Source organism: Gymnoscopelus microlampas (assembly GCF_963454915.1).
Source record: "Gymnoscopelus microlampas genome assembly, chromosome: 23".
NCBI lineage: Eukaryota > Metazoa > Chordata > Actinopteri > Myctophiformes > Myctophidae > Gymnoscopelus > Gymnoscopelus microlampas.
In genome coordinates, this window is record NC_139960.1 from 28,395,411 (window position 1) to 28,467,499 (window position 72,089).

Sequence of the window (72,089 nt, forward strand, 5' to 3'; positions counted from 1 at the left end):
GGGGTAGATTGGGGTCCCAGAGATCGAAATCGGCGTCAAATGGGGGTCCGTGGCCCATGGCATTTCAAACTGGGGGTCCTTGGAGTTGAAAAGATTGAGAATCACTTACATAATGGATATTTAAGCCACTTTCCTATGCTTCACTCTCTCTCTCTCTCACTTTGTCTCTCCATTCCTGTTGCCCTCAGGCCTGCATCGAGCAGAGGGCGAGGTGGGGGCGGCCGTGGAGGCGGGGGCAGTCGTGGAGGTGGGGGCGGAGGCGGGGGCAGCCGTGGAAGCAGGGGCGGAGGTCGGGGAGGAAGAGGGGGACGGGGGGCCTCGGACAGAGACAAGAGAGGAGGTGGCAGGGGCGGCAGGGGGCTCCCCAGGTCCTTGGCGACGGAGAGGCCCCGGCCCCGGCCGGACAGCGACGCGGGGCCTCGCCTCAGGCCGGAGATGATGAGCTCCATGCCCATGCAGAAGATCTTCATGACCAACGAGAACCAGGAGCTGGTCAAGGAACTGCTGAGGGAGCTGCAGACGCACGAGTTTGACAAGCCCCATGAGTGAGTGCATTGATCCAACACACCCCGTGTGATGGCTATTTTTAAAAATCATTCATTTATTTATTAAAAGGTTTTCTTTTATAATTAATTAAATCGATTTGTTTGATTAGTGGGGGACGCTGTCTCGTGTACAAACGATTTTTGGGTTTGATGCCTAATGTTAATGATAAAGTAATATAATAATATAATAATAATATACTGTATAATAATATAATAATAATATAGTATTTGTGTAGCACTTTAAAGAAGAAAAGGAAGATAAAAACGAATCAAAAATATCAAAAGTTACAACCTTAGAAAAAGAGTAGAAAAAAAGATAAATCTGTTAAAAGCAAGTCTGTAAAATTAGATTTTATTTTTGACCCAAAAGATTATATGGTATTATTTGATGAAGTACTGCTTAGAATTGTTCGTAAGCTTGGAAAATGTTGTTATGAGCTGTATAGCTGTGCTTTGCTCCTGTCTGAGAAGTCTCGGCTTTCAGTGTCACTCCTCTTTTCCAGTGAGTCTGATTCAGATTACTTGGAAGAAGAGGATTATGATGAGTTGGACCATCGGGAGGAAGGCCAGTATTGGAACACTCATGACGAGCCTGTGGACAAAGCAGACAGCCCTGTGTACGAGTCTGACGAGGAGGAGGAGAGGAGCACCCCTGAGCCTATCATCTCTTTATTTGCCATAGGAAAACTGTGCAGGTGAATGTGTGCAGGGAATTTACTTCCTAACCACTTGAACACTAGCGTCCCTATTCTTGAAGATATTTTGTCCAGCGTGAAAACTAGTATGGACTGGAGTATGTATACAGTATTTATAAATGTTTGGCCAGGTTGAAATATCTTACATTTGTTACTACTGAACAATGAAGAACTGAGAGGAGAGTCATTTCCCTGCACTGTTAACTCTCTAAAAGCTATGCCTTGCGGCTTGCGCCGAATTTCCTTCTCTGTGTCATTCTCCTGTGAATACGTTGCTCATCTACCCGTGCCTTCAACCGTGTCTTGATTTGTAGGTACGGGTTTGACCGAGAGCGCAGCAGGCAGGCCCTGGAGTCTGGCGGAGGGGAATTCGGTTCTACGTTGGAACAGCTCCTCCAGCAGGTATTTGCAGAGCGCTACGGCCAAAAAGCCATCTCCCCCGACGGCCTCCAGTCCACGCCCATGGACGAGTGTCTGAACCAGAGGCAGGAGGAGGCCTTGGCCCTCGCCGCCATTTACGGCGAGCGCTTCAACGAGCGCATAGCCAATGCCGTGTGGACAGTGACCCTGGACCTCCCCTTTCTGGCGGCCGCCAAGAACGGCAGTCGAAACGGACCCGCCAGCGGTTCCGGCAGCACCAAGAAAATGTGCAACTTCTACATGAAAGGCCAGGGCTGCAGGTTTGGCGATAAGTGCAAGTTCAGCCACCAGCTCCCCACCAAAGGCAGGTCCGGGTCTCCGGACTTCATGGGACCCAGTCGGCCCGGCTTCAGTAGCGACGACCCGCCCGAGTACGAGCTGGAGATCAGATTCCCCAAGGGGAACCGATACCCGTACCAGGCAAGGTTATTAAAGTTAACTAAAACTGGCGGGCGGACCTTGTTCCCAATGCAGCTACACCCAAATGTGGAGTTTGTTGTCTAAACTCAATATGTCGTCATGGCATCAGGCGTAAACAAATCAGATATAACCATATATGGGCACAAAAGGGGGCATGCCCATATATAGGCATATACATTACTGATGACATCAGGGATCTCCATATATGGGCATAAAGGGGACAATTACTGACAGATACAGAGATTTCAATATGGCATGCCCATATATTGGCATGTACGGATTACATCAGGGATCGATCTCCATAAATGGGCATAGAAGGGACAAGGACTGACTGATACACTTACTAGTAAATCTAAAAGCCTTCAAAAGTTTAAAGTCAAAATAAAATCTAATAAAATGCTAAACTATAATAACTTTGGTTCCAGGCCCCGATCGTGGCCTTCAGTACAAATGACGACCGCGTGGGAGCCGCGGGGAGACTGTGCGTCACAGAGAGGCTGTTCGAGGAGGCGCTGGCCGCAGCCAAAAGCGCAGAGCCCGTGGTTTACACGCTCAGCACCCTCTGCGAGGACGAGGACGCCGTGACGAAGCTGTTGTCCAGCAGTCATCACAAGTACAGCAGCCTGCCTCCTGTGGTGACGCCAGCTCCGCCTCCCGTGGTGACGGCAGCTCCGCCCCCTGTCGTCACGGCCAATTGCAGGAGTGCGAGGTAGGGACACTAAAATTGTATCCTCTTAATTGTAATGATGGTGCCCTTGTAACCTCAAATTTGTCTTATTGAACATTGAATCCACGTTATGTAAGGATTGTTTCCATGAATAAGCCTATTCTTGGCTTCCTGTTCTTGCGTGTCAACTTGAAAGAAAGAAAAAAATGTGTTTTTATTTTTGAGTATTTGTCTCCAAATTCTATTTTATATAAATAATTAATACTTTATATTGGTTGATTTATAATGAACAGATTGTTGAAAAATCTTCGCCAGAGCAGTAGAACATTCAATAGAATTTAAGATTTGTATCGTCTTTTGTCATCCTAGTGGGAGGAGCAACGTGTCGCCTCAGGAGAGCAGGAGCAGCAGCAGCAGTGGGAATCACACCAGCAACCTGAGGGCCAATCCAACAAACAGCAGCGCAAGCAACCACACACGCAGCTATGGTGAGACACCCTCTGTGTTCATTTAACTCTTGAGAGTGTACACATGTAACCAAATGGACCCGTACAAGCCCATTTGGTTACATTTGTACTCTGAGTTAAAGTAACAATTGTCTCTTCTCTTAACCTTAACCATATTATTATTTTATTACATCAATGTACTTAAAGTAGGTTGAACATGGTTTGAAAACTGACAGATTCTGAGAAACAACTAACCAATTACCAATATTTTCATGTCTAACATTTATGGTTTCTGAATAATACACAGTCTCGTTCATGGATTCTCCCCAAAAGCTGGTGATATTTTACTAGAAATGGTACAGAGTATACACTGTAAAAACACTGCTTAATAAGTATGTAACGATGTCGTTGAAACTGCATTTCCCAGTGGGATTGATTATACAGTGTACTGTATACATATGTACAGTATATAGTATGTGTGACTGATATATCACTCGGAAAGTGATTAATACATTTGTAATCGTTCTTTATAAATGCATCTAAAAACTTGGACACAGCCTGTTTCTTGCTCACGTGCCTCTGTTTACCTGTACCTTGCCAGCAAAAGACACGGGAGACCCCGAGGAGCTGGACGAGAGGGACGAGGACAACGATGGCGACGAAGAGGCCGTCCCCGTGGAGACGGAGAGCTACGTCAACCTGAGGAAGACGATGGTGAAGAAGCACGAGCTGAAAAATGAAAACATGGTGCAGGAGAACGGCAAGCTGTGCCGAGAGTTTAGGAGGAAACAGGTAAAAGATGGACGGCTTGGCTGTCAACTATAACGATACACGTGTTTGTATTGAACCGTTCAGTACGCGGCTTTCGGTTCGGCACACATTACAAACTTAGCGACACACTCCTCTTTAAAAAATCGTATCGTATCAACTTCCAGCGCTCAACCAGTTGAAAGAGAGCTCTGTCAATGGCTCTGCCCTTCAAGGAAGTCTAAACGACGTAACCAACAGGCATGTTGCAACGTGCTGTGCCCTTCCCGCACACTAAAACAAACACTATCTACTCCAGTGAGACGCGTGAAGAGGTGGGGTCACAAAGATGCATATCCTACCAAACTGGGGGTCCTTGAAATTAATAGGTTGAGAATCACAGGTTTAATGTGCTGTGTTCTTACACATGTACTACTGTACATGCACCCATACACCAAGGTAGTGTAAGTGATATTTTTGGGTTAAAACAAAACGTTATATTCTGATAGTAATCGTTGTTTGTTCAGTAACGGGGCTCTCTCCGTCTCTCCAGCTCTTTAGTAAACAGAAAATACTTCATCAGGTTTGTTGCCAATTTCAGCCAATCGGGAGAGAATACCTGTTTATTTGCATCAATTTTATTGTGTTCCAGTTCCAATTTTGTCTGCTCACTTCTTTGTGTCATCACTTCCAATTTCACTTCTTCATCTTGTGTCACAGATAAGTTCTCCTGATCGGATAAAATTGCTATCCTGACCTGAAAAAGTAGTATTTTCTGTTCTCTAAACTAAAGACCTGGAGAAATGTAGAGACCCATGTTACTGAGCAAGCACTCTAGTCTCATAAGAATGGTTCCTATCACAATATATAGTGTTTAACACAAAAACAAACAAAAAATCACTTGCAACACCTTTTAAGTTCACTCCTTTGTGTGTAATTGTGTTGTAACATTCCTCTTCCTCTTGCAGTCTTCCAGGAGCTTCATGTCCATGCTGCGTCAGAGAGAGAAGCTGCCAGCCTGGCAGGAGAGGGACAACATCCTGGACCTTCTGGACCAGTGTCAGGTGCTGGTGGTGAGCGGCATGACTGGGTGAGTCAGCAACTACTCTGCAGCAGGACTTACATTATATTGTCACAACAATATCAATGGTAATATTTGTATATTAGCCCTATTTAGTGATCAATTGACCTTAATTTCAACTAACAGGAAGTTCCTTATGAGTCAGTTTGCTGATGGATGATGATGGATCATTGAAAACATGAATGACCACGTAAACGCATTTCCTTATTAACTTTGTTTTACTTTGTGTATTAAATCCTATAGGTGTGGTAAAACCACCCAGGTTCCTCAGTTCATTCTGGACGAGACGCTGGGCGGCCCTGCCGAGCAGGTTGCCAACATCATCTGCACCCAACCCCGCCGTATCTCCGCCATCTCCGTGGCCCAGAGGGTGGCACAGGAACGCGCAGAGCGCCTGGGCAGCTCCGTGGGATACCAGATACGCCTGGAGACCGTCAGGGTATGCGCACATCCAATACACCGTGGCGTACACATTAGAGATGCACGATATTGACGCTTTGGATACTGACGATTAATTGCATGTTGAAATCCACTGTTACCGATATTGCAATACAAGTTTCCAGTCGGAAACAGATGCAGACGTTTATTCGTATTACCTGATTTATGCACATATTAGTATATTATATTATTTTGATATTGTTTCGATAGCGATTTTTAAGGCCGGTGTTTAATGTAATTGCATGGTGTATAATCTTTTATATAATATAATATAATATAGTATAATATACAAGTTAAGCTACAATTCATTCAGTTTTGTCTCTATCAATGGAGAGTGGTAATTGCATTGATGTCCAAAGTACAATAAAGCTTGGAGCGCATCTAGCTTTGGAAACAAATCATCACTGTCCCACACAAAAACCACCCTAAAGTATTTGCTTTGGTTCTACAATGCAGTTATTTTAATTGTTTCCACCAGACGTACAGCATCAGCAGGTGGAGATCTCTGATTGCCTGCTGGCTACGCGACACTGGCGTTTCTCTCAAATCGCTACCGTTTCGCCACTATCGTTTTATAAACGACTAAATCGAATTAAACACATAAGCCTCATTTCATGCTTATTTGTACAACAATGTCATGCAGAAATAGCAAAAATAGATTCATTTATTACAATATTTTTTTCTTTTATATATAATCGATGAAATTGATTGGTTGGATTAAGTTTTGAACCCCCCTCTCTATCCGCTCCAGTCATCAGCCACCAGGCTGCTTTACTGCACCACCGGAGTGTTGCTGAGGAGACTGGAGGGAGAGGCGGACCTTAAAGGGGTCACACATGTCATCGTGGATGAGGTGCACGAACGCACCGAGGAGAGGTGAGGAAATGTTTCTTCATGCGACGGTGGTTAAGTGTGTCTGTGGGCAGTGTTGCCAGATTCTGTGGGAGAAACAAGCAACCAGGTCTAGGAAAACCAGCCCAAAAGAAGCAACTATGGGCCACATGAGCACTTTAACATATACATCGGCTATTTGAAAATAGCAGATCTACAAGCTCACAACGCGTCGCGATGCGACGCGTTGTGAGCTTGTAGATCGGCTATTTTCAAATGCAATCTTGTGGGGAAATTATAATAAGCAGATCTGGCAACCCTGTCTGTGGGTTTTATGCATATTGAACCAGTATTAACAAGAGCGTGTGACTAAATAATAGCTACATTGGATCCATCGGATCACTGGTTATTTTTTCCATTTCCTGGAAAGTAACAGTTTTGGACATGCAAGGTTTCCATCCGACAGTGACGATACAGTATGTATGTATTTTCTTCTCTTCCACGCTAGTGACTTCCTGCTGATGGTTCTTAAAGACTTGATGGTGCAGAGACAAGACCTGAAGATCATTCTGATGAGTGCTACTCTGAACGCTGACCTGTTCTCTGACTACTTTTATAACTGTAACACCATCCACATACCAGGTGAACACACACACACACACACACACACACACACACACACACACACACACACACACACACACACACACACACACACACACACACACACACACACACACACACGGTTTGCATGTTTATTATTTGCATTATCATTATTACATACACCTCATATATATATATATATATATATATATATATATATATATATATATATATATATATATATATATATATATATATACACACACTTTGTATTTCAATTATATATTGTCGCTGTTTGACAGAAACCTCCACATTTCATCTTTTTACATAATAAAAACAAGTTGGTCCTATTTTATACTGTGTCGCAGAAAAAGTACTGTGTCGCAGAAACTTTTCTGTGACACTGTTGTACGACTAAGTAGGGCATTAATTTACAGAAAACATAAAAAGTTTAAATATGCAGATACAAGATGTCTGCCCATCAGCGACACTGTGTTTATTCCTCTCTTCTTAATTCTCTCCCAGGTCGTACTTTCCCAGTTGATCAGTTTTTCCTTGAAGATGCCATAGAAAAAACCCGGTTAGTATGTCAAAATTCCTTTTAAGTATAAACCAGGCTCCAGTGCTGGTGCAAGTGCTCTAGCACTGCTAGTGCACCACGTGATTAAACAAGCAATGCCCTGAGCAATGCATTTCTCTGTTCCTTCCAGCTATGTGATTGAGGACGGCAGCCCTTACATGCGCTCCGGAAAACAACAGAGCGGTTCCAACAGTGGACGGGGTGGCAAAGCGGCGCCCAAGGGTGTGGTGGATGACCTGGGAGAAGATATGTGGAACTTCATGTCCCTCTGTAGGACCGACTTTGTCAAAGACAGCATCCCTGACCAGCAGCTCGGCCTGCAGGAGCTCACTATGAGATACAAAGGTGAACTACTAGTAGGAACTTGTCTAGTGTAACTAGTGTTAACCCATTGAGACCTGAAGCCGATTCTACATGTCTCCTAAATCTCAACAGTTTTCTGAAAAACCTATGTTTCTATATCAGTGGTGCTCAATCTTTTTCATGTCAAGGACCCCCAAAATGATATGTATTTGGCCGCGGACCCCCATCAAAATATTTTGTTCCAGGGACCCCCAGAAGCAAAGATTTGAGTTAAAAATGTTCGCTTTAAATATATAATATATATTCAAAGATTTGCACACATTTTCACGATTTTTCAAAAATAGCAGATCTACAAGCTCGTAGCGCGGCACTCGGTGCCGCGCTATGAGCTTGTATATCTGCTATTTTTGAATAGCCCAAAGTGTAAAATAATGCTTTTTAGCTCAAATCTAAAAATGACACAGTTCCAGGTATCAATGGGTTAATCTAGCTATAGATTCACTGAATCTCTCTGTGGCTGTGTGTCTGTCTTTCCCGGGCATCATTCATGTGCTGTCCGAACCGAAAAACCACCGACGTCTGTATCTGTCTGTCGGCGGGTCTGTGGAGGGCACACCGAATCTCTGTGTGTTTTGTGGGGGGTGTTCTCACCGGCTTCCCTGATTGACTAACCCAACCCGTCGGCTTGACAGATTGGCAGAGCTTTGTGTCACTTTTGTGCCGCTGATGCGCCAATATAAGTGGCAGCGTGTTCAATAGAACCCCATTGGGGTTACGTGTATGCCATCAGCACGATGTCAGCAGAAACCTCTTATCTCCATATTTTAACTTTATGTGTTTTTTCGTAAATTAATGACCTACTTGATCATACTGCTGCGTCACACAAAGGCATCAAAAAGTAGCAGATCTACAAGCTCAAAAGGCGTCTTGAGCTTATGTCGATCTGCTACTTTTGCTATTTTGGAATTTGCATCCTGAAAAGTAACATTTTTAGACATATGAGGTTTCCACCCGACAGAGATGATACGTTGGTGGGCACTGGGCTGCAATACCGACTTGCATCGTTTGGGAGTAGGCCGGTGCCCGTTTTAAAACTGTGGTAACGTGTACGGCACTGGATACTCTGACGGGTGCAGCGAGTCCTCTGACAACACAACAGGTACAACAGGATATTAGGTATAGGTTTTGAATAACTGGGTGGGTCATGCATTCCCAACTTCGTTCCCGAGTAGGCCGGTGTGCAGGTCTAGTAACCATAATGACTTTAAGGTCGATATCTAAACAATCTAAAACAATATCGGTTGCTTTTTTTCATATACTTGAAAATAAATTTACCGGAAGTGTATGTTGATGAGGATGGAGGTGATGTGCTGCCAGTGTTACTTTGTTGAAAAAGCAAAGAAAGAAATACAGTTGTTTGTAACCTTTTTTCCTTGGAGCCCCCATTTTTACATTTGACACAATCTGAGACCCCTCAACACACACACACAAGTTTATGAATTGAATACCAAGGACCTTAATGGAAACAAGACCGCAAGGACTTTTTTGGACGGACCTTTTAGACAAAGTGTTTTTAACTGTACTTGTGCTGTTTTGAATATTTCTGCCTAATAAAATATGCAATCAAACACACACACACACACACACACACACACACACACACACAATATAGTTCTAGTACGACGAATAGCGACTATTTTCACTGTTTACTTTTTGGAAAGTCTGTGATCTTTGGCGCCCCCCGCACCCCAGGTTGGGAAACACTCTTAAGAAATCTTGTTTTTCTGCAGACACCAAGAAGTCCGTTCTGAAGACCATGTCTATGATGGATCTGGACAAGATCAACATGGACCTGGTAGAGAGCCTGCTGGAGTGGATTGTAGATGGAGACCACAGCTACCCGCCAGGTTGGGCAAATTCCTACTGTATATACTCTCTCAGGGGAACACTAGAACATGCTGATTTAATTAGATTTTAATCACATGAACCCTAGCGTCCCTATGGGCCGAGAATTAGTCAAATATGATATTATTGTGAAATGATTCGGTAATTGGCAACCAACCTGAAAATAAATGTTTTGTTTGTCAAGGTGTTGAGAGAGATGGGAAGACCCCCTGTTATTGAACACTCTATAGCAATCTGAATGTAGAACCTTTTCAAAAAAAATGTTTTGGTTTTAACCATAAAACATCACTCACAGCACCTTTAACCCCCTGGTTCCTGTGTCTGTGTACCTGTCTGTCTGTAGGTGCTGTGTTGGTATTCATGCCAGGCCTGGCAGAGATTAAGATGCTATACGAGCAGCTCCAGTCCAACAGACTGTTCAACAACAGGAAAGGAAACAGGTTTGTGTGTTGTTGCCAGTGTGTGTGTGTGTGTGTGTGTGTGTGTGTGTGTGTGTGTGTGTGTGTGTGCGTGCGTGCGTGCGCGTGTGGTATTGGGTCAAATATCCCCTCAAGTATAGTAGAATTTTCGAAATCAGGACCATTTTCCTGGTCCTCACAATTGTTGTTTTATGCTTAAAACGTTGTTAAAATACGATAAGATTAGGATTATGCATTTAGAGGTAGGGGTTGGAGTTACAGTATGCCTGATTTATGCTTAAAAGCAATACTATTCAATATTACATAATCTATAAACTCAAATGATTAAATATGGCCTATTTTGGCTGTGCTATATTTAATTAGATTATTGAAACTGGTCATTTCTTTGTATATTTAAGTAATATGTCACATCTGCCCTGTGAACTTCTATTTTCTAAGCCTAAAAGACTAGCATATCATTTAGATTCATGTTCCAATGTTCAATGTCAAAAACCCAAATCTAATGATCATAAATCGTAAATGATGTGTTTGCGCGTCATTATTCTCGTTCCCACGGCAGGTGCGTGGTGTACCCGCTCCACTCGTCACTGTCCAATGAGGAGCAGCAGGCGGTTTTCAACCGGCCGCCAGAAGGAGTCACCAAGATCATCATCTCCACCAACATCGCCGAAACCTCGGTCACCATTGACGACGTGGTGTACGTCATCGACACCGGCAAGATGAAGGAGAAGAGGTCATTATGTGTTTTTTTTTTAACCCATTAAGACCCGGGACGCATCTGTGTCACTTTTTGATATGAGCTAAAAAAGCATTATTTTACACTTTGGCTATTCAAAAATAGCAGATATACAAGCTCATAGCGCGGCACCGAGTGCCGCGCTACGAGCTTGTAGATCTGCTATTTTTGAAAAATCGAGAACATTTGTGAAAATCTTTGAATATATGTGTGTGTGTGTGTGTATGTGTATATATATATATATATACACACACACACACACACACACACACACACACACAGACACACACACACACACACACACACACACACACACATACACATACACATACACATACACATACACATACACATACACACACACACACATACACACACATATATACATATATATATATTCTTATATGCAAAAACACAAATCCAAGTCTTTGCTTCTGGGGGTCCCTGGAACAAAATATTTTTAGATGGGGGTCGGCGGCCAAATACATATAATTTTGGGGGTCCTTGACATGAAAAAGTTTGAGAACCACTTGTATAGAAACATACGTTTTTCAGAATACTGTTGGGATTTAGAAGACATTTGTAGAATCGGCCTCAGGTCTTAATGGGTTAAAGGAAAGTGGACTGTCCACTCCCTTTTTCTAGACGCGATATGGAAGTCACAGGAGACAGGGGGTCCTGAGGGTTTCAATCCTAACCGTGCATTCGCAAACAAAAGATTTTTTGTCGTTGTGTGTCGGCTCACAGGTACGACGCATCTAAAAGCATGGAGAGCCTGGAGGACTCGTGGGTGTCGCGGGCCAACGCGCTGCAGAGGAAGGGGCGAGCGGGACGCGTGGCCTCGGGCGTCTGCTTCCACCTGTTCACCAGCCACTGCCTCCAGCATCAGCTGGCCGAGCAGCAACTCCCCGAAATACAGAGGGTACCTCTGGAGCAGCTCTGTCTGAGGTACCGGTCATTTTTAGGGAACATTTGGCCGATAACCTGCATGGTGAAATTGACCGTACCGATATGGCAATGCCAAAGTTTCCAGTGTTATACAGTGACTGTGATTCTGGTGGCAGATGTAGATATAAAAAACTGTGCATTCTTATTACCTGATCATTTATTAGGGCTACTGATGCAATTACAATTTAGCATTTAGCAGACACTCGTATGCAGAGCAACTTACAATAAGCAAGGTAGACACATACATCAAATGCCTCTGCATTGTAGTGCCTCAGTAAACTAGGAACACAGCTGAACCAAGAATATAAATATATATTTTTACATAATATAAATAGCGGCTAAAACCTATTATTTTACCTGTTCGACATATGATGACTGATTAATTGTGCATTCCTAGTATTTTTTTCTGTAATGGAATACAATGAAAGCTGTGTGGCTGTTTGACTTTGTGACTCAGAAAGAAGCATAATTGACTAACGTTTCAAGATTGGAATGTGACAAATAAAAGTAATAATTGACTAACGTTTCAAGATTGGAATGTGACAAATAAAAGTAATAATTGACTAACGTTTCAAGATTGGAATGTGACAAATAAAAGTAATAATTGACTAACGTTTCAAGATTGGAATGTGACAAATAAAAGTAATAATTGACTAATGTGAAAACATTGTTTTTTAATAATAGTAAATTACACAAAATGTGTTCAAAGTTGCCACCTGAGTTCATAGATTAAAGGAGACATCCGGACATTTTAAGTGTTATCTTTGATGTGTCGCTAATCACTCACCAACATTGAAAGGGACGTCGAGTTATTCCCACAGAGTCCCCTTCGTCCAGTCTAACGACCCCCTCCGTTGGCTTAATGGGAGCCCGTGGAAGGCTGAAATTCGCCTAATATAACAGATGCAAAGTTAGTTTTTTCTCTACTCGTGTTCATTGTTGAGTGTCATGATACTCAAACATGCACTGAATGTCGCGAACGAGCCACCGTACGCTCAGAACGAGATGATGCAGGTTGCTTGTTTCTTCCATAGAACCTGGCGTCTATGGAAAAACAAGCAACCCGCGTCGTCTCGTTCTGCACGAATGGTCGCTCGTTCGCGACATTCACCGCATGTTTGAGTATCATGACACTCAACAATGAGCAGGAGTAGAGAAAAAAGGAACTTTGCATCTGTTATATTAGACGAATTTCAGCTTTCCACGGGCTCCCATTATGCCAACGGAGGGGGTCGTTAGACTGGACGAAGGGGACTCTGTGGGAATAACTCAACGTCCCTTTCAATGTTGGAGAGTGATTAGCGACACATCAAAGATAACACTTAAAATGTCCGGATGTCTCCTTTAACTCATATACTGCCTAGAACGACTAAAACGACTTCTGTCCATAAGCCATGCCTGCCAAGAACGACTAAAACGACTTTTTAAAAAATTTAAAAAATTAAAAATATTTTTTTTTTTTTTTTTTTTTTTTTTAGATTTTTTTTTTTTTTTTCGACCCAAAGACCAAGGAGATATGATTTTTCGAAGATATAGACTCCCATCCACTTCCTTGTTAACTTAAAACTTAAAAATTCTGTATCTCGGCTCCTGAGTACTTTTTTTTTTCAATGAAAAATATGGCAGTGTTCAAACGCGGCCAGAATAATTCTGGCAGTGAATGAGTTAACATCAGGGTTACTTAAGCCCTATATAATTAGATGTATGACAAATAGCCAAAATACCCCGTCTACAATCTCACGTCACATTGCTATGACCTTTTCTGACCTCATCTCTCACCACGTCTGTAGAATAAAGATCCTGGACTTGTTCGCTGAGTGCACCTTGGAATCCGTCTTCTCCCGGCTCATCGAGCCCCCGGCCATGGGCAGCCTAGAGGCGGCCAAGCAGCGCCTGCAGGACCTCGGGGCTCTGACCCCTGATGAAAAGCTGACGCCGCTGGGCTACCACCTGGCCTGCCTGCCGGTGGACGTGCGCATCGGGAAGCTCATGCTTTTTGGAGCCATTTTCCGCTGCCTGGACCCATGCCTCACCATCGCCGCCAGCCTGGCCTTTAAATCACCATTCGTAAGAAAACGCTTTTGTTTTTGTCCTTTTTTTTACCCAGGGAGCACAGATGCTCATTTTCAGCAACACCCTGGCCTGCACACAGACAGACACAAACGCATTCAAGCTCACCAGTACAACCACAGTCTTATACTGTTGGCCACTGAACAGCAGTCAGGGGTTCAGTGCCTTGCTCAAGGGCACTTCAGCGTTTTGGGGGGAGGGGCAAGTGGTGGCCATTCACTTTCCCCACGCAGACTTTTCCTGCCGTTCCAGGGAATCGAACTGACCGGAGACCCCCAGGGGTCTGTGTTTGGCCTCCTCCTTTCTTCCCTTCTACACCAAATGTCTTCGCAGGAAATAGCCGATCTACTAGCTCACAATGAGCACTCCAAGTGCATTAAAACGCAACGCAGCGATAATGTAACATTGACAAAAAGCATGATGTCCAATGACTTTAAGTTTGTTGGATTACCTATCTCAGGCAAGTTTCAAGTCTCTGCAAGTTGCTTTTCACATGAACCACATGAACCCTAGTGTCCCTATTCTGGGCATGTTATAATAGGCAAAAATAGCTGATCATCAACCTCACAACGCGATGCATTGCTATTTTCAGCGAACAGATTTAGTGTAGAGGGAAATAAAGAGGCGTCCAAATCCGGGTGCTACAACGATACGGTACATGGGGTTTAAGGGGTTAAGTCGTGAGAAGCGGTGCCAATTGAGTCAAGTCAGATATAGATCTCCACATCATGGAGTTTCCAAGATGTCTTATATTCATTAGGCTCTTCCTGTGTTGCAAGCCTATTTTATTTTCACTCTACTGTAGATGTGAATCTCAATTTGATGGATGCCTTCCTGCCACAGTGTGTGAGAAAACCAACTTAATTACCAGCAAAAATGTGCCAGTATTTGCCTGGTGGATATTGTTACTTCTCTCATTAAGATTCACCCCAGTTCAGTTTGTTAGCCACAGGTTATTCCCAGAGTATAACATGCTTATGTTCTTTCTTCTATTCCCTTCTCTTCCTACTCCCTTCTTTCTCCAGGTGTCGCCTTGGGACAAGAGAGAGGAGGCCAATGAGAAGAAGTTGGGCTACGCTCTGGCCAACAGCGACCATTTGGCTCTTCTGCAGGCTTATAAGGTTCTGACAGAGTTTCTGTGTGGAGCGCTCCTTAAAAAGAACTGTCTTGAGTACTTGCAACACATAGCGTTTTATACTCGTTTCATGTAGAAAGGCTGATTGTCTGTCTCTCTGTTTCAGGGATGGTGCAACGCGGCAAAGAACGGCAACCAAGCCGGCTTCCGGTACTGCAGGGAGAACTTCCTGTCTGGCCGAGGCTTGCAGGTGTGACTTTTAATTGAAGTGTCTTTATTGAAGATTCAAGGTTGTATTTTATAGTTACATCTTGTGCACAGATACATAAGAGTTGTTTCTTTGGCTTCCGTCAGACAATGTAGCAGCATAGGTAATATTAATAATAGTAATAATAATAATAAGTGAAGAAAACTAAAGAGAAAAGAGAAAAACGTCAGTAGTTTTTACTAATAGGATTAAAATAAACAGATCAGCGTATGCACAATGTATGTATACGCTTGGTATATTATACAAAGCAGTGGTCTCAAACCTTTTCATGTCAAGGAGCCCTAAATGTAGATGTGTTTGGCTGCGGACCCCCATCTGAAAATATATTGTGCCAGGGACCCCCAGAAGAGAACATTTGTGTTAATACATGTCTCAAAGAAAGGAGGTCGCACGGCTCGTAGCCACGATCCAATAGCTTTTTTATAATTATTTTACCAATGTTTCGACACAGTAAAAGTTCTTCTTCAGGTATGTTAATAAATGTCTCAATAATTCCAAAATGATGTATTTTCAAGATGTTTAAAAAATGTTCGCAACATGTAGATCTGTTCTTTTTGAATAGCCGAAGTATAAATGGGATTAAAGTGGTTAAACTGATTGTGATGCTATTAACCCATTAAACTATTCAAAAATAGCAGATATACAAGCTCATAGCGTGTCACTTTGTGCCACGCTATGAGCTTGTAGATCTGCTATTTTTGAAAAACTATGAAAATGTGTTCAAAACTTGAATATATGGAATATATAGGCTATATTTTTTCAAGCGAACATTTTTAACTCAAATCTTTGCGTCTGGGGTCCCTGGAACAAAATATTTTGAGATGGGGCTCCGTGGCCAAATACATATAATTTTTGGGAGTCCTTGACATGAAAACGTTTGAGCACGACTGATATAGTAACATGAGTTTTTTCAGAAAACCGTTTTGTAGAATCGGCCTCAGGTCTTAATGGGTTAACAGATTTAGCTGGACCCTACTTTGATAACCCCTAATATACACCATTAGCATTTTTGACGAATGTCCATAATCAGGTCTTAGGTAGGACTTAGTGGTGAGCGTATGTCATTGTTATGTCCATGCAGGAAATGGCCAGCTTGAAGAGGCAGTTTACGGAGCTGCTGTCGGACATTGGCTTTGTGAAGGAGGGACTGCGGGCCAGAGTCATAGAGAGAATGTGTGCTAATGGTACCGACGGTGTTCTGGAGGCTACTGGACCTGAGGTACACACACACACACATACACGTGCACACACACACACACACACACACACACACACACACACACACACACACACACACACACACACACACACACACACACACACACACACACACACACACACACACACACACACACACACACACACACACACACACACACACACACACACACACACACACACACACACACACACACACACACACACACACAAACAAACAAATGAGTGATATGTTTTGGTGAAAATACAACAGGTTTTTTGGTTAAAAGTTTTAAGCTCTATATTCTGATAGTAATAATTGTTATAGTGTTCAGTAACAGGGGTCTTCTCATCCAAGTAAACCAAGATTACATTTTCAGTTGTGACACCAATTTCCTCCAATCAGCTGAGAGTAGCCACATTTTCTACTTTTCCAATTTTGTCTGCTCATTTCTTTGTGTCATCACTCTCCTGATTGAATCAAATTGGTGTCCTGACCTGGAAAAAAGTATGTTATTTTTTTAATTAAAGAGCTGTAGAGATGGTGGAGTTACTGAACAAACACTCAATAGCAATGATTGGTATTGGAATATTGAATGGTTTAACACTTATTTTAACAAAAACATATCAATTACAGTACCTTTTTAAAATGTGTATGGTTACCAAAGATAAGTGCAGCATAGATAAGCTTCTTTCCTCCTTGCCACCAGGCCAACTTGAACTCGGACAACATCCGCCTGATGTCTGCCATGCTCTGTGCTGCTCTCTACCCCAACGTAGTCCAGGTGAGTACTCACTCATTCAGCAGCGGTCAATGTAGGCCTTACTTTTTCAAAGAAGCAAATAATCGAAAATAGCTGATGCACTTTGGGAGCTTGTAGATCAGCCATTTTCACTATTTGAAATGTTTAACTTTCTTAAAGCAAGTTAAACTATTGAACTTATAAGCAAACAAATACATAATTAAACAATTTTTTGATAGATAATATGTAGGGTTGTGAGCTTGTACAGTACCTGAAAGTAAAATATCAGTCAAAACAAAGGTGTTCAAGATCTCGACAAAATCGATCTCCTCATAATGCGCGTGTGTGTGTGGTTCCCTGGGCCAGGTGCGCTCTCCACAGGGGAAGTACAAACAGACCAGTAAAGGGGCCATGAAGATGCAGCCCAACGCAGCCGAGCTCCGCTTCGTGACCAAGAACGACGGCTGTGTCAACATACACCCGTCCTCTATCAACTACACGGTGAGAGAGCCGTCTGGAACCCTCGTCATGTTTCATGCCAAACTAGGGCTCCAACTGTTGATTATTTTCTTTATTTATTTTATTCCTCCCACTGCCTGTCGCTACTGTTGTATCCTTCTGGCTCACCTGCCAGTGAGGAGCCCCCCCTGGGAGGACGTAGGGCCTCCGTCCTACTCCTCCCGTTCAACATTCCCTGCTGCGGGCTCCGCCCCCGCCCGTAGGTCCTACCGGGCTGGGGTGGAGCCTGTCAGCAGGGCACGTACTCCTACGGCGTAGGAGGTACGTGCAGTGACAAATATCACCCTTCCTGCCAGTTGTGTTCTTATAGACCAGTGGTTTTCAACCTTTTTCATGCCAGGGACCCCTAAATTGATATACATTTGACGCTCATCTGAAAATGTTTTGTGCCAGGGACCCCCAGAAGAGAAGATTTGAGTAAAAGATCTTCGCTTTAAAAATATATGTATTCAAAGCTATGCACACATTTTCAAGATTTTTCAAAAGTAGCAGATCTACAAGCTCATAGCGCGGCACTCGGTGCCGCGCTATGAGCTTGTATATCTGCTATTTTTGAATAGCCAAAGCTATGCGGTTAAAATGATTTTGACGCTATGTTAACTAATTTCGCTGGGGACCCCCTGGTACCCCCCCAAGGACCACTGGTGGTCCCTGGACCACTGGTTGAGGTGGTGGACGGGTACTTAATTTGTGTGTTTCTGCCGTTGTCGTCCAGGTGCGTCACTACGACAGTCCCTACCTGGTGTACCACGAGAAGGTGAAGACCAGCCGCGTGTTCATCAGAGACTGCAGCATGGTGTCCGTCTACCCCCTGGTGCTGTTCGGAGGAGGCCAGGTCAACGTCACTCTGCATAACGGCGACTTTGTCATCTCCCTGGACGACGGCTGGATCCGATTCGCCGCAGCCTCGCACCAGGTAGGCGGGAACATTAGCTGAAAATGCTGAAAATAAGCACCCGTGCTCAGCTACTCCCCTGGGTAAATAAAGGATAATAAAATGAAGTAAAATAAACATAAGGAACGGAGTCGACCACACAATGGGCCATCGAACCCCGGAGCACATCTTGAGCTTGTAGTTTGGATATTTTGACTATTTTTGAAATGGGGCTTAAATGATTCCTTCACAATGCTTTTTTTTGGGGGGGGGAGGGGTCCCAGAGTGACGCCAAATGTCTCTTTTGTGTCTCGAGCTGAAAAAAAAAGGTTTAGGAACCCCCTGAACTAGATGCCGTTGTTCTGCTGTGTCATGTGTGTCCACTAGGTGGCGGAGCTGGTGAAGGAGCTGCGCTGGGAGCTGGACGAGCTGCTCGAGGACAAGATCCGAAGCCCCAGCATGGACCTGTGCACGTGTCCCCGGGGGTCCCGCATCATCCACATGATCGTCAAACTCATCACCACACAGTAGCCGCACAGCACGGACGCACCGCTTTTCACACCAGTGGTTGTCAATCTTTTTAGATTTCAACTTCAAGGACCCCCAGTTTAGGTATACCACTAGGCCACGGACCCCACTATAGCTCTGACAGTGTACAAATGAAACCAAATGGACCCTCACGGGTCCATTTGGTTGCATTTGTACACTGTCCGAGTTACAGACCCATAAGAATCTTTTTTGGACCGCTGGTGGTCCCCGGGCCCGACATTGAGAGACTCTGTGGTTCTCAAACTTTTTTTCATGTTAAGGATCCCCAAATTAATTTTATATTTGGACCCTCATCTGAAAATGTTCTCTTCCAGGGACCCCCATACAAAATTTGTGTTAAAAAATATTTAAGGTTTTTCACATTTCTTTCAAGTTTTTTTTATTTTTAATAGCAGATCTACAGACCTGACAGCATCCATGATCCAGCACCCATATACATAAATAAATACATAGACACATTTACCATAAGCCATCTTGTGCTTGCCTGCGAGGCACTGGGACTAGGACTGTCACGATTATGACATTTTACTTGGCGATGAATTGTCGCTCAAATAATTGCGATTAACTATTTAATTGTATTTTCGTCGTTGAACATTGGAACATTATTAATTAAAACATTTCTGTAATCCTTAGGCTCCGTAAACAAAAGTTGCACAGGGCAGATATGACAAATAATTTACATAACAACTATATACTTAAAAACGAAAAACAATAATAGTGGAATAGCCGATCTACAAGCTCAAAACGTGTCGGAATGCGACACGTTTTGAGCTTGCAGTTCTGCTATTTCCACAAATTTGGAAAATGTTTGAAATGATATATGAAGTTTTTATATGTAATAATTGTGACAGGCCTAAGTGAAACCAAATTCCTCCTTTTGATCAAACAATGGAAACTGTTATGAATCGACGCAGTTGCCTCCAAGGCAGTGGATAGTATGGTTAATAGCCAATTAACACCCGCTGATGTCTGTTTTACGGTCTTCTGAAATGCTGCAAATGCTACTGGACAAGCAGTAGAGAAAGTTTACTACTTCCATGCTGCCACATGATGTGCAACACAATTGTTTGATTTAAATGCGAGTATTATAGAAATTGTAATTTGTATACATTTGCGCCATTTTTCTTCAGTTCAGGGAAACCCACGTTTCATTTTTAATATGGGTCGTGTGTCCCTGCTCACAACTGAGAAACGTATTTGAGTCCATATTGGATTTCCTAGACGGATAATGACTGCACATATTAATGTGGATTTGCATGTATTTTGCATGTCTGACCGAGGGCTCAGAGAGCTCCCGCATGTTTCTTGTTAGCTTTACATTTCTTGAATGTATGAACTTCTTATTGCGCTGATGTCAAAACACAACTTCACACGAACTAAAGGGCTCACCGATTTACACACAATTTGGTCAGAGTTGCCAAATAATTGGAAAGCCCTGTATCTTAACAAATCCCTGATGCAGTGAAAGAATAAAAAAGGGGAAAACAAGTTAAGCTAGTTGTTTTTTGCCGTTTCTTCTTTCCTAACATTTTCAATGTGACATACAGCGGTGGAAGAAGTACTCAAAATGTTTCACTTAAAACAGCAGATCTACAAGCTTAAGTTGTGTGCTTGTAGATTGGCTATTTCCGAATAGACAAAGTATAAAATAGGGCTATTTTATACTTTGGTTTGTCATTTCATGGTTAATGTATGTTTAATACATTAACACCCTATTTATTTTTTATGATTAAATGGATTTAATAATAATCTAAATCTGTAAAGAGTAACTACCAACTAAAGTTTTCAAATAATTGTAGTGGAGTAAAAAGTTAAATATTTGCCTCTGACATGTAGTGGAATACAAGTGTAAAGGATTTAAAAATGGACATGCTCAAGTGATGTAAAACGTACCTCAAAATTGCACTAAGTACAATACTTGAGTAAATGTACTTAGCTACTTTCCATCACTGCTGACATGTTGGCTAACTTGGCTTGTGTTACCGTCAGGCAGGTACTTTTCCTTTCACTCATATTCAGTCTGGGTTGTATTTGATTACCGGTAGTCATGTAGCTTGTCAGACAACAAAGGGTGGCTATAGAATAGACAGGCTTGTTGTGGTCGACACAGAGGATCTCTAAGCCAGATCATTCACACAACGGCTTGTGTTACCGTCAGATACTTTTCCTTGCACTCCTATTCAGTCTGTTTTACAGCAGGGGACAAATTACTCAACCCCAGTACTTGAGTCAAATGTTACTCAACTCAAGTGAAAGTTCCTCAGTCAAATTTGGACTTGAGTTAAAGTACTGGAGTACTTGCTTTTAAAAAAGAAAATCTTTGAAAGTAAAAATTAGAAAGTGCATCTTGTTTTTAATATATTTTTAATATTTTTGATAGTATTGAAATTTTGAAATTAAAAAATAGGAAAGAAATATTATTTTTCTGTATTTGTTTTTAAATGGAGCTTAAATTGTTAATTCATGCTTTGTTTTCCTTTCCTAGAAATGTGGTGGAGTCAAAAGTACAATATTTGTCGTGGAGTAGTGGAGTGAAAGTCTTTAAAATAAAAATAAAGTAAAGTACAGATACTCAAAAGTAAAGGTACTTCGTTACTGTCCACCACTGGTTGTATTTGATTACTGGTAGTCATGTAGCTCGTCAGACACAACAAAGGGCTATAGAATTCACAGCGATTGTTGTGGTCGACACAGAGGCTCTAACGGTTAGAGCCTCTGTGTCGACCACAACAAGCGCTGTAAAGGAATGAATGGTTTAGAGTCTAACCCATTCATTCACACAACGAGGGAGCAACGTGTCGTCTCTACGACAACAGCACATCAACAAATGGAATATCGGTCTCCCAAGACGAACCAAGTCTGCTGCCAGCTAAAAGCGTGCCAGGACCAGGACTGGTAAGATGGGTTTGCTATTTAATATAAGTAATATCAATGTATATCTAGTATGAGGGATACACTTGCAGGGTAATTGCAGGGTGATTCTTGTTTCATAAAGCTGTAAGGTTAATTTTTAAATCTATGTTTACTCAGTGTCAAGGTCAGTGTCTGTCGGAGGCCTGCCATTTGAGTGGATTGGACAGATGGACTGGCCCGCTCGGCCATCTACTTTAGATCAGTGGTTCTCAACCTGTGGGTCGGGACCCCCATAGGGGTCCCCACATGATTTGGGGGGGGGGGGGGTCCCCAGATGAAAGTGAAGTTACAATTTAAGGACTCAAGACATTTTTTAATACCTGAAAAGACCATTACTGCATCAAAAGTAATCAACAAACTACTATAAAAACGGGTCAAACATTGGCCAAATTGTTAAATAATATAAGAAAGAGGCAAAAATTGTGAAGATAGCTGATCTACAAGCTCACAACGCCTCGAGGCGTTGTGAGCTTGCAGATCTGTTATTTTCCATCACTCACAGCCCGAAAAGGTTGAGAACCACTGCTTTAGATCTCTGTTTCTCAAGCATTTTCATGACAAGGACCCCCACATTGATATGTATTGGCCCGCATCTTGTGCCAGGGACCTCAAGAAGATCAGTATTAGTGTTAAAAGATTTATATTTTTCACTTTTCACAGTTTTTTAAAATGGCAGATCTACAAGTTTGGCCTTTTTTTTATTGCTGAATTTTGAGTGATTAAACAGATTTTTATGTTATACTAACACATTTTGCTGGGGAACCCCCTCAAGGATCCCTGTGGGTCTCTTTGAGAAACAGTTTTCTGACGTACAACAACTACCTTATATTAATTGATTCTCTTTAGAGGTGCAGAACTATGATCTCACTCAAGTAAGAAGAAAAAGAAAACACCATTATTATCATGGTAAGTATTTCACATATTTAGGCAGAAGTGCTGCTATGAAATGAACCTACAATTATTCAATGCAACAATTCAGTGTGAACAACCACTTCCATATTTTATATTTCATCTTTGCACGGAAATAGCTGACCTACAAGCTCTCATTTCGTCACACTGCAATGGGTGCAAGCTTGTAGATCTGCTATTTTTGAACAATTGGACATTCCAAAAATAAGGATCAGGATGAAAGTGGTTAGAGGGTGTTAACATTAAGCATTGAGTAGGCTATACCTTTTTTGTTTTACTCATATTCTAATTTGTGTTCAATTAAGCCCCTTAAGCCCAGGAAATCGAGGTCCCACAGCGCTCGACCTGCCAAGAAAACTGAGAGACAGAAGTCATCCAAGAAACGGTCCTCAAGTGCCAAATCAACTAAGACGGTAGATGTAGACATCCTCAGCAAAGCAGCCATGGAGAACGTTTACTACATTTCCCACAATGCAGTGGACTGTCTGGAGTTCAGAGGCTTTGGGTGGCCAAACGCAAAGAAAAAGAAGAAAGGGAAGAAGGGCAAGAAACGGCAGAAGAAAAAGTAGTTGAGAACTTAAAATTTGGCAAAAATTCTCTTCTCGTCTGAAAAATATATTATCTATTCCAGTGGTTCTCAACCTGTGGGTTGACTGGCTGATGTGTGTTGGAATCGGAATCCTCTCTCACTCAACCTCTCTCCCAGCAATAATCCACTCCAAATTACCTCTATCACCACCTGAATTTACCCGAAACCCAGTGATTATTGCCATCCTTAAGATTTGGTAAAAATTGCGTTCCCACTTTAAATTTAAAGACGGGTCTATAAATTGCCCCAATTTGTAATCACTTAAGTTATTCCTCCCCTCTATGTTAGACTCTGCCTTCACGCATTGGAAAGACAAAGGCCTTGTCAGATTCTCAGATCTTTATGAGAATAACATATTCAATAGTTTTGAGAAGATTCATATCAAATATGATTTGCCTAGAAACAATCTTTTCCGATATTTTCAAATTAGAGACTTTGTTAAAAATCAATATCCCTCCTACCCTGAGAGACCAAAGGATTGGGAAAATCTTCTCACACTTGGACCTGGGCAGAGGCCAAATTTCAAATGACTCTCTCTTACCCATTTAAATAGGCTCCCTCTGGTCAATAGGAACAAATGGGAGACTGAACTAGGTGAAACCTTTCCTGATGAATGCATGGTGGGATGGGGCTGTCGATCGGGTTAATACATCATTATCCTGTGCTAGACTAGGCCTTATTCAATTCAAAATCTTTCATAGACTTCATTACTGCAAATCTAACCTTGCCACGATATATCCTGGAATCGATGATAAATGTCACCAGTGTGCTCTTACACCAGCAAACAACACTCACAGGTTTTGGTCTTGCCCCAAAAAAACAAACCGTTTTGAAGTTGTCTGATGTCTTTTCGATTCGTCTGAAACCTGTTTCTCTGGATTGTTTTTATTTTATTTTATTTTTTGTAGTCTTTTTGGAAAAGAAAGTAAGACAGCAATAAAAATGTCTAATTGCTCTGACCTGTCAAACTTGCCAATATTAATAAAGATATTTATAAAAAATATAATGGGCTGTAAGAGAGGAATAAATAGTAAATATATATATATAATATTTTTGTGGAATTGAGTCAAAGAAAATGTAATGCCTGAACTCCTCAAAACTCTTACATTCCATTCCATTATTATTTTGGGGGGGGGGGGGTCGCAGGCACAGCCTGAAAAGGTTGAGAACCACTACAAATCCAAACTTTGACCTCAAATGATATACTGGATTAATGGCGCCATCCTGTGGATACATCTGAACATGGATTAATTTCACCCTTCCATTCACAATGTTAGGCCACCAGTTATCCACTCTTATTTATGACACAGACATGTGAATGTTTATCATATGAACTGATTTTATTAGGAGCTCATTTTCCAACAATTGAATATGAATACTGTACTAGCTGATTGGCAAATATTGAGGTTATGATGAAAATCCTCAAATCTGTTATGACTGCACATTAAGTACCAACAGCATTTAGGCCTGCACGATTATGGCTAAAATGATTAGATGTGTTTTTTTTATAAATATGTATACATATATATCGGTACCATATCAAATGTTAAGTAATGGTGTGTTATTGTCCCTCTGTAAGCCTGATAGGCTGTACAATGCTCTGGTAATGTTAACCTTTGTGTAAAGCCAAGGAAATTGATGAGAAAGTAATTGAATTGCCAATTTTAATCATAAAATGTGAAACATTTGTGTAATCATATCTCCTCGGTATAATAAATATTTGGCTTAAACAGCAACTCTTATCTGGCCTTAGTGCAGAAAACAAATGTCAAGTTTTAAATACAAAGGCCAGTAAACTACGCTAACAATTTTTATTTGAAAGTATATAGGCTCCTTTAAGAACGTAAACCAATCAATTAGGCGGGGGTAGAAAAAACACTGCCCCAGGCACTGTTGATATTCAGATATAGGTAAATATTGTACACAAGTTAGCCTTTTGTCTATGTACACACCATAACCACTTAGACCCTATATAATCATCTGACCACGGTCCCCCAGGGCTGTATACTAGATCCTCTAGTATTTCCCTCATGTCTACACCAAATCTCTTCCGCGAAAATGGCCGATCTAGATTGTAGATGGGCCATTTTCGCTGAAGGTTCGTCCCCGAATAGGGAGGCTAGGGTTCAAGCGGTTGATCTTTAAAGTTCAAATAAAACCTATAAAAATAGATTGTGCGCAGTGTCTCTTTGTTTCTGTAGAGTCGACAGACATGGCGGTGGTCCCTCCTGGCTCATTCTGAAGGTTTCTTCTTGGCCTCCACGTCTTTCTTGAAGGCCTCAATTTTCTTGGAGATGTTGGGGACCTTCAGAAAACCAGAGAACAATCAATCATCAAGGCTGGGCCTGTCACAATTATTACATAATCGTCTGCTTGACCGCAGTTTATGTCTGAGGTAATTGCAATTATTTTTGCATAATCGTTGGATTTATTTCCATTCATCTGTAGAAGAATATCCATACGTTAATACATTTTCAGAAATAGTAGATCTACAAGATCACTACTTTGCGATGCGAGTATGTATGCGATGCGATGCGATGCGAGTATGATCGGCTATTTCCACAGTTTTCATTTTATTTTAAGCACAACATTATTCAATATGTCCTATTTGGCCCATATACATTTATTTATTTTTTGGTACAGATCATTCAGTCATTTCTGCGCAATTGTTTTGTTCAACAAACTAAGCCTAAAAGCCAAACAAATATGTCATTTGTTTGTATTTACATGATCCAATGTTCAATGCTAAAAATTACCCATTGATTGTTATTTGTATGAAATTGTATCGTCAACTAAAAACAGGATTGTGACAACCCTAATCAAGGCTAACAGGACTTCAGTTGAACCTGTTGAGAATCCTAAAAAAGAGTTGGGAGGATCATGTCAATGTTTAAAAATGTCTCAAAATCTTTAACTTCTTTTTTCTAAATAGGGCGTAAGTGGTTCATTTACATATAAATTAAGCTTGATTAAGTTGGTGGATAAAACTCAAAGAGGATGGCAAATTCTCAAAGCAACAATTCATAACCAATGGTGGATTAAGTACTCAGATATTTTCTTAAGTAAAAGTAGCTGTTTACTGTTAGAAGTAAAAGGCCTGTGTTCAAAATGTTATTTGAGTAAAAGTACAAAAATATTGGCATCAAAATATACTTAAAGTACCAAAATGTTTGAAAATAGCCTATGTATAAAATAGGTCTAAAGTGGTTAATGTATGTTTTATAATATAATAATTCATATCTGTAAAATAACTAAAGTTTTTTTTCAAATAATTGTATTTGCCTCTGAGATGTAGTGGAGTAGACGTAAAATTACTGAAAATTGGTAATACTCCAGTAAAGTAAAAATACCTCAGAATTACTGAAGTACAGTACTTAAATAAATGCAAATGTATTTAGTTACATTCCACCTCTGTTCTTAAACTTACATCATAGTTTTGCGCCAGGTACATCCCCACCACGTTCCCAAGAGTGAAGCCTGCCTGAGAAGACAAAAACAAACAAAAAAACAGATCGATCACAACTATTGATTATTATTATTATTATTTTAAGTATAATCAGTGGTGGAAAGTAAACTAAGTACATTTACTCAAGTACTACTTACAATTGAGGTATGTTTTACTTCTGATGTTCATACTTTTACTTCTACTCCACTACATCTCTGGGGCATATTGTATTTTTACTCCAGTACAATTATTTGAAAACTTTAGTTACTTTGTAGATTTAGATTATTATTACAAAACATGCATTACCACTGCATTGTGAGCTTGTAGATCTGCTAGTTTCAAAATATTTGAAAACTTGTGAAATGGGACATTCTGCATAATGAGTACTTTTCCTTTTGGTACTTTATGTACATGTTTGACTAACTTGTAACAGAGCATTTCTACATTGCAGTATTGGTACTTCTACTTAAATACAACATTTGACATTTCTACCACTGCTAGCTACAGTAGTAGAGCATCCCCACCAACTCAATGGAAAACGAAATAAACAACGCTCAAAGAATCGTTCAAACTCACCAGGAATTGTAGCATGATGGAATACTAAAGCGGGCAGCGGGGTTGTCAAAGAAAACTAATGTGTTGTTGGAGGAAAATAAAGCCAAACTGCTGTGTTTGTTTTTGTAGCTAACGGAGGCTAGGCTAGCCAAATGTCACTCACCAACAACAACTACGTCCTACCACGCATGCGCACGGCACCAAACAGAGGCAGCGAACGTACGTAGGTCATGGGAGATGTAGTCATTATCCGCATCCGGGGTTGTGGCAAGGAAGCGTATTTAATGAAGGGCCGCGCTGGACGCCCGGCGATAATGCGCAAACAAGCCTAGTGCTTTCTTGGGTTTAGTGTAAACAGACTTCAGTCTTCTTAACAGACCTTGTATTGAACTGTACTTCCCCGTGCTTGTCATTGCAAACTGTTTGTTAATAAAGTATTCAGTCAATCAATCAGAAATTGACGTCGGCGAACATTCTTAAATAAGCTTCCTTGGGGTTGTGGTGGTAGTAGGCCGTAGGTTCGTGTCGCTCCACTGGAGAACTACAATTCCCAGCGCACGCGCGTCCTTCCCACTCTCATCCACCACCGAGTCAGAGAGAGGTGTGTTGCAGCTGCAATGGTGTCTGTGCTGTGGGACATTGAATGACTTTGGCTCCATCACCACACGCACGCACGCACACACACTGCATTCATTCCGTTCTAAAAGGTGTCGGACATGGAGGCTCTCATCCCCGTCATAAACAAGCTGCAGGATGTGTTTAACACGGTGGGAGCGGACATCATACAGCTGCCGCAGATAGCGGTGGTAGGGACCCAGGTATAATAATAACCCCCCCCACCTTTATTCCAGTGCATGTTGAAGGTTCTGTGGTGAAACACTCTCTAGCCAGCGTGCAACCAGTTTGATTTATTTTATTTTATTTTATTTTATTTTATTTTATTTTATTTTATTTTATTTTATTTTATTTTATTTTATTTTATTTTATTTTATTTTATTTTATTTTATTTTATTTTATTTTATTTTATTTTATGTCTTTATTCTAATGCATTATGTTATTCTTTACCTGCTGAGCTACTAGGATGAAATGTCCACCATCATTCCATTACATCATGTTAGCCCCAATGTCATTGCATTGCCTGTCCCATGTATATGCATCTCTTACATACACGTCATTATCCCATTATTTTATACAATATAGATTATATAACAAAATAAGAAAATACATTAAATTAATACAATTATTAATAATAATAGCCTAATAATAATAGTGGATAATACAACCATACAATATACAATAGAATATACAACTCTAATAATAATAATAATGTAGCCTATAGGCTACCGCTACACCACAGAGCTAGTGAATCACTCACAACTTCACATTATGCAGAGCCTGCACTCTGGCCTGGCAGTGCATGCATACACTCTTGGGCAGTGTGAGTGAGTGCTATCTATCTATTTCCATCATTCAGTCCCTATGTTTAGATCCTCATCGCCAGCTTGCTTCTATTAAAATCAGGCCATCGCTTGAGGAAAAGACAGGTGCAACCACCCACCCATGTTGGATGCTGTTATTTACTACTTATGTGGTATCAGTCTGACATGAACACTGTATGTATGTACAGTGTGTATGTATAGCTTGGCTACTGCATTTCTGTAAACCACTGGTTCTCAAAGTGGGGTCCGGGTACAGATTTGTGTTAAAATGTTTCCAAAAATATTCAAAATGTTTCACCTCTTTTAATTCTTTTATAGCAGATCTACAAGCTCACATCGCGATGCGCTGTGATCTTGTAGATCGTCCGTTTTCAAATATCCGATGCTCATGTGGCCTAGTCGCTTCTCTTGGGCTTTTCATAGACCTGCCCTCAATCCCACTGTGTGTGTGTGTTTCTCCAGAGCAGTGGAAAGAGCTCGGTGTTAGAGAGCCTGGTGGGCAGGGACCTACTGCCGCGCGGATGTGGCATTGTTACCAGGAGACCTCTCATCCTCCAGCTGGTGCACGTGGACCCGGGGGATGTCAGGACGGGAGATGACAGCGGTGGGTATAGTTTAAAGCAGTGGTTCTCAAACTTTTAGGGGTAAATAATAGATATGTATTTGGCCGCTTACCCCCCAACTGAATTTTTATTTTTGCCAGGGACCCCCCAGAAGAGTAGATTTGAGGATTCAAAATGATACAAAATCTTCCAATACTCAAACATTTTCAAAAATAACAGATGACGTGCTGTGATCTTGTAGATCTGCTATGCTGGGGACCCCCTGGAACCCCCCTCCCCAAGTACCCCTGGGGGCCCCGGACCACTCGTTTAAAGCTGCAATCCGGAACAGATTTACATTACAGTCATTTAGCAGACGCTTTTATTCAAAGTGACTTACAATAAGTGCATTCAACATAGGTAGGCAAGGAAACTACTAATCACCAGAAGTCTTAAGTGCATTCTCTTCTAAAACAAGCAACTAAGAGCATACCTAGCGCTAAGGTAAAAAGAACATTTTTATAAAACCTTAATTTTAACCAATCTGTGTGGTGGAGGCGGTTATATTTCCCTACTCTTTAAAACCTTGGTGTCAGGTAGGACACCTACTGGTTTACAAGTAGTACTGCATCTAGATCTTAAGCTCCCTAGTCCCCTGGCCAAGCAGGGATCCTGTCTCGGCAGAGCAGTAGAGGTTTGGTGTCCCGGCTTTAATTGGAGGAAGGAGGTCGCCTACCACTCTCAGCCGTACTGTGTTATTAGGCGGAGGCGTACATCAAGCTTCCATGCTCAAACGTCTCTTTATTCTCTATTTTGGTTTGTGCTGCTGTCCTTCAGCATGTTGTGAAGTCACACAACCCACCTCCTGCACAGAATTTGATATAGTCTTTATTTGTTGATACCTTTTATTGGGTACTGCATACAGTATATCGTTCATTTCTTTTCCTCACACATAGTTCTTTACTATTATTTTATTTTTTTGAATGTGGGCCACACGACCCCTTTACTAATTGTTTATACCTCCTAATTTTAAGGCCACAACATTACTTGCTTCATCCACTGGCAAATGATTATGACTCTGGCCCTTGAACCTTTTACCAGTGTCTGATCTAAGCGAAGTCCAATGTGTAAGTCTGATTTATACTAAGGCGTGCAATGGTTTCGCATGGAAGAAATGGCAGATCAACACGCTCGCAATGCGCAGTGCGCTTGTAGGTCTGCTATTGTCGGCAGCCGACATAAATTAGGCATTATACACCTTTTGATTAGTTAATTGACTGTAATCTAACATGCAATTTACAATTTAGGCGTTTAGCAGACGCTCTTAATCCAGAGCGATTTACAGTAAGCAATGTAAACACGAGGTAATACATCAAATGCATAGAAATAGTCATCTAGGATCATAGGTAAACCAAGAACCTATCATCAGTCTAAACGGTATGATATAAAAAAAACAGTATCTGTACATTGAAACTATACAAACTATAGGATGCCAGGTCAGAGCATAGACACAGATCAAACACAGGGACTTTTGGGGCTGTTACAAATGAGGCGACAGCTGAACTGTCATGTACTTTTGGTGTCCCCCTCTTTGCCTTTGTGTGTGTGTTGTGTCTCTGCCTTGGGGGACCATGACCTTTGTTGTTTCACCACAAAAGTGATAATGTCACCGTCTCCTCAACTGCAGACCCCAGAATGTGGAAAAACACTGAAGCTTCATAAAGGTGCAATGGCAAGGTGTTGTGAAGTTCTGCTTAGCTACAGTTAGTCTTCTAGTTCCGCTCCTTTCCTGAATTTACGACTAGGTTTGTCACAATCATGACATTTTAGTTGACGATTAATTCACCTACAAATAATTGTGATTAACTTTTAAATTAAATTGAATGTTATTGTGTTTTGGGGATTAAAAATTAGAACATACTGTATGTTCACAAAACAAAACAAAAATCAGTTTTGCCCTTTAGGTTTTGTAAATAAAAATTGCACAAGGCAGATATGACAACTTACTTGAATATACTTAAAGAAATGACTGACAATGACCGGTACTAATAAATGATGTACTATGGCCAAAGCAGGCCATTACTAATTTTATACTTTTATACTATTTTCAAAAATAAATAGCCAAACTAACAAGCTCGTAAAGGATGTGCCAATTGTGAGCATGTAGATGAATGAATTTAAATACATATGAATTGAAACAATTCTGACGATAATGCAAAAATAATAGCGATTATCTCAAATAATTGTGATCGCAATAAAATAGCGATCAGGTGAATATGTAATAATTGTGACAGACCTAGCTACGCCTGGTAATCTCCTTTGTTCTCCAATCTATAGTGACCTTCCATTAGTGTCCCATTAGGCTTCTGTTTAGATGCGTCCATTTACCCTACCCTAGCCGTGGCGAGTAGTCATTTGAATCATGTTTTATTATGATATAAACTATTATATTGTATCGTTGCTGTTGTTCAGAAACCTCCTATCTCCATATTCTATCTTTTTATGTTCTATCGTAAATGAATGGCGTATGTGATCAATGATCATACTACAGTGTCACACAAATGCATCAAAAGTAGCAGCTTGAAACACGGCATGAAGCAATGCGTTTTGAACTTGTGTATCTGCTACTTTTGATACTTTTTGAATTTGAAGCTTGAAAAGAAACAGTTTTGGACACATGAGGTTTCTACCTGACAGAGACGATATTATATCCTACTTTTCATGTTAATACTATTTTCAGCTACAGCAGATATTTTATATGAAAATAAATGTTTTAAGCATTGCCAATAGTGCAATATGCTATGATCATCAATTTTAGGAACACTGGTATGCAATTAAATATGCATGCCCATACAGCTATGTTTTTGTTTCATAGGTGAGGAAGGGGAGGAATGGGGCAAATTCCTACATACCAAAAACAAGGTATGCTTTCCTGTGATACCCACAGCTTCATGTTTAACTTAACCACTGAGGGCGCTGCACGATAATGTCGTACTCGTACAATGACAAATAAATGGTTGATGATTCTGAACTGACTCTTGACCGTGTATTTACTTCTCCAGATCTACACAGATTTCGATGAAATCAGGCAAGAAATTGAAAATGAAACTGAGAGAATATCAGGAAATAATAAGGTGAGATGATGATGATGATAGGGTTGATGATGATGATAATAATAATAATAATAATAGATCTTGAATGAAAGATACATCCTAGGATGCTCTGGGACACATCATCAGTGTTCCTAAGATCGTCGGGTGTCTTTTCAACTTGATTGTGTCAGTGCTGTGCAGTCGTTGTAATCCATACGTGTGTGTGTGTGTGTGTGTGTGTGTGTGTGTGTGTGTGTGTGTGTGTGTGTGTGTGTGTGTGTGTGTGTGTGTGTGTGTGTGTGTGTGTGTGTGTGTGTGTGTGTGTGTGTGTGTGTGTGTGTGTAATCTTGCGTGTAGGGGATCAGCGATGAGCCCATCCACCTGAAGATATTCTCTCCACATGTGGTCAACCTCACGCTGGTGGATCTGCCAGGGATTACCAAGGTAGGACCCCACAATATGTCCCATACCAGTGTTCTGGGACATTACACCCGCTGACTGTTCATTATTTCATTATTCATGACTAAAGTTAGCATATTTTAAGTTACAGACTAAATCGACTGATTTATCATGTAAGCCCTATTTTATTACTTTGTTGCACAGCTATGTCGTGCAACAATAGCAGATCTACAAGCTCACAGCCTGTTGTGAGCTTGTAGATCGGCTATTTTTACTATTTTTGAAAAACTATTTTTGAAAAGCTAATGGATTGTGTGTGACTGTGGCCTGTAGGTGCCAGTGGGAGACCAGCCCCAGGACATAGAGCTTCAGATCCGGGACCTGATCTTGAAGCAAATCTCCAACCCCAACTGCATCATCCTGGCTGTAACCGCTGCCAACACAGACATGGCCACCTCAGAGGCCCTCAAGGTGGCCCGTGACGTCGACACCGATGGTACAGTATGACACTGACTGCTTCATACATTGATATGTATTTGGCCAGGGACCCCCATACCAGAACATTTCTGTTGTTAATTTTTGTATTATTATTAATGTTAATTAATCCAAATCTTTCAAATTTTCAATTGGCCAAAGCATAAAATAAGGTTTTGATGTTCTAGTAACTAATGCTGCTGGGGACCCCCTGGAACCCCCTCAAAGACCCCTAGGGGGGGTCCCCAGACCCTACTTTGAGAACGACTGCAGTATGCATCCAGTTGGCTTGATTACACATAAACAGTAAGGCAAATGCCAGTGTCTGTGGCTAATCCATTCTCCTCATGTATACTAACATTTATGTCACATGGCCAGAGAGAATACTCGTTTCTGATTGAGGTTGTACATCCAATAACCACACACCTTTAGCATAATGGCCTCAATCACCGTATTTAGGATTATTTAAGGCTTAAATAATAATAAATAGCTTACGTTTTACAGCTTACATTAGCTGTCTTTTACACATGACTATTGTCAGCTAACTGACTCAGAGAGTACTCATTCCTGGGTCATTACTACGTTCTGCCACTCAAGTAGTAAAGTAATGTTTATTCTAATGCAAAGCTTCTATCCAAAGAGCAAAGCTTCTATTCAAAGAGCGTATAAACATTTAAATTGCTGATAAGCAGCCATGGTGTAATCAACAATGAGTCGTGCGGTTATCCCAAAAAAATGGATGTATGCATTTATGCTGTTGAGGATAATTGTGGTGGGGGATCTTTGTCATCCCTCATTAGGGGGATTGAGCGCATCTGCACGTATTAGGCAGACAACAATCTGGGAACCCATTCGGTAAAAATATGTTTTTTTTGTTTTTGCCTCTGGGTGCACCTCTTCCTTTTTTTGTGTAGAAACAGGAACTCGGTGTGGCTCCTCCCCTTTCTTAGTCCACTTCCTCCCGCTGTGCTTCTGTGTTTATTCCTACTAACAACAACACTACATGTTTAGGGCAGTGGTGCTGACAGATTCTGCTGTTAACAGAATCTGTACTGAGAGATTAGGCAGACAGAGACACCTGCATCCACCTCAGCTTTGCCATCATCGTTCCACCTCCCTTTTCCCCTTAATTTAGAAATGTCATAGTTTTAGGCAATAAGATCATTTTAATTGCAAAGTAAAGAAGTTGTCCGAGTCCATGGTATTCGCACCACAACACATGCATTATTTGTCCAGTACCGTCACATACTGAGCCATGTGTGACTATTATGTATCCAGGAAGGAGGACGTTGGCTGTGGTGACCAAACTGGACTTGATGGACGCCGGTACAGATGCCATGGACGCACTGATGGGCCGGGTCATCCCCGTCAAGCTGGGTCTCATCGGGGTGGTCAACAGGTGGGTCGCACCATGTCTTTCTCTTCAATTCTCTTCTATTCTCAACCTTCTTCATTTCAGTGAGCCCCAGTTTCATGTGCATTAGGCCACAGACACCCATTTGATGCAAGTTCTTATCTGTGGGACCCCAGTCTATACACTGTCAAATTCTCTGTTCATTTACTAAGACCTGAGGCTGATTGTACAAATGCCTTCAAAACCCACTTTCAAGCTTTTTCAAAAATGTTCAAAAATACCATCCATTAAAGTACTGTATACTGTATGAATCACTGGTTTCAGAAAAAAAGCATCTATCAGGAGACCACAAGGGGAGGTAATTTCCTATAGAAAGGAGGTGTCATTCACTGCCGTCGTTTTTCCTTTTTCCCCTTTGTACAAATTGTACGTATTTGGTGATGACGTGTATTATTGTGTTCATTTCTTTGCTATGTTGATTAATTGAACCACAATGGAAACAAGTCCCCAAGGATGTTTTTGTGTTATCCTTTTAGCCTTAATGTCTTACTGTACCAAGTGTGTTTACATTTCTGACTAATAAAGTATTCAATCAACCAATAAAGAAAAACCTGGGGGGTCCCAAGTGGCGACGTTGAGAAACAACAGTTCCATATTGGAACCGGTTCTGAGTCAGTGAATTATTGGGGTTTGATGAGCTCTGAGTCAAACAAATCTCTCGTGAGTTTTGGACTTAATTTCTAGTGTTACAGAACCAGGCGGCTGAAAGATTATTATCACAAGAGAAATGTTTTTCCCCCCTCATTCTGTCCACTAAGAATTAACCTAAAAGCTTTAATAAGGGATTCTAAAGGACATCGATTTGTATTTAGGTTCAAGTTCGATCAAATGCTTTCGAGTCTCCAACCCTAAATACCACGAATCTGACCTTTCAGGAGCCAACTGGACATAAATAATAAGAAGTCTGTGGCTGACGCCATTCGCGACGAACACGCTTTTCTGCAGAAGAAATACCCATCTCTGGCCAACAGAAACGGAACCAAATACTTGGCTAAGACCCTGAACAGGTAAAGTGTAAACTTAGAAATATCTTAATGATTGCTGGCAAATCTGACATGGCGACTCTGTGTGTATCAGTGTGGTTGTCTCTACACCAGTGGTTCTAAAACTATTTAATGTCAAGGAGCCCCTTGTTTAGACAGATGCTAGCATTTTAGCCTAAAGATCTCATGAAGATGATTCTGAACATGTATTCTGAACATGTATTCTATTGCTAGTTTGACCACTTCAAATACTTATAATCTTAAGATCGGTACTTTCAGTGTGCGACATGCTGAAGACATACTGCCTTCTATGGACTCCAAATGACTGAAATGAGTCGTGGCGACTGAGAACTTAAATCCATGTAAATGCCTGAATTGTAAATGGCAGGCTGCTGATGCATCACATCCGAGACTGTCTGCCGGAGCTGAAGACGCGTATCAACGTCCTGGCGGCTCAGTACCAGTCCCTGCTGAGCAGCTATGGTGAACCCGTTGAGGACCAGAGCGCCACGCTGCTGCAGCTCATCACCAAGTTCGCTGCCGAGTACTGCAACACCATCGAGGGCACCGCCAAGTACATCGAGACGGCAGAGCTGTGAGTGCCACTGTCTCTGAGGGCGGAATGCAGCGAACAGCTTTTTAATCTCAAGGACCCCCAGTTTGACATACATTAGACCATACATGGGCAATTGGCGGCCCGGGGGCTACATGCGACCCACCCGCCTTCACTTAATGCGGCCCGCAGGTTAATATCGGAATACTGATATGTTATTGATTTCAGCTGTTACAATTCCAAACATGCAAACATGACCCGCTTTAATTACTTCAGTCTATATTTGTAGCTCAATTACTAGTATTAAAAATGTATTGTCCTTTTTATGTCCAATGTATTTGTATTTAAGTTCATAAAGTTAACATAAGTATAACTAAATGCTTTTGAAATTAAATACAAATGTTACTTTTCAGGATTCTAATTCAAAAATAGCAAAACAATATTCTGGATTCCATTAAAAAAATAGTAGATCTACAAGCTCAAAGCTCGTCGCAGTGCGACACGTTTAGAGCTTGTAGCTATTGTTGCTACTTTTGTGTGACATAGAATTGCGAAGTATGGCATTCATTTGCGGAAAAAAAAGTTAAAATACGGAGATAAGAGGTGTCTGCCCGACAGTATATGCAATGTGGCCCTCTGGAGTGAGTGTGGAAATATAGTGGCCCTCTCCATCATCAATGTTGCACACCCCGGCATTAGACCCTTGTATCCCAACATGGGGCCTATACCCCCACAAGATCACAAGTCTATTTGGAAGTGGTCCAAAATGTTAAACATGTTGCATATGCACCTGTTGCTTTCATCCACTTTCAGCTTGGCATCCCTGTTTTGGGTACGTTGTTATATTGTCAAATATATAATATCTTTTCAAAGATTTTCAAAAAAAGGTTTAAAAATAGCATAAAAGTTTTATTTGAAACCAGACAGACATACATGTGTTTGGCCACAGGGTGGAGCTGTTGGTTGCATGAAATGAAAATGAAACAAACAAAAGCATTTAATTTGCCTTTGTAGTTTAAAAATGTTGCCGGTTGTTAGTTGAAATGTAAAGATTTAAAAAGAACCTGAGGCAGAGAAAAAAGTTGCCTCTGTTTTCACTTCACAGCTATAATCCCACTGGTGTGTTTCATGCAGGTGTGGTGGAGCCCGAATTTGTTACATATTCCACGAGACGTTTGGTAGAACCTTGGAGTCTGTGGATCCACTGGGAGGACTCACTACCATAGACATACTGACCGCTATCAGAAACGCTACTGTGAGTGTACACACACACACACACACACACACACACACACACACACACACACACACACACACACACACACACACACACACACACACTGACCCTGACGTATCGACAGAATATCCCGTAGTCCAAAAATCACATGTTCGACACCCACAACAGTCAGCTCTCATTCACAGTCTCTTTAACCGGTGTCTTGAAACATCACACTCTGCTGTACTGTAAAGTCATTCTCAATCTAAACTACCCAGTAAAGGGCTGAAAACAGACTCTTGAGACCCCCTCCCTTTGTACGGCAGGGCCCTCGTCCGTCCCTGTTCGTCCCCGAGGTGTCCTTTGAGCTGCTGGTGAAGAAGCAGGTGAAACGGCTGGAGGAGCCCAGCCTGCGCTGTGTGGAGCTGGTGCACGAGGAGATGCAGAGGATCATCCAACACTGCAGCAACTACAGCACACAGGTGACTGACGTCCCACTCTTCATTTGACCCATTCAAACTGGGAACGCGTCGGTGTCACTTTAGATTTCTTTGGCTATTCAAAAATAGCAGATATACAAGCTCATCGCCGTGCGATGAGCTTGTAGATCTGCTATTTTTTGGGAAAGAAATTGTGGAAAATCGTGGGTCCTTTTTGAATATATATATATTTTTAAAGCGAACATATGCATCGCAAATCTTTGCTTCTGGGGATTCCACAAATGTCTTCTAAAAAACAGTTTTTTGAAAAAAACGTATGTTGCTATAATATCAGTGGTTCTCAAATATTTTATGTATTTGGCCGTGGGACCCCATCTCAAAATATTTTGTTCCAGGGACTGTAACAGAGTTAAAAATGTTTGCTTTAAAAATATATATATTCAAAGATTTGCACACATTTTCAGGATTTTTCAAAAATAGCAGATCTGCTATTTTTTGATAGCCCAAAGAAATCTTAAAATGACACACAGATGCGTTCCCGGTCTTAAAGGGGTTAAGTTCCATTAATCCAACACTGCAGCAACTACTGTACAGCTCTTCATTTAAGTCAGTGGTTCCCAAACATTGTCACGTCAAGGTCTCAAGGACCCCCGAATTGATATGTATCTGTGGACGGAAGCTCCTTCAGTGGGAGGGGGAGAAACCTACTGTGCATTTAATAAACAGATGATTTAGCATTTAAACCACACACGGGGACATTTAAAGAAAGGAGTTAAAGATTTCCTGTGTAACGATTTCTGAATGTTGTAGTCACTTCTCTACTGTGTGTGCGTGTGCACGTGTGTGCGTGCGTGTGTCGTTCGCAGGAGTTGCAGAGGTTTCCTAAGCTTCATGAGGCCATAGTAGAGGTGGTCACCTCCCTCCTCAGAAAGAGACTGCCCATCACCAACGAGATGGTACCGTCACAGCAGTCTCTTGTTTTTATTATTTGTATGTGCACCATAACACTCTGAGGCCTCATCGCCCACCATAACCTGTTGTGTTTGTCCTGTTGCAGGTACATAACCTGGTAGCCATTGAGCTGGCCTACATCAACACCAAACATCCAGACTTTGCAGATGCATGCGGTGTCATGAACAACAATATAGAGGTCTGTGCACTCTTGTTTTTGTGTGTAGGAGTAGATCCAAGTGCGTTTGTAGAATAAAGTGCCGTCCAAAAAAAGCTGGGAAATGTTGGGGGATCGTGCAACAGAAAGTCAGCTTTCCTTTAGTGCTTTGGTATTTTGGTTGTACAAAGAGTGGTCAAGGGTGATGAGTCTCACCTGCTGTTTGAGGGGGTGGCACACAGTGGGGGGGAGGTACACAATTTGGGGGACAAAGGTTAAAATCATAGACGTATAAAGGTAGACACCTCCTCCGACTCTGGGGCGCCTGTATCGCGGCCGTCATATTAGAGGGGGCACGCTTCCTGACTACTGGCCAATCACAGCGCGTCTTTTGGCATAATCTATATTTTTATAGAAGTAGATTCTAACAAGTCTCTCTAACACACGAAGAGTATTTTCATTTAGCCAAGAAAGCTGTCAAAATGTATGTTTTAAAATTGGTATTGCAACAACTGTCTGTAATTAACGTGTTACATATTTAAATTGAAGCTTTTACCGCTTACTTACTGTTAATTTATCTATTGTAACTCTGAAAGTGTAGAAATGTAACCAAATGGACCCATTGTTACATTTTGAATTAAGGCTGAGGAATTTGCTGTGTTGGGTGCACTTTACCTGTAATCTATTTGACGATGCCAACATGTGCTCTTGGATCTTTGCAGGAGCAGAGGAGTAAGAGGATGAGAGAGCTGCCTCAGTCAGTGCCCAGGGATAAGGTACAAACAACATATTACTATTACTAAACCATAATTAAATCATATAAATGCCTCGCATACACACAGGAACAATGTTCTTAAATGGTTCTTTAAAAGTCTATATGGTTCCACGAAGAACCATCGCCTACTAAAGAACCGTTTTGTCTAGTCTAGTGAATGGTTCTTAATGTTCCTCATATGGTTCCAGAGAACCATTTTTTGTCAAAGTTCTTTGAGGAAACAGAAATGACTCAAGCAAAACAGTTTTTTCTATGGCGTCACTCTGAAGAACCAGCTTCGGTTCCAGTTGGCACCTTTTTGTTTTTCTGTGTGTAGATTGATTTCTGTCCGAGATGTCACCCCACCTCCACAATTGTCACGTAAAGTGTAATGGACAGACTCGTGCTTTGATCAAACCCGACGACGCGAGCACACAGAACCCACCCCAGAGATAGTCAAATGAGGGAACAAGTGGCTGGATGGAAGATGATGGCGAATCACAGATGTCTCCTCTCTCTGGCCTCCTTTACTCCTTCCTTCCACACTTGTTCTCAGCCCTCTTTCTGTCCGTTCCCGCTGTCCTTCTTTTTCTTGCTAGTCTGTTGGCAAAGGTCCGCTCGGCCCGGGTCTGGTGTCAGGCGAGCCCCCCGCCCCGGGAGCTGACATGGATTCTGCCAAGGTGGGCAGCTAGACCGGCTGATTGGCTCACTGCCTGGTGTCGGGGCATGGATCGGATCGGTTGATACATGGGTGTTGGGCATGCTCTATGATTTTGTTTGGTGTGCTGATGCTGTGTGCTTGGCCTTGACTTCCTTATTCAGCCTGTGTTGACTTGCATTAACTATCACTGTGTTCTCTGCACAGTCCGTCTCCCCAGTGTTCTGAGCTCACCCATTTTTAAACCCAAACCTAGGGGTGCAACACTTAACCAACCTAATCGATTTAATCGATTATAGAAAATAATCGATATAAATAAAATAAAACTATTTAAAAAAAATAGCTGATCTAGAAGCTGTGAGCTTGTAGATATGGCTATTTCTACTTGAACTCTGCTGTTGTCTTTGGCTGAACTGTAATCTCTGTTTAGACTGTGTTTTGTCCTTTAATGTCTCTCTGTATACTACATGCCTGGTTGAATGCCGGTTGCACTAATAACGCTCACGATCCTGATTCCTGACAGACAAAGGCTTCGCTCACTAGTGTTTCTGTACGAGACCCGATACGCTAAATTTGCTAACCAGACACAAGCTATTGGAGTGACAGTCGTACCATGTGTGTGTGTCACGTCACTGTGTTTCACATTCCCATTACTAATATTGTGGGATGTTGGGAACTTGGGCTAATGGAAAACATTTAACCATACTTTCAACCTGGTGTCCCTGTTTTGGGCATGTCATTATAGGCAAAGTTTTCAAAGAATTTCCAAAAATCTATCTATCTATAAGCTTGTAGATTGTCTATTTTTGCTCATTTCTTTTTTACCAGGCCTAAAGCAAAATGGCACTTTGGTAGACGTCTGGGTTGTGCATTTACCTTGCCATGTAACTCTGAATATTGGTGAGATATCATCAATAGTTGCTCCATTGATAAGAAATTGATAATCCAAAATAGTCATTGACTTACATTGCACAGTGAAACAGGTCTCTAAGTCACTCATTTAGCACATAATCGAATGCAAATAAAGGGAATTCTGCCAAGACGAAACATTACAAAAAACAATTTTACTATTTGAAGATCTCAAGGCTGGACCGCGGATCCAGTTCGGAGCTTCTTCCTAACTGAAAGTGTAAAATTAACAGCAAGTTCACATTTTTATAAAACAATACATACAGTATTTGGATTTACATCATGGCAAGGTAACAGTGGTGGAACTATGTACTCAAGTACTGTACTTAAGTACAATTTAGAGGTACTTTTACTGGAGTATTTCCAATTTTCAATACTTTTGCTTCTACTTTTTACTCCACTACAATTCTAGTTACTTTGTAGATTTTGATTATTATTACAAAATATACATTAACCACTATTTAAACTTTGGCTATTTGAAAATAAGTTATCTACATCTCACAACGACCTGACGATCGCATCGCGACACGTTGTGAGCTTGTAGATCGGCTATTTTAAAACACATTTTATACAAATGATACCTGCTGAAACAGGACATTCTGCATAATGAGCACTTTTACTTTTGGTACTTTAAGTACATTTTGATCCCAATACTTTTGTACTTTTGCTCAAGTCAATTTTGAATACCGAACTTGAACTTGTAACAGACTATTTCTACAATAGGGTATTGATACTTTTACCCAAGTAAAGAATGTGAGTACGTTTTCCACCACTGCAAGGTAAGCATACAAACCAAACCTCAACTAAGGTGTCCTTTTGCTTTAAGTGGTTAACGTCATAGTTGAAGGCAATATCAGGGCAATATATATAATATAAAGGTGTGCTTAAAGCTGCCTAAGCTAATTTTCCCTCTTACGGCTGTGGTTCGCAAACCTTTTTTCCTTGGAGCTTCCCTTCTTACATCTGACAAAGCTGAGACCACACGTGCACACACGTTTTCCAGGCATTGTAACCACTTACAAGCCATATGCTTTTTTTTGTTGTTGCTATTTTTCAAACAGATATTTTTTCAAACAACGTTAGTGTGCTGTGCAACATGTGGGAGTCAGCTTGCATCATCATTATACTCTTCATCATCCTCATCATCGTCGTCGTCATCATCATCTTCGTCATCGTGTGTGGTTGTGTGTGATGCAGGGTGAGCAGGGCGACGGCACAGGGAACTGGAGGGGGATGCTGAAGAAGGGAGAGGAGGCCCCATCCTCGGGCCCCGGGAGCCCACTGAAAGGCGCCGTCAATCTGCTTGATGTGGTAACTCCTTAAAACTCCTTAAAACTTCTGAAGCAATTTAAATCACAAATGTTATTTAGATAGCATGTTGTTTAGACAGATGCTAGGTTCATTGTTTACCTGGTATCCTAGTTTCTTTGAGGCGAGGCTCTACCCTGTTCTCTCTGCAGGTGTTCATGCTTACTCTGCTTGTTCCATTCTTGCTCTTGAATGTCGCTTTGGATAAGAGCATCTGCTAAATGCCTAAATTGTAATTGTAAATCGTAGGCGCCGTTTCTCAAATATTTTCGAAACATTAAAAGATTTGGCATAACTTAAAAGCTCCTAGTTTGATAATTGGGTGTCAGTCTCCTCCAGTGATGGGTTTAATACAAGCTCTCCTCCCCCGTCTCTCCTTAGCCTGTACCTGTTGCCAGGAAACTGTCATCGCGGGAGCAGCGAGACTGTGAGGTCATCGAGCGGCTCATTAAGTCCTACTTCCTCATTGTCCGAAAGAACATTCAGGACAGGTACAGTAGAGTACAGCATGTACCATGCATGGATTTATTTACATCTACTGATGTGTTTAGTTTTTTTGAAGGGGGCGGGTAGGGACTCCTGTAGCGGCAACATCATACCCAAGATTAGAGCTGAGCGATATAACTTCAAATCATCCACATGCATTTTTGGACCATTATTTTAAACATCAATCAGTCGATTGTGTTCCAGCTTGAATCAGTGGTTTTAACATAGTATACTTTAAGGTTATAGGGTTTCAAAGAAAGAAAATTATGATAAAATAAAATGTTAGTGTTTTGACACATATTTGGGGACCCACTTGCAATATCCTCGTGGCCCACTAGTGGGCCCCAGACCACAGGTTGAGAATCGCTGCACTATATGAATTGAAATCGTTTCTTCCTATAGCGTGCCCAAGGCGGTGATGCACTTCCTGGTGAACCACGTGAAGGACAGCCTCCAGAGCGAGCTGGTTGGTCAGCTCTACAAGTCCGGCCTCCTCAACGATCTGCTCACCGAATCAGAGGACATGGCTCAGAGACGCAAGGAGTCTGCAGACATGCTACAGGTATACTAAGCTGTCACTCACACCCTGTCACTAGTGCTGCCTGTTGATAGTGTTACCAAATGATTAGCTTTTAGCTCATTTCTTCAATGTCTCATCACTATTCAGTTACATTAGGATGAGTGCATTTACACTGCTTGACAAGTTTTACATTTCAAATCTATCTTATCTAGATATATAGCTTGTTATTAGTGAATATGAGTGAATATGTTTGCTTTATGTTATATATATTATATTATGAAATATAATGAAAAATGATCAATAAAATATAGTAATTAATTATTGAAGCAATAACAATAGGTCTCATCTTCCATATAAATGTATTTGGAAGGACAAACAATATTTGCAATTAATATTGAAATTAAGTATTTTGTAACTGAAACACTTGACTAAAACATTTACAAGTCACTTGAGCATGCATCAATATTTTCACAGATTTGGCTTTTCGAACAATGCTTTAGACACTGCTGGGCTTCTTTGGACATGCCTCTGAGTGACTTTCTCAGGTGGATGGATTAAGATGATGACCGTGTCCATGGTGCACAGTCCCATATATTGTCCTCCATTCGCAGCTGTAAAAGAAGCGTGGATGGATTGTGGATAGTACAAATAAGTTGATGAATGCTCAGTGTACCTTTGTTAGTGGGCAGCTCTTTTGGAAGGATTGCGCTTATTCTGCATATATGTTCCTCTTCCACATAGACGAGCTTGACTTTAAGAGGTAGGAGTGTGTTATAAAGGGCTTTAGCTGTGGGCTTGTCGGACTCGTACCCCTAGCTACTTGTGATTCTGCAGTTAGCTTCATGGTTGCATAAGCAGGTCCTTTTCTGTGAACAGCTTCCAGGTACCTAACTCCAATTTACAGCAGTGAATCCCATCTGGAAGGTTCTTTCCTTGATATTGAACGGTCGGCCCATCACTGATGAAGAAGTTTTTGGGTGTTTGGATTGTTGTCCTTCAGGAACTAAATAATTGGTTGAAGTTGAACACAAATGGCAGGATGGTCATGTTTCATGGAAGGCGATAAGACATTGTGTGTACCATATGTCGTGTACACAGACACACATGTGGTGTACACAGACAACACTTCTAGCCCACATCTTTGTATCACAGCTTTTGTGACACTGATCTCCTCTACTTCTCATAGTAGAGAAGATCGAATGCTCATGCATTCCTTTTTCATAGTCCTCTGTCTTCATGAGCCACAGCCTAGGTACCACCATGTGACTCCAGTCCCTGATGTACTTGAGGTGTGTTGGAGTGACTTCCTATACACAGTGTTGGGAAAGTTCACTTAAAATATGAACTAGTTCAAAGTTCAGTTAACAAATTTTAAAATGAACTAGTTCAAAGTTCAGTTCATAATTCAAAATATTGAACTAAAGTTCATGGTTCAAAAAATTATTACTATACTTTTATTATTTATCCAATGCATTATAAAACCAATGTTATTTATTTAATTTTCTTATACATTATATCCTCTCTGGTGTACATACAAAAAGCACCCTATATTTATTATTTCCAGTGGTGTAAAGTAACTAAGCTAGTACTGTACTTAAGTACAATTTTGAGGTACTTTTACTTTACTAGAGTATTAGCAGTTTTCAGTACTTACTTACTTCTACTCTACATCTCAGAGGCAAATATTGTACTTATTTTTAATTATTTGAAAACTTGAGTTACTAGTTACTTTTACAAATACATGTATCACTTCAGCCCTATTTAAGTTTTGGATATTGGAAAATAGCCGATCTACAAGCTCACAACAGGTCACGGTGCAACACAGTGAGCTTGTAGATCTGCTATTTTCTAAAGATTTTCATTAATCTGGGGGGGGGCTGGGGGCTTGTCAAAGTGAGTGTATGACACTGTTAACATCAAAAGCCAGGTGCAGAAGTCCACTGTTAATCCCAAAATAAAGTCGGGTCGGACGTCCAGACTACAATATGACGTTCATTCCGAGGTTCGAGGGCCGGGGCTACCGTCCTAAAGTCGGCTGTAGGCTACGGTGCTACGACGCATCAGCCACGGACATGTTGTTGTGACATCCCAAACTCATCTCGCCGTTCCGCGGTGTTTACTTATTAATTCAGCCCAGCTTCAAGTTAATTTTGTCGGCAGTGAAGCCAAGGAAACAACACCGACACTTTGGAAGAGACACAAGTCAACTTCCAAATGCTTGTGGCCGGGAAATGAGCTTCGCAGAGCGGATAAAGTGTCAGCTCTTCGCCCTGGCCGAGTGGCCGTAACTGTCTGTGCTGCTCACTAGCTGTCGCTGCAATGAGACTGTTCACTCGGAGTCGGACTCCGCGCTGCGCAGATGAATGTTTAGACACCGCCTTGCTTTTCTCTTTTTTTGCTGATGGTGCGTTCAAGACGCCTCGGAAACACAGAATAGGATGAAATACAACATGACAAACCGATGTAACCATGGAAATTTGGGACACTCTTGAACGAAGTTAAACTGTGAGAGAACGCCGTTCACAAACGCCAGAATGAACGCGTTCACGATAACGTTCATCTAGCGGATATACAGTACGTTCAGTTCACGTTCGCCCAAAATATGAACGAGTTCATGAACGATCGTTCATTGAACGCGTTCAGGCACAACACTACCTATACATGAGACGTTAGCCTGTGTGTCACAGCGTAGGTCATCTGCAACTTTGCTCAAGCTCTTCAAGTGATTAACTACTGTCTGATCACCTTCGGTGCTAGGTTGTGTGGAAGCCCAACAAAACTTCTCCATCTCCTTTGCCTGTCTCCCTCTGCCCCACTTTTTACATTTTGTTTTGGCATTTAGGTGTTTTATCTCTCCCTGCAAAACCACATGATGAAATAGAATGTAGCCTACATGTTACAATTATGTACATGTTTGAAAAACTTACTTTAATAATGTCTCAAAAGCATGAACATCCAATTTTGTCACTACCAAAACAATGATGTCACTACCGAAACTTGAGCATAATGTTTCGGTAGTGACTGTTTTGGTAGTGACAATTTTAGCTAGTTTTTAGCTTAACTCAACAATGCTAGGCAAGACATGGCTTGCAAACACAGCTTTGAGCAGTTGTACATGGATAAAAAACATCACATTTGAAGTAAAACCCAAAAGGAGTTCATATTTGCAGAAATTATTTGTTCGGTAGTGACAATCCTTAAAAATACACACTGATTTTCAGACTTTGGAAGACATTTACTTCTGACTGAAGTAAACTAGCTACTCACCAGGTGGCCATGATGAACAGGAAGTCTATGTCATTTCTTGGTGGAAAGTGTGGGAGTGTGGCTAAAACCAGGCTCCACCTATGGACTAAAACTCATTGTGTTTCGGTAGTGACATGAAAACATGGGACAGCTTTTTTTATATAATGTTTTTTAATTTAAAGAAAATCCACAAAATCAATCTTAATATTTCAACTTCCCTTTAAGATAAATATAAAGGATGTATTTAAAAACAAAATGTAATAAATTGACAAAAATAATTTAGATATTGTTTTCATGAATTGAAATTTAGGAGTTAGGGGTTGGGACAGCCACCTCCCAATAAGTAACATATAAAGTATATATTTTTATATATTACATTTTGTTCTATCTCAATTAATGTATTGTGATTAAATAGATCATAAGATGATATTAGTACACATGTAAGGTCTGACTACTTCATTGTTTTTTAAAATATTTTTTTCATTGTGGGACTGCAATTTCAACCAATTCGGTAGAATGGTCCATAAATGATGTTGAAAATCGTTAAAGTTTCACTTTAAGTAGAGAAGAATGCGGTTTGTCCATGTGTCTATGCAAAAACATTTGGCCATATTTGGGGGAGAGAGGGCGGGCGGGGAGAGCGATATTTGTCATTGTACGTGTAGTCCTACAGCTGTGGCAGCATCTGTCAGCGGGGAACGTTGAACGGGAGGAGTAAGATGGAGACGCTACGTCCTCCCGGTGGGGGCTCCTCACTAGCAGGTGTGCCAGTAGGGTGTGGGAAGGAATTCATTGCCATCACTTCTAAATTAGGGATAAAAATAAATAATTGGCTACACTAAATAAAACAAAAAATAGACGAGGAATAAACAGGTTAATCTTCCCAGTTCTGCGTAGTTATCGGGTTGGTCACTGATGCCATATTCCAATGAAATTTTCGTCCCTTGTTTTGCAGGCACTGCAGCGGGCCAGTCAGGTGATTGCTGAGATCAGGGAAACCCACCTGTGGTGAGAAACCAACTCATCTGTTTTCAGCTCTGATCACCATGCCTAACCGACTGCACTCCATCCTTTTCTTTTTTATGATCGACACTTTTTACCTTTAGCAGAACAAATAATAAAACAAACATACAAATAAACATGGCACTCCAGCCTTTTCAAATGCACTGGAATGGGTTCTGATAGTTAACCATGTTTAGTTTAATGTATAAGCACTGGTTCTCAATGTGGGGTTCGGGGTCCTCGAGGGGGTACCAGGGGGTCCCCAGCTAAATGACTGATAGTTAGAGGAGCTTACAGATATGCTTGCATTTACCAATAGTACTGTACATATGAAAATGCACAGCAAAATACTTAACTGGTTAACTGGTATCTCCTGTAGCGGCGATGAGTTTGTGGGCATTTTCTGCAGCAGTCATGTTGTTTTGCTTAAAATTATTTGAGATAAAAAAAAAGAAAAAGGGCATGTCCCTATTTATCTGAAATATTTTCATTTGTTCAGTGAAATTATAATGAGTAGGTTGTTTTTGTCTTGCAGCAGTTTTGCGCCTTGTACATACATTGTCACTTTTATTTGGTAAGCTGCTGTGACCACACTGTATGTATAGTGTATAACAAAATAACCCAGTCACTGTGTTCCCACCACCACCATATTTATTTATTGCCATTTATTTAAGTGTCTTGTTATAAGTTGGAGCCATTGTCGTGCAGTAGCTCGCCTATTGGCGGCATATCATTTTGTTTACGTAAGGTATGTGAAAATTCTGGTGCACTGTGGATTCTGTATGGTTCCCCCAAACAATAAATGTATTTTATTGTCATGTATGTTGCTGTTGTTGTTTCGTTTTAAAGATTTAAAGAAGGGAAGGGATTTAAAGAACTAAATCAGGGGTTTATGAACCGGTTTAGGGTTCAAAGTGCTAAGGAACATTTTCGCACTCCATCTAAACTCTAAAAGGTCATCTAAACTCTATAAGGTTAAGTATTTCGTTCTCACTTACATTTTTTTATGCTTCTGTGGCACGAGAGCTATGTATGTGCTGTGTAAACCAAAGATTTGGCGTTCAAGACCAACATTTTGCAGATTTTCACTCTCCATCTAAATTCTACACGGTTAAGTAGGCCTATTACATCCTCAGTAGCAACTTCCGAGCCCGCTAAAGAAATCAGGAGTTTATGAACCAAAGGTTTACGGTTCAAAACTGCTAAGGAACATTTTTGCACTCCATCTAAACTCTAAAAGGTCATCTGAAGGTATTTCGTTCTCACTTCGTGGCATGAGAGCTATATCTGTTGGTTTGTAAACCAGAGGTTTGGGATTCAAGACCAATATTTTGCAGATTTTCACTCTCCATCTAAATTCTACAAGGTTAAGTATTACATACTCAGTAGCATCTTCTGTGCCAATGTGGCTCCAGAACTAAATCAGTGGTTTATGAGCTAGAGGTTTAGGGTTCAAAGCTGCTGAAGAAAAAATGTTCACTTTATCTAAATTCTAAAAGGTGGGTTAAGTATTACATTCTCGATGTAATACTTAACTTCGTGCCAGTGTGGCTCAAGAGATAAATTAGGGCTTTATTAACCAAAGGTATAGGGTTCCAAACTCCTTATGAACAGACCTGCCAACCCTTCTGTTCTCACCAGGAGAATCCTGTTATTTGACCCCATCTCCCGGACGTCTTCTGTTCTTCCATTTCCCCTGTTCTTATCCTGTTTTGGGGATTCCACCCTTTTTGTGTGGCCTCTCACTGATATGCAGCCACGGCCATTCATGTTAATTTGATATGCAAATCACAATGGCAGTATTTCATTGTTCTTCTTGTTGGAAGGTGTGAGTGGGAATGTTACTCTTTTACTGTCACTTTATGTCTGGATAAACTCCAGTCCAATGCAATTTTAAAAAGATAGTCATTTTTAAGTAATTAGGCTAGTGGTTATTATTAAATATGGCTCTTTTATTGCTACTTTTAACTTTTTAATGGATCCTATGTAAGTAAAGGCTGATTAAAGTGTCAAACTCCCAAAATCCACCAGAATACTGGAAATTACATATACTCTGTTAAAAATGTCCTGGGCCCAAGCGGGGGGCCCCAGACCCCCCGCTTGGGGCCGTGGTCTGTATGACCCCCCCGCCCCCCCCCCCCCCTGGAAAAAAAATCTCCTGTTATCAGACGTTGGTCAGAGGTTGGCAGGTATGCCTTATGAATGTTTTTCACTCTCCATCTAAATTCTAAAAGGTGTGTTAAGTATTACATTCTCAGTTGCATTTTTCATGCCAGCGTGGCTCAAGAAATACATCAGGGGTTTATTAACCGAAGGTCTAGGGTTCAAAACTCAACTCAATTAAAAACTCAAATAACAACAACAAACCAAATGCAACTGATGATGTAATACAATAAAACATTAATGTGCCTCAATAAAAAATAAAAAACATGAATGCACCTCAATGCGTTTTAAGGAACGCAACTGTATTGCAAAAAACGAATTATAACTAAGAAACAAGGAACACAACAAGAAAACAACAGGGAGACAGAACATGACACAGATCATGACAACTGCTTTCAAGGCCTTGAGAGGAATACACAGAGTACCAGGTCCAAGTAGATCAGAGGTGATGGCCCAAGCTCCACCTACTGTACCACAGGGGTGTGGGTGTCCAAACTTTCTTCAAAAGGGGCCATTATGAACTGCCATACTGTACATTTGGACCATAATAAAGTCACATACAAATGCATCACATTACAAACATTTTATTTAACTACTGTATATTGTAGCCAAATGTACCGGTAAGTCACTCATCTTAGCTGTGAACAAAACAATTAAGCCTTTTCCAGCCTTTTTTCACATGCATGCACAGCACTCCTATTGAAAACATAGTCTCCTGGCAGAGACAATTACAGTGGTGCAGTGATTGAGATACAGGGCTTATAACCAGAAGGTTGCTGGTTCAAATCCAACAAGGACATTTTTTTAACTTTTACCTGACTCCTGCACCTTTATCTAATCTTTTAGTGAACAACACGCAAGTGAACAAAGTCAGTAAGAATCACTGTGAATCACAAGATTTGAGTCTTGAGTCCCAAGACTCAAGACCCAAAAGAGTCTTGAGTCGAACCAATTACTCCCGCGGAGACATCAAATTTCTCTTTTGGGCCTTGAGTCCCAAGACTCAAGGCCCAAAAGAGAAATTTGATGTCTCCGCAGGAGTAATTGGTTCGACTCAAGACCCAAAAGAAGGTGAACTAACTGTAATGATTCAAAATGTCATATATAGAATAGAAACCCCATTCAAACGTTAAAATGTTCATCCTAATATGGACATGTTTGCCTGAAAATGGATCTTTGAAATGTTTCATTGTTTTAGAATAGTACTCCTTTAAAAGTTCAGAGATTTATAATGGAGGTCGATGGAAGATTTTGGGACCTCAAAAAAATACTTTCACCTAGAAACTCCATTCACTGTTCAAAAATTCCACATTACTGTGGGCATGCATCCTTGAGATGTTTTTCTTTGAAATGATTTGTAGTTTTTGAAATATTTAACTTTAAGCGCCCAATGCATTGTCAATGGCAATGGACATTTAAAGGGGGGAAAGTACAAACTTTGGCTTTTACCATTATCTAATATTTCATTGAAGACCACGCAAGTGAACAGATTGAGTAAAAAACACTGTGGTGCAGTGGTTTAGATACAGGGCTTGTAACCAGAAGGTTCACAGTTCAAAACCAACTAGGACATTTTTCCAACTTTTACCTGACTCTTGCACCTTTATCTAATCTTTCACTGAAGAATGTGCAAAAGACCTAAAAAAGTATTAACAATGGTGGAGCAGTGGTTAAGATACAGGCCTTGCACACAGATGGTCCTGAGTGCAAAACCAGCAAGAACATCTTTCCAACTTTTACCTGGGGCTTTTACCTTTATCTAATCTTTTAGTGAATACCATGCAAGTTAACAGAATAATAAGAACCTCTGTGGTGCAGTGGTTTAGATACAGGGCTTGCAACCAGAAGGTTCCCGGTTCAAATTCAATCAGGACATTTTCCCAACTTTTATCTGACTCTTGTGGTCTGTATCTAATCTTTCAGTCAAGAGACCAGAGAAATTATGAACCATGGTGGAGCAGTGGATAGGATACCACACAGAAGGTTCTGACTTCAAAACCAACAAAAAATATTTTCCAACTTTTACGTGGCTGTTTCACCTTTATCTAACCTTTCAATGAAGAACATGCAAGTGAACATAATGGACCCTTCGCTAAGCCCCACCCACTCCACTCTGTGACTGGTGGTGCGTAGTTAGTCACACCCAGGCCTGGCAGCGCCTGGCAAACTTTGCTTCTCACCCATTGACTTGCATGTTAAATGACGGCTTTTCCCCTTAAAAATAATCGATCATTTCAGCAGCAAGAGCTTCAAAATATCTTCTAAATCTAGTCAACAAGGCCTGCAGTAGGCTATGCACTGGACAAATGTGCATGACATTATTTCAATGAACTAAAAACACGGGAAATGTTAGAGGGAGTAATAGCCATGGATACACGACGGTCGACTGTCTCGACCGTCATGGATGAACTTCAACCTGGTGTTTGCACTTTCTCTATTTACGGCCCGTACATCTACAGAAACGTTCATATTTCAAATATAAAGTGCTTATCCCATGGCCACGGATGTTACATTTATGTACGGGTTCTCAAAAGTACCCGTATCATCCGTATTGTTCAATAAAAAGCATTTTAATCTGATCGGTGGCCATTTTCTCCTTATGCGTTCAACTAAGCGACCCTATCGGTTGGTAGGTGTATTGCACTCTGATACATTATAACTCTATGAGAAAATGGCCACCGATCGGATTAAAATGCTTTTTATTGAACAACACATAATATACGGGTACTTTTGAGAGTCCCGTGCATAATTTTAACATCCGTGGCCATAGCATAAGCAATTTATATTTGAAATCTGAACGTTTATATAGATGTACCGTTGTACGGACCGTAAATGGAGAAAGTGCAAACACCAGGTTGAAGTTGATCCATGACTGTGACAGGAGTTTATGTACCGCAGGGTAAGACTACAGTAGCAGTTAATAAATAGACAAACAAATGAATCTGAATATACTTTTAACATGCGGAATTCGAAACAGGCAGCGCTGGGATTCTGAATTGTGTTACGATTACGGTGATTAGTATAATTGACACCACCTGGGCGAGTGAGTCGTGTAATACTTTCCCAACGTTAAGTTGTGTTCAACAACACAGGCACAGCCATAGCCTTCCAGTTTAAGCGCAGATTTCAGCTTGAGAAAAGAACCCTCCAGTTGTGGGTAAGTGGAATCTGTTGCTGGTTCATAGTCACCATTGCGTTATCGTGGTGTTCCTGTTCTTGCTATTATGTTGCAAATGATTGTGTGTGTGTGTGTGTGTGTGTGTGTGTGTGTGTGTGTGTGTGTGTGTGTGTGTGTGTGTGTGTGTGTGTGTGTGTGTGCGTGCGGGCGAAATAACATTGACAGCTATGGCAGGTGACGAAAGTTTGCCAGACCTGTGCCAGGCTAACAACGGTTGCTAAGCTGGCATTGGACAATGGGGTTTAGCGAAGGGTCCATTAGGATGAATTACAGTGGTGCAGTGATTGACATACAGGGCTTATAACCAGAAGGTTGCTGGTTCAAATCCAACAAGGACATTTTTTGAACTTTTACCTGACTCCTGCACCTTTATCTAATCTTTTAGTGAAGAACACGCAAGTGAACAAAGTCAGTAAGAATCACTGTGGTGCAGTGGTTAAGATACAGGGCTTAGAACCGGAAAGTTCTCAGTTCAAATCCAACTTGGACATTTCTCCAACTTTTACATGACTATTGCACCTTCAAATCCCACAATGCTGATTTGCCATTTCCAGGATTTGAGTCTTGAGTCCCAAGACTCAAGACCCAAAAGAGTCTTGAGTTGAACCAATTACTCCCGCGGACACATCAAATTTCTCTTTTGGGCCTTGAGTCCCAAGACTCAAGGCCCAAAAGAGAAATTTGATGTCTCCGCGGGAGTAATTGGTTCGACTCAAGACCCAAAAGAAGGTGAACTGACTGTGACAGGTTTTTGGGGGGACGATTTTGGCCTCGTTTTGGTAGTGACCAACTTTCGTTTCGGTAGTGACACAATGGTGAAAAAATAAATTTACTAAGTCCAGAGCTCGATGAATGTTAAGGACCAAAAAAAAAAAAGTCACTACAAAGTACTACCAATCAACTCTAAATTGCCTGAAACGTATTCCTAACAGGTTTTTGGGGGGACAATTTTGGCCTCCACACTTAGTGATTTTTTTGGATTTAACTTTCGTTACGGTAGTGACCAACTTTCGTTTCGGTAGTGACACAATGGTGAAAAAATAAATTTACTAAATCCAGAGCTCGATGAATGTTAGGGACCAAAAAAAAAAGTCACTACAAAGTCCTATACCAATCAACTCTAAATTGCCTGAAACGTACTCCTAACAGGTTTTTGGGGGGACGATTTTGGCCTCCACACTTAGTGATTTATTCGGATTTAACTTTCGTTTCGGTAGTGACCAACTTTCGTTTCGGTAGTGACACAATGGTGAAAAAATAAATGTACTAAGTCCAGAGCTCGATGAATGTTAGGGACCAAAAAAAAAAGTCACTACAAAGTACTACCAATCAACTCTAAATTGCCTAAAAACGTACTCCTAACAGGTTTTTGGCGGGACGATTTTGGCCTCCAAACTTAGTGATTTTTTCGGATTTAACTTTCATTTCGGTAGTGACCAACTTTCGTTTCGGTAGTGACACAATGGTGAAAAAATAAATGTACTAAGTCCAGAGCTCGATGAATGTTAGGGACCAAAAAAAAAGTCACTACAAAGTACTACCAATCAACTCTAAATTGCCTGAAATGTACTCCTAACAGGTTTTTGTGGGGGCGATTTTGGCCTCCACACTTAGTGATTTTTTCTGATTTAACTTTCGTTTTGGTAGTGACCAACTTTCGTTTCGGTAGTGACACAATTGGTGAAAAAATAAATGTACTAAGTCCAGAGCTCGATGAATGTTAGGGACCAAAAAAAAAAAGTCACTACAAAGTACTACCAATCAACTCTAAATTGCCTGCAACGTACTCCTAACAGGTTTTTGGGGGGACGATTTTGGCCTCCACACTTAGTGATTTTTTCTGATTTAACTTTCGTTTCGGTAGTGACCAACTTTCGTTTCGGTAGTGACACAATTGGTGAAAAAATAAATGTACTAAGTCCAGAGCTCGATGAATGTTAGGGACCAAAAAAAAAAGTCACTACAAAGTACTACCAATCAACTCTAAATTGCCTGAAACGTACTCCTAACAGGTTTTTGGGGGAACGATTTTGGCCTCCACACTTAGTGATTTTTTCGGATTTAACTTTCGTTTCGGTAGTGACCAACTTTCATTTCGGTAGGGACACAATGGTGAAAAAATAAATTTACTAAGTCCAGAGCGGACCAAAAAAAAAAGTCACTACAAAGTCCTACCAATCAATTCTAAATTGCCTGAAACATACTCCTAACAGGTTTTTGGGGGGACGATTTTGGTCTCCACACTTAGTGATTTTTTCGGATTTAACTTTCGTTTCGGTAGTGACCAACTTTCGTTTCGGTAGTGACACAATGGTGAAAAAATAAATGTACTAAGTCCAGAGCTCGATGAATTTTAGGGACCAAAAAAAAAGTCACTACAAAGTACTACCAATCAACTCTAAATTGCCTGAAATGTACTCCTAACAGGTTTTTGGGGGGACGATTTTGGCCTCCACACTTAGTGATTTTTTCGGATTTAACTTTCGTTTCGGTAGTGACCAACTTTCGTTTCGGTAGTGACACAATGGTGAAAAAATAAATTTACTAAGTCCAGAGCTCGATGAATGTTAGGGACCAAAAAAAAAGTCACTACAAAGTACTACCAATCAACTCTAAATTGCCTGAAACATACTCCTAACAGGTTTTTGGGGGGACGATTTTGGTCTCCACACTTAGTGATTTTTTCGGATTTAATTTTCGTTTCGGTAGTGACCAACTTTCATTCCGGTAGGGACACAATGGTGAAAAAATAAATGTACTAAGTCCAGAGCTCGATGAATGTTAGGGACCAAAAAAAAAGTCACTACAAAGTACTACCAATCAACTCTAAATTGCCTGAAATGTACTCCTAACAGGTTTTTGGGGGGACGATTTTGGCCTCCACACTTAGTGATTTTTTCGGATTTAACTTTCGTTTCGGTAGTGACCAACTTTCGTTTCGGTAGTGACACAATGGTGAAAAAATAAATGTACTAAGTGCAGAGCTCGATGAATGTTAGGGACAAAAAAAAAAGGCACTACAAAGTACTACCGATCAACTCTAAATTGCCTGTACTCCTAACAGGTTTTTGGGGGGACGATTTTGGCCTCCAGACTTAGTGATTTTTTCGGATTTAACTTTCGTTTCGGTAGTGACCAACTTTCGTTTCGGTAGCGACACAATGGTGAAAAAATAAATGTACTAAGTCCAGAGCTCGATGAATGTTAGGGACCAAAAAAAAAAAGTCACTACAAAGTACTACCAATCAACTCTAAATTGCCTGAAACGTTAGGGACCAAAAAAAAAAAGTCACTACAAAGTACTACCAATCAACTCTAAATTGCCTGAAACATGTCACTGTTTCAGGCAATTTAAAAAAAGTCACTACAAAGTACTACCAATCAACTCTAAATTGCCTGAAACGTACTCCTAACAGGTTTTTGGGGGGACGATTTTGGCCTCCACACTTAGTGATTTTTTCGGATTTAACTTTCGTTTCGGTAGTGACCAACTTTCGTTTCGGTAGTGACACAATGGTGAAAAAATAAATGTACTAAGTCCAGAGCTCGATGAATGTTAGGGACTAAAACACTTCTTAATTTAAAAATATGGATTTAGACATTGCACAAATTCTCCGGACACCTAGATAACATTTGGGGCAAGCGGTTAAGCACCTTATATTTTGCATTTGTACATGTTTGGAGAATTACGGGCTTTACTGGTGACATTGCTCTCCCCATCACGGTGAAATAACACGGATTTCAATTCCGTAAATACACGACTAGAAACCCCCACATGCCCGGGTCGCTGGCGTAGCGGCCCGGGCACCTAGGCTCCAAAGCAGCCTGACAACGTTTGTGAACGGTGCTCTCTCACAAATGAAAAATATAAGCTTGCCCCAAATATGAACTAGGTGTCCGAAGTATTTGTGCAATATATTAGACCAAAAAAAAAAGTCACTACAAAGTACTACCAATCAACTCTAAATTTCCTGAAACGTACTCCTAACAGGTTTTTTGGGGGAAGATTTTGGCCTCCACACTTAGTGATTTTTTCGGATTTAACTTTCGTTTCGGTAGTTAACTTGCCGTTAAATTGCCTGAAACGTACTCCTAACAGGTTTTTGGGGGAACATTTTTTTTTTCGTTTCGGTAGTGACACCATTGTGTCACTACCGAAACGGAAAAAAAATTACTAAGTCCAGAGCTCGATGAATGTTAGGGACCAAAAAAAAAGTCACTACCAATCAACTTTAAATTGCCTGAAACGTACTCCTAACAGGTTTTTGGGGGAACAATTTTTTTTCGTTTCGGTAGTGACACCATTGTGTCACTACCGAAACGGAAAAAAAATTACTAAGTCCAGAGCTCGATGAATGTTAGGGACGAAAAAAAAAGTCACTACAAAGTACTAACATTCAACTCTTTTTTTTCGTCACCAGCATTTTTTCGTCACCAGCATTTTTCGTCATTTTTCGTCATTTTTCGTCACCAGCATTTTTCGTCATTTTTCGTCACCAGCATTTTTTCGTCACCAGCATTTTTCGTCATTTTTCGTCACCAGCATTTTTTTCGTCACCAGCATTTTTCGTCATTTTTCGTCACCAGCATTTTTCGTCATTTTTCGTCACCAGCATTTTTTCGTCATTTTTCGTCACCAGCATTTTTCGTCACCAGCATTTTTCGTCATTTTTCGTCACCAGCATTTTTCGTCATTTCGTCATTTTTCGTCACCAGCATTTTTCGTCATTTTTCGTCACCAGCATTTTTCGTCATTTTTCGTCACCAGCATTTTTTCGTCACCAGCATTTTTCGTCATTTTTCGTCACCAGCATTTTTTCGTCACCAGCATTTTTCGTCATTTTTCGTCACCAGCATTTTTTCGTCACCAGCATTTTTCGTCACCAGCATTTTTTCGTCACCAGCATTTTTCGTCATTTTTCGTCACCAGCATTTTTCGTCATTTTTCGTCACCAGCATTTTTTCGTCACCAGCATTTTTCGTCATTTTTCGTCACCAGCATTTTTTCGTCACCAGCATTTTTCGTCACCAGCATTTTTCGTCACCAGCATTTTTTCGTCACCAGCATTTTTCGTCATTTTTCGTCACCAGCATTTTTTCGTCACCAGCATTTTTCGTCATTTTTCGTCACCAGCATTTTTTCGTCACCAGCATTTTTCGTCATTTTTCGTCACCAGCATTTTTCGTCATTTTTCGTCACCAGCATTTTTTCGTCACCAGCATTTTTCGTCATTTTTCGTCACCAGCAAAAAAAAGTCACTAAAAAGTACTACCAATCAACTCTAAATTGCCTGAAACGTACTCTTAACAGGTTTTTGGGTGGACGATTTTCCAAAACTTTTGTTTCGGCAAAACGTTTCGGTAAAAAGAAAATTTACATAGTCCAGAGCTCGATGAATGTTAGGGACGGAAAAAAAGTCACTAAAAAGTACTACCAATCAACTCTAAATTGCCTGAAACGTACTCCTAACAGGTTTTTGGGGGGACGATTTTCCAAAACTTTAGTTTCGGCAAAACGTTTCGGTAAAAAGAAAACTTACTAAGTCCAGAGCTCGATGAATGTTAGGGACGAAAAAAAAAGTCACTACAAAGTACTAACATTCAACTCTAAATTTAACATTGAATGAATGTTAGGGACGGAAAAAAAAGTCACTACAAAGTACTAACATTCAACTCTTTTTTTTCGTCACCAGCATTTTTTCGTCACCAGCATTTTTCGTCATTTTTTGTCATTTTTCGTCACCAGCATTTTTTCGTCACCAGCATTTTTCGTCATTTTTCGTCACCAGCATTTTTTCGTCACCAACCTTTTTTCGTCATTTTTCGTCACCAGCATTTTTCGTCATTTCGTCATTTTTCGTCACCAGCATTTTTTCGTCACCAGCATTTTTCGTCATTTTTCGTCACCAGCATTTTTTCGTCACCAGCATTTTTCGTCATTTTTCGTCACCAGCATTTTTTCGTCACCAGCATTTTTCGTCATTTTTCGTCACCAGCATTTTTCGTCATTTTTTGTCACCAGCATTTTTTCGTCACCAGCATTTTTCGTCATTTTTCGTCACCAGCAAAAAAAGGTCACTAAAAAGTACTACCAATCAACTCTAAATTGCCTGAAACGTACTCTTAACAGGTTTTTGGGTGGACGATTTTCCAAAACTTTTGTTTCGGCAAAACGTTTCGGTAAAAAGAAAATTTACATAGTCCAGAGCTCGATGAATGTTAGGGACGGAAAAAAAGTCACTAAAAAGTACTACCAATCAACTCTAAATTGCCTGAAACGTACTCCTAACAGGTTTTTGGGGGGACGATTTTCCAAAACTTTCGTTTCGGCAAAACGTTTCGGTAAAAAGAAAACTTACTAAGTCCAGAGCTCGATGAATGTTAGGGACGAAAAAAAAAGTCACTACAAAGTACTAACATTCAACTCTAAATTTAACATTGAATGAATGTTAGGGACGGAAAAAAAAGTCACTACAAAGTACTAACATTCAACTCTTTTTTTTCGTCACCAGCATTTTTTCGTCACCAGCATTTTTCGTCATTTTTTGTCATTTTTCGTCACCAGCATTTTTTCGTCACCAGCATTTTTCGTCATTTTTCGTCACCAGCATTTTTTCGTCACCAACCTTTTTTCGTCATTTTTCGTCACCAGCATTTTTCGTCATTTCGTCATTTTTCGTCACCAGCATTTTTTCGTCACCAGCATTTTTCGTCATTTTTCGTCACCAGCATTTTTTCGTCACCAGCATTTTTCGTCATTTTTCGTCACCAGCATTTTTTCGTCACCAGCATTTTTCGTCATTTTTCGTCACCAGCATTTTTCGTCATTTTTTGTCACCAGCATTTTTTCGTCACCAGCATTTTTCGTCATTTTTCGTCACCAGCAAAAAAAGGTCACTAAAAAGTACTACCAATCAACTCTAAATTGCCTGAAACGTACTCTTAACAGGTTTTTGGGTGGACGATTTTCCAAAACTTTTGTTTCGGCAAAACGTTTCGGTAAAAAGAAAATTTACATAGTCCAGAGCTCGATGAATGTTAGGGACGGAAAAAAAGTCACTAAAAAGTACTACCAATCAACTCTAAATTGCCTGAAACGTACTCCTAACAGGTTTTTGGGGGGACGATTTTCCAAAACTTTCGTTTCGGCAAAACGTTTCGGTAAAAAGAAAACTTACTAAGTCCAGAGCTCGATGAATGTTAGGGACGAAAAAAAAAGTCACTACAAAGTACTAACATTCAACTCTAAATTTAACATTGAATGAATGTTAGGGACGAAAAAAAAAGTCACTACAAAGTACTAACATTCAACTCTTTTTTTTCGTCACCAGCATTTTTTCGTCACCAGCATTTTTCGTCATTTTTTGTCATTTTTCGTCACCAGCATTTTTTCGTCACCAGCATTTTTCGTCATTTTTCGTCACCAGCATTTTTTCGTCACCAACCTTTTTTCGTCATTTTTCGTCACCAGCATTTTTCGTCATTTCGTCATTTTTCGTCACCAGCATTTTTTCGTCACCAGCATTTTTCGTCATTTTTCGTCATTTTTTCGTCACCAGCATTTTTCGTCATTTTTCGTCACCAGCATTTTTTCGTCACCAGCATTTTTCGTCATTTTTCGTCACCAGCATTTTTCGTCATTTTTCGTCACCAGCATTTTTCGTTATTTCGTCATTTTTCGTCACCAGCATTTTTTCGTCACCAGCATTTTTCGTCATTTTTTGTCACCAGCATTTTTCGTCACCAGCATTTTTCGTCACCAGCATTTTTCGTCATTTCGTCATTTTTCGTCACCAGCATTTTTTCGTCACCAGCATTTTTCGTCATTTTTCGTCACCAGCATTTTTCGTCATTTTTCGTCACCAGCATTTTTCGTCATTTTTCGTCACCAGCATTTTTCGTCATTTTTCGTCACCAGCATTTTTTCGTCACCAGCATTTTTCGTCATTTTTCGTCACCAGCATTTTTTCGTCACCAGCATTTTTTCGTCACCAGCATTTTTCGTCACCAGCATTTTTCGTCACCAGCATTTTTTCGTCACCAGCATTTTTCGTCATTTTTCGTCACCAGCATTTTTTCGTCACCAGCATTTTTCGTCATTTTTCGTCACCAGCATTTTTTCGTCACCAGCATTTTTCGTCATTTTTCGTCACCAGCATTTTTCGTCATTTTTCGTCACCAGCATTTTTTCGTCACCAGAATTTTTCGTCATTTTTCGTCACCAGCAAAAAAAAGTCACTAAAAAGTACTACCAATCAACTCTAAATTGCCTGAAACGTACTCTTAACAGGTTTTTGGGTGGACGATTTTCCAAAACTTTTGTTTCGGCAAAACGTTTCGGTAAAAAGAAAATTTACATAGTCCAGAGCTCGATGAATGTTAGGGACGGAAAAAAAGTCACTAAAAAGTACTACCAATCAACTCTAAATTGCCTGAAACGTACTCCTAACAGGTTTTTGGGGGGACGATTTTCCAAAACTTTCGTTTCGGCAAAACGTTTCGGTAAAAAGAAAACTTACTAAGTCCAGAGCTCGATGAATGTTAGGGACGAAAAAAAAAGTCACTACAAAGTACTAACATTCAACTCTAAATTTAACATTGAATGAATGTTAGGGACGAAAAAAAAAGTCACTACAAAGTACTAACATTCAACTCTTTTTTTTCGTCACCAGCATTTTTTCGTCACCAGCATTTTTCGTCATTTTTTGTCATTTTTCGTCACCAGCATTTTTTCGTCACCAGCATTTTTCGTCATTTTTCGTCACCAGCATTTTTTCGTCACCAACCTTTTTTCGTCATTTTTCGTCACCAGCATTTTTCGTCATTTCGTCATTTTTCGTCACCAGCATTTTTTCGTCACCAGCATTTTTCGTCATTTTTCGTCATTTTTTCGTCACCAGCATTTTTCGTCATTTTTCGTCACCAGCATTTTTTCGTCACCAGCATTTTTCGTCATTTTTCGTCACCAGCATTTTTCGTCATTTTTCGTCACCAGCATTTTTCGTTATTTCGTCATTTTTCGTCACCAGCATTTTTTCGTCACCAGCATTTTTCGTCATTTTTTGTCACCAGCATTTTTCGTCACCAGCATTTTTCGTCATTTCGTCATTTTTCGTCACCAGCATTTTTTCGTCACCAGCATTTTTCGTCATTTTTCGTCACCAGCATTTTTCGTCATTTTTCGTCACCAGCATTTTTTCGTCACCAGCATTTTTCGTCATTTTTCGTCACCAGCATTTTTCGTCATTTTTCGTCACCAGCATTTTTTCGTCACCATTATTTTTCGTCATTTTTCGTCACCAGCATTTTTTCGTCACCAGCATTTTTCGTCACCAGCATTTTTTCGTCACCAGCATTTTTCGTCATTTTTCGTCACCAGCATTTTTCGTCATTTTTCGTCACCAGCATTTTTTCGTCACCAGCATTTTTCGTCATTTTTCGTCACCAGCATTTTTTCGTCACCAGCATTTTTCGTCATTTTTCGTCACCAGCATTTTTCGTCATTTTTCGTCACCAGCATTTTTTCGTCACCAGCATTTTTCGTCATTTTTCGTCACCAGCATTTTTCGTCATTTTTCGTCACCAGCATTTTTTCGTCACCAGCATTTTTCGTCATTTTTCGTCACCAGCATTTTTCGTCACCAGCATTTTTCGTCATTTTTCGTCACCAGCATTTTTCGTCATTTCGTCATTTTTCGTCACCAGCATTTTTTCGTCACCAGCATTTTTCGTCATTTTTCGTCACCAGCATTTTTCGTCATTTTTCGTCACCAGCATTTTTTCGTCACCAGCATTTTTCGTCACCAGCATTTTTTCGTCACCAGCATTTTTCGTCACCAGCATTTTTCGTCACCAGCATTTTTCCGTCACCAGCATTTTTCGTCATTTTTCGTCACCAGCATTTTTTCGTCACCAGCATTTTCCGTCATTTTTCGTCACCAGCATTTTTTCGTCACCAGCATTTTTTCGTCACCAGCATTTTTCGTCATTTTTCGTCACCAGCATTTTTTCGTCACCAGCATTTTTCGTCAGCAGCATTTTTCGTCATTTTTCGTCACCAGCAAAAAAAAGTCACTAAAAAGTACTACCAATCAACTCTAAATTGCCTGAAACGTACTCTTAACAGGTTTTTGGGTGGACGATTTTCCAAAACTTTTGTTTCGGCAAAACGTTTCGGTAAAAAGAAAATTTACATAGTCCAGAGCTCGATGAATGTTAGGGACCCAAAAAAAAGTCACTACCAATCAACTTTAAATTGCCTGAAACGTACTCCTAACAAGTTTTTGGGGGAACACTTTTTTTTTCGTTTCGGTAGTGACACCATTGTGTCACTACCGAAACGGAAAAAAAATTACTAAGTCCAGAGCTCGATGAATGTTAGGGACCAAAAAAAAAGTCACTACCAATCAACTTTAAATTGCTGAAACGTACTCCTAACAGGTTTTTGGGGGAACATTTTTTTTTTCGTTTCGGTAGTGACACCATTGTGTCACTACCAAAACGGAAATAAATGACTAAGTCCAGAGCTCGATGAATGTTAGGGACCAAAAAAAAAGTCACTACCAATCAACTTTAAATTGCCTGAAACGTACTCCTAACAGGTTTTTGGGGGAACATTTTTTTTTTCGTTTCGGTAGTGACACCATTGTGTCACTACCGAAACGGAAAAAAAATTACTAAGTCCAGAGCTCGATAAATGTTAGGGACCAAAAAAAAAAGTCACTACCAATCAACTTTAAATTGCCTGAAACGTACTCCTAACAGGTTTTTGGGGGAACATTTTTTTTTTCGTTTCGGTAGTGTCACTACCGAAACGGAAAAAAAAATACTAAGTCCAGAGCTCGATGAATGTTAGGCACAAAAAAAAAAGTCACTACCAATCAACTTTAAATCGCCTGAAACGTACTCCTAACAGGTTTTTTGGGGAACACATTTTTTTCCGTTTCGGTAGTGTCATTACCGAAACGGAAAAAAAATGACTAAGTCCAGAGCTCGATGAATGTTAGGGACCAAAAAAAAAGTCACTACCAATCAACTTTAAATTGCCTGAAACGTACTCCTAACAGGTTTTTGGGGTAACAATTTTTTTTTCGTTTCGGTAGTGTCACTACCGAAACGGGAAAAAAATGACTAAGTCCAGACCTCGATGAATGTTAGGGACCAAAAAAAAAGTCACTACCAATCAACTTTAAATTGCCTGAAACGTACTCCTAACAGGTTTTTGGGGGAACAATTTTTTTTTCGTTTCGGTAGTGTCACTACCGAAACGGAAAAAAAATTACTAAGTCCAGAGCTTGATGAATGTTAGGGACCAAAAAAAAAGTCACTACCAATGAACTTTAAATTGCCTGAAACGTACTCCTAACAGGTTTTTGGGGGAACATTGTTTTTTTCGTTTCGGTAGTGTCACTACAGAAACGGAAAAAAAATTACTAAGTCCAGCGCTCGATGAATGTTAGGGACCAAAAAAAAAGTCACTACCAATCAACTTTAAATTGCCTGAAACGTACTCCTAACAGGTTTTTGGGGGAACAATTTTGGCCTCCACACTTAGTGATTTTTTCGGATTTAACTTCGTTTCGGTAGTGACACCATTGTGTCACTACCGAAACGGAAAAAAATTACTAAGTCCAGAGTTCGATGAATGTTAGAGAGCAAAACAAAAGTCACTACCAATCAACTTTAAATTGCCTGAAACGTACTCCTAACAGGTTTTTGGGGGAACCATTTTTTTTTTTCGTTTCGGTAGTGACACCATAGTGACACCATTGTAGTGACACCATTGTGTCACTACCGAAACGGAAAAAAAATTACTAAGTCCAGAGCTCGATGAATGTTAGGGACCAAAAAAAAAGTCACTACCAATCAACTTCAAATTGCCTGAAACGTACTCCTAACAGGTTTTTGGGGGAACAATTTTGGCCTCCACACTTAGTGATTTTTTTCGGATTTAACTTCGTTTCGGTAGTGACACAATGGTGTCACTACCGAAACGGAAAAAAAATTACTAAGTCCAGAGCTCGATGAATGTTAGGGACCAAAAAAAAAGTCACTACCAATCAACTTTAAATTGCCTGAAACGTACTCCTAACAGGTTTTTGGGGGGACGATTTTGGTCTCCACGCTTAGTGATTCTTTCGGATTTAACTTTCGTTTCGGTAGTGACCAACTTTCGTTTCGGTAGTGACACAATGGTGAATAAATAAATGTACTAAGTCCAGAGCTCGATGAATGTTAGGGACCCAAAAAAAAAAGTCACTACAAAGTACTACCAATCAACTCTAAATTGCCTGCAACGTACTCCTAACAGGTTTTTGGGGGGACGATTTTGTTCTCCACACTTAGTGATTTTTTCGGATTTAACTTTCGTTTCGGTAGTGACAAACTTTCGTTTCGGTAGTGACACAATGGTGAAAAAATAAATTTACTAAGTCCAGAGCTCGATGAATGTTAGGGACCAAAAAAAGTCACTACAAAGTACTACCAATCAACTCTAAATTGCCTAAAACGTACTCCTAACAGGTTTTTGGGGGGACGATTTTGGCCTCCACACTTAGTGATTTTTTCGGATTTAACTTTCGTTTCGGTTGGTGACCAACTTTCGTTTCGGTAGTTTGACTACAAAATGTAAGTTGTGTAAAAAATAATCTGACTATACTAAGTTGTTATTTGTTTGTTTAAGTCAGGCTATACTCTACTCAGAGTCATAAGTTTACAAAATGTACTAAAGTACAGTGAACGTCTGTGCGGTTTGTCTTCATCACTGAAAATAACGTACATGTAAACTGATATAAAACTGCTGTCATGTGCAGTGAAGAAACACAACCATTTCACTCCTAATAATACCTATTTGATTTGACTTCCTGACTTACTGCTGTAGCTGAGGCTTGAACCTGTTACCTGCGGCTCACTAGTCATTGACTCTATCCATTCACCTACAGCTGTTTCCTTGGAATCTGTGGTTCTGAAACATTTTGTTGTCAACCCCCCAAATTGACATGTATTTGGGCAGTGGACCCCAATGTGAAAAGATGTAGTGTCAGGGCCCCCCATGAAAAAGATTTATATTTATGCTGTAACACATTTTTTTTAAAGTTATTTGTCTTGTTTGTTGTTCAAGTCAAAGCACCAGGAAGGCTGTACTTGTCAGCCATCTGTTAGCTCAATGGGTTGAGACGCAGTATTCATGATCCAGAGGCCATGAGTTCAAATCCCATTGATGTCTTTCCTATGATTCTTTCCTTTGCAGACTGTCTTCCAGAAGATCAACTGAAAACTACCAGGAAGGCTGTACTTGTCAGCCATCTGTTAGCTCAATGGGTTGAGACGCAGTATTCATGATCCAGAGACCATGAGTTCAAATCCCATTGATGTCTTTCCTATGATTCTTTCCTTTGCAGACTGGCTTCCAGAAGATCAACTGAAAACTACCAGGAAGGCTTTATTTGTCATCCAACTGTTAGCTCAATGAGTTGAGACGCAGTATACATGATCCAGAGGCCGTGAGTTCAAATCCCGTTGATGTCTTTCCTATGATTCTTTCCTTTCCTTTGACTTGACTTGAGATACCGGGGACACTTGAAAGGAAGGCTGTAACTCTCAGCCTACAGCATAGCTCAACTGGTAGAGCGTCTGTCCAATAACATGACTTGACTTGACTTGAGTGGGTTCGATTCCCACTCGAGTCAAGTGTCCCCGGTATCTTGGGGCAACGGATAAATTGACTGATATCTTTAGTGATGCTTCCCTTTGCAGACTAACTTCTGGAAAACAAGTTAAAACCACCAGGAAACCTGTAACTCTCAGCCAACAGCTTAGCTCAACTGGTAGAGCGTCTGTCCAATAACATGACTTGACTTGAGTGGGTTCGATTCCCACTCGAGTCATGTGTCCCCGGTAACTTGGGGCAACGGATGAATTGAGTGATATCCTTCGTGATTGATAGATATATTTTGTGGACCAGATTGATATGATCTAGAAATATCGATCTAACCAGTCAAATTAATATAGTGATGTCTTTTTGGGCCTGTACTTCAGTCTTTTAAACATGCCTTTTGTAACTCTGCTATGCTTTCTCTACCAAGGCCATGTAGCTGGCTCCATATTTGCTATCTGGTGCTGGCTCCATATGTTCCCAATCAGTAAAAACATGTCTTGGTCAACGTTTTGTGTTTAATGTCCTAATGACCTGTATCTCTGTACGATGACCGATATCTCTGTTTGACCCGGCATCGTCACTAATTCCCTTTTGTCAGCTGTCATCCTGTCACAGATAAAACCATGCACATGTCCTATGATATCGAAGGAACAACTTGTTTATGGAACCGAGAATCGTACACAAGGACACCCTAAGATGAACAACAACTTATTATTAAGACAGCCAGACGCCTGACTCCCATCCTACGTCTGAGGGTCTTAAAGCCAATCATAAGGATGCACCTATGTCTGATGTCATTGAAGTCCAACTGTGTATAAATACTATTGCCTGTTATTGAAGCATTAGTGTGTGTTTGTGCGTGGAAGTGCTTGTTGTCTTATGTCAGTGTGTCAGTGTGTTTGATATTCTTGTCTGTAACTTGTACTGTCTCCTGTGTGCACACTCGGGCAATACAGACTAATCATTTTGGACGTACCAGGTGTCTGACTCTCATTTCTTTGGGTGTTGGCTGGACGGGTATTGGGGGGTCTTAGTACCAAACCATCTTTTCATCTTTCTTTGGCTCGTGCCTTATTCATAGGGTTCAAATTTAACCCCATCAATGGTCCTTCGATAAACGGTTAAACATCCACCCGAGATTATAATTTTTTATACTTTTTTTTCTCGACCGGTGTGTTTAGAATCAGCGTTCAAATTTACTTTATTTTTGCATTCCTTCTGGGTGACGATTCAGCGGTGAATTCAGATTCAGTTTTTTTTGATACTTTTCCTTTTTTTGGACCCCCACCTCCTCCTCCTCCAGTCGACACTCCAGAGGGCCGATCTGTTCATCTACGCGTGGTGAGACAGCTCTTATCAGCCGCCCTGAAACCAGACACTTTGGGTATGTGAAAGTTCTGTATTGCTCACACGGGAGGCTATAGTATAGTACTTGTTATATCTTGTTTGTCTTGTAGTTTCTGTTTACTGTTCCGTACAGTTGTCTTAGTTGTCATAATGTACTAATTTCCCTTCTATACTGATATTTGACCTAAGATTAACCCCTGCCACCCCTTTACACACTGCCTATCGGCTGTATGTGGGTTAATGTTCTAGTCTACTGTTCTAGCCTTAGATAGACAGGCATAAAACGTCCGCCTTATCGGGTCTCAAATCAGCTGAGTTCAAGGGTACTCCAGTGTTGCTCTTCCCCTGGCTTCATATTACCTGCTACAGGTAACACATTTGTATGCAGGTGTATTTCTATGTTAGTACCACCCATCGGCCGGTCCGCGAGTACAAAACATTAATAGGCAGCTGCATACTGGAACACAATTTCCAACCCATACGGCATCGCCAGGTTGCCTTCCTTGTAATTCAGAAACTTCTGCATCGGTCGTTGTGAATATTCCCAGTTGTTCATATATATATATATATATATATATATATATATAATTGTGCTATGTTTCGCCCTGCATGATTATGTATGTGTGTATATGGATTTATGGTGTGTACCTCTGAAATGCCACGTTAACACGTCATTTGGTTTTTGGTACATGTATAAATCATTATGACTGAGCGGCTGGATATTCTCGGCGAGTCCGTTTGAAGTTTGTGTTTTACTTACCCAGTCAGTACATTTTTTGTTTGTTTGTCTTGTACATTTTGTTTTAGTTTGTTTGTCTTGAATTATGAGTTACATTGTGCCATTACAACCGTTCTGTGCATATAAACTCTCTCTCCCTCCCTAACTAAACCCAACACCCTGGTCTTATCAAATTGACCTTGGAGTAAACTGCAGCTACTGTGGCCTATTTTTTTTCCCCTGCCGAGATTATTCTCCCTGCTACACTTTACTTTACTACTTTGGGTGATTGATTGACACTCTGTTGCATTGTGTCAAATCAAAAAGGAGGGATAGTTTACAATGCATTAACCTTATCACGAGGCTCATTCCCCGTACTTATCGGACATTTGTATTATTTTTCCCTTAGAACAGTTACTTTAATTTTGTAGATCAGTTATACCTTGACACACACAGATACATTCAGTATGTGCCAATCAGAGGGGAATTATTATAATATATAATCCAGATACACCATTCAATTATTTTTCATTTTTAAACTTTAATATTTTGATTTCATTCCCATTTTTCTAGAAACTAGCCACCTTTAAAGTCTCCTGTGTTCCTTTCACTTCTCCTGTGTTCCTTTTCTCCAGGCAACCTCTGTATCACTAAACGAGCTGCAGCATCTCATCCAATCAGCCCCTAAAACAGCATTACCTCAGCACGGAACAGTTGGTATAATATCTATTCCTTATCTCCTAGGATAAACCACAGCCTGCTGATTTGCGAATACAGTATATTTTATTATTATTATTATTTTTACTTCACATCATGGGCAGTCTAATAACAACCTTTACTTCATACATGGAAAAGCCAGAACAGCAACTTATGGCCATACCGGGTCCTCCGGTTAGCCCACTTGAACCCCCTAGACAGGTTTCCAACACAAATCAGGCTAACATTACACACCCTCCAAACACCGGACACACCGCTGGGCCCTCTACACCAAGTAAATGTCAGGCTCCGCGTCGAGATTATAGGGAAGTCCAGTGTTACAGTTGTGGAAAATTAGGACATACGCTGGTAAAATGTAACAACCTAAACGATGAGCTCCCGTTCAAACCCCAGAATACAGGGACACGCCGGGCTATAAACCCAGAGCCACCTGTTCAAAGACCCAGGGAGCACCCCAAAAACCCCAAAATGTCCTGGAAAATAGAACGTAATCGCCCCATACTGATTATCGGCGACTCCAACCTTGCGAGAATGCCCAAACCTCATCCCAGGTCGAACATACAGATACAAGCTTATCCAGGAGCAAAATATCCACATTTCTCTCAACTTTTAGCGAGGACTCCGGTAGACCACCACGCCACTGTTGTTATCTTATCTGTAGGTATCAACCATCGGAATGAAAGTTCCCTGCAGAACGGTTCACAGCTAGATGAAATGTACAGAGCAGCTCAAACCACATTTCCAAACGCATTGGTATACATCCCCATGGTAAATTTCAGCCGCACACTGACAACACGTCAGAGGAGGATATTAGAGTTACTTAATACTCTCATATATAGCCACTATCACCATCTTTTCACCCTCCCCGCAGCCGAATTCGAGACCCAGGGAGATCAGATTCACTGGACCCCGCGGACTGCAAACAAAATATATGCCCATTGGGTACACCAGTTACATCAGAACTCGATGTTGTAGTTTTTTTGTCACATTCAAATTAGAGATTCATATGTATTAATGAATGGCCATCTTGAAATAATCTGATACCTGTTACATTTATATTTTCCCAAGTATTAATCTCTCATGATGTGTCTTGTTCTCATTTTTTCCTATATTCTATGTCTCACTTTCCATCATCACCAGAAAATTGGCATTATGGGAAATATCCTTTCCCCATCACAAGAGCATGAACGGCTTCCCAGGCATGGTCCCACCAGTGATAACCAAGGGCAGGGTACCGTTCACTCAGGCCTACCAACTTCATTTGATAAGTCAATGTATGAAAGTGAGGATGATGACAAGGTTTTGTTCGACATAAAAAAAAAATGTGCTCTTTCTCCACGTTCTAAGGATGTGGACCTGCTTGGACCTGCTGTCGGTGACGCTTCAGGACCTTCCCCCACCCCATCCGACGTTCCTCTACCTGACACTAGTAAGACATCAAACATTTTACCTGGACGTCGGGTTAACACTAAAAAGGCGGTTTCTAAAACCCACCACACACAGCCACACACTGATCAACATCCAGTAGAGCTCCACCCACTAACCCCTCCATTCATTGCCTATCCACAGTCTGATGGGTACCAGAAATGGTATCCCGAGGACATTAAACTTACGGCAGCCAATCTGCCTGACATTCGATCTGAGCCGGAGGCATGGCAGGCCGCTCTTAAAGCCGAGATAAAAACGCGTCACCTCAACGCAAAACAGGCCCGAGATCTAATTACCCAATGTTGTCCGCTCGTTATGGCGCACAACATTTCGCGAGGAGTTATTCTTAACGCTCAGAACGGTCTCCCGTTCCACTATCTCTGTGTAAAGATAAATGATGACACTCACATACCTATAATGATCCGAAATGAGTCCCACCAGATGGCTGTAGAAAAAATGATTGAAAACGCACACGGTCTCATGTGTGCTAACCTTTATTGAGATGCTGTCACTGACTTCATTTATAAATTCAGTCACTAAATACAACACAAACAGCACATAAATGGGGGACCGGGGCCCACCGACAACAGGTGCCAACCAGGAACCATTCAGGTAATACACTGTACACCCAGAGCACACCAACGTATTAATTCTATTTTACATTCATTAGTTCAGTTTCTGATGGTCTGATCTTAAGTTAAACCTGTTTCATGTTTTTCTTTCTCGTTAGCGGATAGTTTAGTATTTATTTTGTTTTGGTAGCTGAGGGGATTCTATTTATGGCGACGGGGAAATTGTTTCTGGCATAAACGGAATCCCACCTTTTGTTTCTTTGATCAACCATCATT

General features: G+C 40.7%; 4 protein-coding genes across 5 annotated transcripts; 3 read left to right on the forward strand and 1 right to left on the reverse strand.

Annotated features, from left to right (window-relative positions):
• Window positions 1–310: 310 nt before the first annotated feature.
• On the forward strand, window positions 311–21,462 carry dhx57 (DEAH (Asp-Glu-Ala-Asp/His) box polypeptide 57). Its single transcript, XM_084049837.1, has 24 exons — window positions 311–545; window positions 1,049–1,240; window positions 1,555–2,080; window positions 2,506–2,789; window positions 3,117–3,235; window positions 3,795–3,985; window positions 4,909–5,030; window positions 5,265–5,460; window positions 6,211–6,335; window positions 6,799–6,932; window positions 7,419–7,473; window positions 7,604–7,818; window positions 9,567–9,683; window positions 10,025–10,121; window positions 10,660–10,833; window positions 11,584–11,784; window positions 13,575–13,851; window positions 14,880–14,975; window positions 15,096–15,179; window positions 16,279–16,416; window positions 17,105–17,179; window positions 17,504–17,638; window positions 18,372–18,572; window positions 18,918–21,462. Exons 1-24 carry the CDS (start codon window positions 436–438, stop codon window positions 19,059–19,061), a joined length of 4,008 nt encoding a protein of 1,335 aa, XP_083905963.1. The 5' UTR covers window positions 311–435; the 3' UTR covers window positions 19,062–21,462.
• Window positions 21,463–21,906: 444 nt separating this feature from the next.
• On the forward strand, window positions 21,907–23,470 carry smkr1 (small lysine rich protein 1; the record flags this gene model as incomplete). Its single annotated transcript, XM_084049547.1, has 2 exons — window positions 21,907–21,974; window positions 23,221–23,470. 2 exons carry the CDS (start codon window positions 21,907–21,909, stop codon window positions 23,468–23,470), a joined length of 318 nt encoding a protein of 105 aa, XP_083905673.1.
• Window positions 23,471–25,143: 1,673 nt separating this feature from the next.
• On the reverse strand, window positions 25,144–27,676 carry stmp1 (short transmembrane mitochondrial protein 1). Its single transcript, XM_084049678.1, has 3 exons — window positions 27,512–27,676; window positions 26,918–26,971; window positions 25,144–25,795 (listed from the first exon to the last, which is right to left on the reverse strand). The coding sequence occupies exons 1-3, from the start codon at window positions 27,524–27,526 to the stop codon at window positions 25,724–25,726; spliced, it is 141 nt and encodes a 46-aa protein (XP_083905804.1). The 5' UTR covers window positions 27,527–27,676; the 3' UTR covers window positions 25,144–25,723.
• A 530-nt stretch (window positions 27,677–28,206) lies between these two features.
• On the forward strand, window positions 28,207–48,110 carry LOC311039776 (dynamin-1-like protein; the record flags this gene model as incomplete). Of its 2 annotated transcripts, XM_084049755.1 has the most annotated exons (19): window positions 28,207–28,308; window positions 29,392–29,533; window positions 32,347–32,393; window positions 32,534–32,605; window positions 32,921–33,007; window positions 33,296–33,458; window positions 34,715–34,835; window positions 35,726–35,857; window positions 36,222–36,428; window positions 37,521–37,641; window positions 37,929–38,084; window positions 38,909–38,998; window positions 39,100–39,192; window positions 39,873–39,926; window positions 40,504–40,584; window positions 42,669–42,782; window positions 43,161–43,270; window positions 43,668–43,827; window positions 47,987–48,110. In XM_084049755.1, the coding sequence occupies 19 exons, from the start codon at window positions 28,207–28,209 to the stop codon at window positions 48,041–48,043; spliced, it is 2,109 nt and encodes a 702-aa protein (XP_083905881.1). In that variant the 3' UTR covers window positions 48,044–48,110. The 2 variants fall into 2 exon arrangements, with proteins under 2 accessions (XP_083905881.1, XP_083905882.1); XM_084049756.1 differs by lacking the exon at window positions 40,504–40,584.
• Between the last annotated feature and the right edge of the window lie 23,979 nt (window positions 48,111–72,089).

Excerpts from the sequence above, each read along its gene's own strand:
- dhx57 (XM_084049837.1), top strand. The coding sequence starts at position 436 with ATGATGAGCTCCATGCCCATGCAGAAGATCTTCATGACCAACGAGAAC. Across the intron at positions 1,241-1,554 it reads GCCATAGGAAAACTGTGCAG|GTACGGGTTTGACCGAGAGC; the intron begins GTGAATGTGTGC and ends CTTGATTTGTAG. Across the intron at positions 2,790-3,116 it reads GCCAATTGCAGGAGTGCGAG|TGGGAGGAGCAACGTGTCGC; the intron begins GTAGGGACACTA and ends TTGTCATCCTAG.
- stmp1 (XM_084049678.1), bottom strand. Across the intron at positions 25,796-26,917 it reads ACCTGGCGCAAAACTATGAT|GTCCCCAACATCTCCAAGAA; the intron begins GTAAGTTTAAGA and ends GGTTTTCTGAAG.